This window comes from Lagenorhynchus albirostris, chromosome 13, assembly GCF_949774975.1.
Source record: "Lagenorhynchus albirostris chromosome 13, mLagAlb1.1, whole genome shotgun sequence".
In the NCBI taxonomy this organism is placed as follows: Eukaryota; Metazoa; Chordata; class Mammalia; order Artiodactyla; family Delphinidae; genus Lagenorhynchus; species Lagenorhynchus albirostris.
In genome coordinates, this window is record NC_083107.1 from 21,356,857 (window position 1) to 21,428,945 (window position 72,089).

Sequence of the window (72,089 nt, forward strand, 5' to 3'; positions counted from 1 at the left end):
AGGCGGATTCTCAACCTCTGCGCCACCAGGGAAGCCCTTTTGACCATTTTAAAATCAGACTATGTTGTAATTGCTGAGATTTGACAGCTTTTTATATATTTTATATACAAGTACTATGTTGGATATGTAAGTTTGCAAATATTTTCACCCAGTCTGTACCTTAACTTTTCAACTTCTTCACAGCAATTTTTGCAGAGGTAATGGTCTTAATTTTTATGAGATTATTAAATTTTCCTTTTATCGATCATGCTTTTGGTGTCATGTCTAAGAAATCTTTGCCTAATCTTAGGCCCCAAAGTTTTCTCCTATTTTTTTCCTAAAACTTTACAATTTTACATTTCGCGTTTAACATCACGACCCATTTTGAGTTAATTTTTGTATCAGGTATAAGGTTTAGATTGAGTTTAATGTTTTTTTTTTCTTGTAGTTGGCCAATTGCCTTTGTTGAAAAGGCAACCCTTCTTATATTGAACTGGTTTTTTGCCCCTTTGTCAAAATTCAGTTGGGCATATTTATGGGGATTTATTTATTGGTTTTCCATTCTGTTCCACTGATTTCTGTCTGTCTCTCTCTACCAATAAGACACTGCCTTGATTAGAGTAGCTAGATACATAGTAAGCCTTATCATTTGGTTGTGTGAGTCTTCCCAACATATTATTATTTATTAAAATTGTTTTAGTTATTCCAGATCATTCCATATAAATTTTAGAATACCTTGTCTATGTCTACCTAAGATTTTGATAAGAATTACATTGAACCTACACATCAATTTGAAGACAATTGAAATTTTTACTATACTGAATCTTCTAATCCATAAACACAATATGCTTCTCAATTTATTTAGGTCTTTCACTTCTTTCATCAGTATGTTATAATCTTTAGAACAAAGATACTATATATATTTTTTAAGTTTATATGTAATTATTTCATTTGTTGAAGCAATTATAAATGGCATTATTTTTTCAATTTTGTTTTCCACATGGTCGTTGTTAGTATATAGAAATGCTACAAAATTTTATATGCTAAGCTGTGACCTTGCTGAATTTATTTATTGGTTCTAGAAGTAGATTTCTACAGATTCTTGAGATTTTCTATCCAGAAAATTACATAATCTGTAAATAGAGACAATTTTATTTCTTCCTTACCAATCTGTATTCCTTTAATTTCTTATTCTTACATTATTAACATGGCTAGAACTTCCAGTACTATGTTGAATAGTAATAATGACAGTGGATTTTCTTGTCTTGTTCCTGATCTTAGAGGGAAAGCATCCATTTTTTTTAAACTATTAAATATAATGTTAGCTGTGTATTTTGTTAGGTGTTTTTCATTATAGTGTAGATATTCCCCTCTATTTCTAGTTTGCTGGAAAGTTTTTTGTTTGTTTGTTTGTTTTTTTAAATCATGGATAGGTATTGAATTTTGTCAAATCTCTTTCTAATTTACCTTGTCATGGAGTGGCAAGCTTCATAGTCAAATATCTTAGGTGAAAAATGTATCTTCATATCATTATGGGAAAACTCTCTGTCCTCTATCATTCAGCCTTCTTTCTTGATTTGAAACAGAAGAACCTAAAGGAATTTAGAAAATCCTTTCTCAGTCAGATGCTCATATTGCCAGGCTCTAGTCTTGCTGCAAAATTGTATGTTAAGTTCTTTGTAGCAAAATTTTATGTTAAATATTTAGTCAGAAATTCAAATTTATTCTTTCATTCTCACATTTCTTAATGAACATTTTATAATTTTTCAGATTAATGCCTTGAGCCAAATGGGAAGCAGGTTATACACTGAGAAAAGCTAAAGAGAAGAATGTATTAATATTTTCCAAAATATTAATACTTTTATATTCAGATAAATACTTTAAGGAGATTAAGTTTTGAGTTAAGGTCATAAGAGATTACATGAAAGTTTATATCTTTCTTAAGGTCCTTTAATATTTGGATTTCAAGTAGGCATTGAAGGGAACTGATTCACTGACCACGCACGTAGATTCCTCTCTGCATCTTTCTCGGTATAATCTATCACTCAAGAAACACAACAACAACAAAAAACACTTGAACTGTTTCTAGAAATGCCTTGTGGGTATAGTGATGTAAAAAACAAGGTTCTCTGAATAAGTACCTTCACCCTCTTTTTCAGGGAGATCTTTGGAAATTTGGAAGCAATTTAGAAAAAGCCAAGTTTCTAAAAATGAATTTTCCTATTGGATAAATTTTATAAGTATCATAAGTGACTAAAACCTACCCATAAATATTTTTAGTTATTAAAATAGAGAAAGATGGGGCTTCCCTGGTGGCACAGTGGTTGAGAGTCCGCCTGCCGATGCAGGGGACACGTGTTAGTGCCCTGGTCCGGGAAGATCCCACATGCCGTGGAGTGGCTGGGACCATGAGTCATGGCCGCTGAGCCTGCGCATCTGGAGCCTGTGCTCCACAACGGGAGAGGCCACAACAGTGAGAGGCCCATGTACCAAAAAAAAAAAAAAAAAAGAAAGAAAATATTAAGGCATTCTATTTGAAAGCTTACTTTTTTCTCTATTATCTATTTCTAAAAAGAAGTTATAGTATATAATTTTAAGAATGTATCTATTAGCTAATTTTGAAAGGAGTTATATAAATGTAGATTGTCAGTAACTGGAAGGACAGTAGAGATCATCTAGTGCAGGGGTCAGTAAACCACAGCCTGTGTTGTAAACTTTTTTTGTAAATAAAGTTTTATTGGAATACAGATACACTTACTCATCTATATATTGCCTATGGCTGCTTTCACTACACAGCAGCAGAGCTGAGTAGTAGAGACAAAACCATAGGCCTCATAAAAACAAAACAAAAAATTTACCACCTGGCTTTTGTCAATGTTTGCCAGCCTTTGATCTAGTTGAAACTTTTATTTTTATAGATGAGAATTGGCCCTAAAAAATTAATTTTCACAACATAAAATTAGTGTATTGCTGAGTTTAAAATATAGTGTAAGATACCCATATTTATATTTCTATATATAGTGCAATAGTAGAGTTACTGGATTTTTTGGTTCTTTTTAAAAAGCAAAGTTTAAATTATATATTATAGCATATATACACATTATATATAAATTATATATATATATATATATAATTATATGCATACTTATATGCATTATATACATATAAACTTTGGTTGTATGGTGAATGCTGTGATGCTCCACCCAAACTATCTTTCAAAAATGAAAGAGAGATAAGACTGATTTTTCCAGCTTCTGGATGCTTTACCAGCAGAAAACCCTCATCTGTCAGATACCTAAAGGAACTAACTGAGCTGAACAGAGTTACCTTGTCCAAGATCAAGCCTGCTTCCTGGGGGCCACCATCCAGGGTAGAAGGAGTGTAAAAATCTGGTTCCATTAATCCAACTCAGGAAAATGCTGAAGGGATATTCCTGCTTCCCAGCTCCTCACCAAGTGGGGTTGACTATGGAGGCTTTCACTGAGGGAGCATTGCAGCTCAGTTTTTCCCAGGGCCCAATTTTGCTTCCTTCCTTCCTTCTTCTTCCCTTCCATAAGTGTTGATAAGAAGCACATTCCTTAATAAGCCTCCTGCTGGCTAATTTCTATCTCAGAGCCTAGTTCCCTGGGAGCTCATCCTGCTGAATTGCTATTAACAAAATAAAGAATAAGAGCATTTCCACATCGGTTTCTGAGTTTCAACTCTCAGGTCATTAATTCAACAACACCTATGTTTTTCCTATTTCTTTGCAAAATGGTTTCATCAGTTGATTTGGTCGAGCTCATTTTCTGATGTAAATTAGCGATGCAATTATTGGAGTTCATGTCTTTGGAAGGTGAATTCTAGGATGCTAAAAATTGTTCAATTTCCCTCTGCCTCTTATACTGGCAAACAAGGAAGATGCCTTGGCACTTTTAACTACCAGGTTTCTAACAACACAGTGATTAAAGAAAACTGAGAACAGATAACGGTAATGATGGGGAAGGAGTTCAATAACATCCCACCGCCCACCAGCATGCAATTTCTCCTTTGTATCTTTTGCCTTTTCTATTTTAAGTCTTACCCATACAGAGAGAAAAAAGTAGGTGATTAGTTTAAATTCAATTTAAATTATGGTTTTACTTAGATATTAATGATTACTGCATTTAATTTAACTAAGAATTGAAGTGTTTGAGCTACTGAAGTGCGCAATAGAAATGGGAAGGCTACTTGGGAGAAAAAACACAGTTATAATTTTTATTTCTGCTATCTTCTGACATTTTTAGTAGTGTATGCCAACTGAATGGCTTTACAAAGTAAAACTAAACAAATAAAAGTGAATGGGGATATAGAAAGAAATGCTTAAGTGACCCTGTCAAAGATAGAGTAACAAAGTATTGTAAATATTTGGCATGTTCTGTAAATATGTGGCACTCAGTCAAAAGCCATTTAAACTTTGAAAGGACAAGGAGCATAATAAACTTGAATGGAACTACTTCAGTTTTATCTGTTATCTTAAAATGCTCTATTGTACTTTTTTTTTTTGACTTGGATTTTTAACTTCTAAATTCACATTTAAGCATTAACTTTTAAATGTGTCATCAAAATTTGTGCCACCAGCACACACACAAAGAGGTTTAATAGTTAGTATTCAGATTTCTGTCTTGGCTCATACAACTAACACTGAAAGCTTGGTAAATCACTGCTCTTTCTTATTACCATAAATAAGTGGAAATTCTCTACAATTTACTGATTGAGGTTAAATTATGTTTCTTAAATATATAAGCAACAATCTTAGAAAACTAACAATGTAATGAAATGCACAGGCAGATTGGTGTCATCAAATATTCAGGTTTATGGTACTACTTGTTAATTTTTATACAAGTTTTAATGAAACATGTCCACTCAAAATCAGAAAGGTAAACTCTGAAAGAAACTGCTGAGATTTGTTGAGACAAAAGCAGTCTTACATGAAGGTAGTAGATGACCAGGTTGTGATATTCCTACTAATCTTTTTTAACAGATGAAGTTTCAGGAAATAGCTCAGGAATAGTTGTCTGTCATAATAACTGCCACTGGATGATTAGACCAACATTATTAGAATAGCTAATGCAGAAACAAGAGGTCGAATGACTTCAGGCATGAATGACTGAGAAAATGGAAAGCATCCCATTTAATATGCTTACACATTTTATTTAAAAACACAAATATATGTGCCTATTAGGCTAATAATAGCCCACCATGATATCCTTAGCCCAGTTTTATATTCTAGCAGCCAATTTATTTTCAGTTGCAGGTGTGACATGAGGAAAAGTGAAAAGCTTCCAGGACAGCATTTCTCAAAGTATGGTTTCTATAGAACAGTTGTATCAATGATTCTGTAGTTGGCTAAAAATGCAGATTATTGAACTGCACTTCAGACTGCTGCATAAGAAGCTCTGGGGGTGAGGACCTGAAAAGTGCATTTCCTTGGAATTAGCCTGTTAAAATTACCTATTCCCAGTATTATGTGCTAAAGCCTGGTGTAAATGACAATGGACTAAAAGGGGAATTATTTGCTCTATTGTAGTCTGTGGTTTCTAAATACCAATATGTGGCTTCCAAAAGTACTGGGAACAGTGGATGAGGAGGGGAGTGTTGGGCATTGTGCTTGAGTGCCAAGCCCTCATCACCGATGCCAGGGCATAGGTGACCATGCCCTTTCCAGTCCTAACAGATAGGAAGCTATGACACATGGGAAAGGATAAATAGATCCTTTTTAATCCTGTCTATAACCATCAGAAATTTCCAATATATGGCTTATGGTAGATTCCCAGAATGTTTTGCATTGAATGAACTGAATTCATTCTATTCCCTGCTGGCCACTGACACTCTTAACAAGATACTTCACTTCTCTGAACCTCATTTTCTTCATCTCTAGAATGAGATTGATAACAATACCAGTCTCATGATTTTTTCTAAAGTAAAACAATATAATATATGTGAACTCTCTCTGGAAATGAAAAATATCCACATAATTTTAAGAGTGAAAGATCAGAATTGCATATGTAATGTAACTTACTTTTTCATAGGTTCAAATATTAATATTTTACAAATAAAAAGTGGTGCCAATTTTCTCACTGACATAGTTTTAATCAATAAAGTAGATAATTTTGATTAGAGAAATATTTTTATAGGAATCAATCCCTCTCTTATTTTAATCTAGCCTGTGAATATTAAATATTTTAACATTTTTCTCATAAAAAAGCACATATGCTGTGAAGTGGTCATATGTCCTTATACATTTTGGATCTTGCTTACCTCTCCAGATTTAAATGCATTGACTCATGTGGTTATTCACTCAAATACTATTAAATTCTAACATTTTCATTGAGTACATTTTTTAATTAAAGTACAGTTGATTTACAATATTACATTAGTTTCAGGTACACAGCATAATGATTCAATATTTTTATAGATTAGATTGTACTCCATTTAAAGTTATTACAGAATAATGGTTGAATTTCCCTGTGCTATGCAATATATACTTGTTGCTTACCAATTTTATACACAGTAGTTTGTATCTCTTAATCCCATACTCCTTTCTTGCTGCACTCCCCACTTCCCTCTCCCCACTGGTATCCACTAGTTTGTTTTCTATATCTGTAAGTCTTGTTCTGTTTTGTTATATATGTTTGTTTTATTTTTTAGATTCTACATATAAGTGATAACAGTATTTGTCGCTCTTTCTGACATTTCACTAAGTGTAACACTCTGTAGGTCTATCTACATTGCTGCAAATAGAATTTCATTTGTTTTTATGGCTAAGTAGTATTCCATGGTGTATATATACCATGTCTTCTTTATCCATTCCTCTATTGATGGACACTTGGGTAGTTTCCATATCTTGGCTATTGCAAATAATGCTGCTGTGAACATTGGGTGCATGTTCAAATTAGGGTTTTCATTTTTTCCCCAGTGTATACCCAGGAGTAGAATTGCTTGATCACATGGTAGTTCTACTTTTAGTTTTTTGAGGAAACTCCATATTGTGTTCCATAGTGATTGTACCAACTTACATTCCCCAAAATAATGTACTAAGATTCCCTTTTCTCCACATCTTCACCAACATTTGTTATTTGTAAACTTTTTGATGATAGCCATTCTCTCAGGTGTGAAGTGTATTTCATCACGTTTTTGATTTGCATTTCTCTAATAATTACGTATGTTGAACCACTTTTCATGTGCCTGTTAGCTATTTGTGTGTCTTCTTTGGAAAAATGTCTATTCCTGTCTTCTGCCCATTTTTTAATTGAGTTATTTGTTTGTTTGTTGGATATTGAGTTGTATGAGCTGCTTATATATTAACCCTTTATCAGTCACATCATTTTCAAATACTTTCTCCCATTCAGTAGGTTGTCTTTCCATCTTGTTGACAGTTTTTTCTGCTGTGCAAAAGCTTTTAAAATTTTATGTCTCATTTGTTTTCGTTTTCTTTTATTTCTTTTGCCTCAGGAAATAGATCCAAAAAAATATTGCTACAGTTTATGTCACAGAGTGTTCTGCCTATATTCTCTTCCAGGAGTTTTATGGTTTCAGGTCTTACACTCAGGTCTTTAATCCATTTTGAGTTTATTTTTGTACATGATGTAAGGAAATGTCCTAATCTTATTCTTTTACTTGTAGCCATGCAGTGTTCCCAGCACCATTTATTGAAAGGGTGATCTTTTCTCCATTGTATATTCTTGTGTCCTCTGACATAGGTTGATTGACTGTAGGTGCATGGGCTTATTTTTGGGCTTTCTCTTCTGTTCCATTGAACCATGGATCTTTTTGTGCCAATACTGTGTTGTTTTGATTACTGTAGCTTTGTAGTATAGTCTGAAGTCAGGGAGCATGTAACCTCCAACTTTGTTCTTTTTTCTGAAGGTTGCCTTGGCAATTCAGGGTGTGTTAAAAATTTATAGATACAATTTTCTGCTTGAATTTTCACTAAGATGTCATTGATAGATTTTAAACTTATGAAAATAAGTATATAAATATTTATATTAAAGTAAATAAATAACTAAAATATTTTAATTTCTATATGGGGAAAACCCATATACAAATACCTCTATATCTCCCATTCTTCCTTTCTGCAGAGTATTATTCCATTGTATAAATGTACCAGAGTTTGTTTTTCCATTTACCAAATTAAATACATTTGAGTTGCTTCTGGTTTTTAGCAATCAAGGAAAAAAAAATAATAAAATAAATAAATAAATAAAATAAAATAAAACAGGATAAGCAATTGCATAAACACTTTTTTGTGAAGATTAGTTATCCTTGTTAAATAAAGGAAAATAAATAAAGGTCTTAGATTTCTCTCCTGGGTATTTGGAAGAGTTCATCAATAGTTTCTACTGTACTGTCTGAATTTTGACATTGTGCATTAATTTTTTAATTAAAATCTTTTTAAATGGCCAATAACTTCTGTCAGTACATGACTGGTGAAGTCTTCCTCTCTAATATCACATTTATTCTCAGCTTCTCTGCATCTCATCTTCCTAATTGTTCTCTAGATGTTGAAAAGACCCTTCATACATGTTCTTCAGTCTATTTGAAAACACATTCTCTGAGCCTGCTCCTTCCCTTTGACCTGGCTCATTCTTACACACCTTTCACATCTCAGCTTAGATATTACTTCTTGTAGGTAACTTCTCTTCCTTGAATCTTCAGGCCAGATTGAGGTTACTGACCACACATTCTCATCACAGCTGTGACATTTGCTTAGCAGCGGTAATGGGTTATTAAGAAAACTTCCTGCTATAAGTGGAAAACCCAATTCAGTAAGGAAAAAAGAGAATCGAGTGTCCTCTGTAATAGATGAGTCCAAGTTTGGGGTCTGATTCAGGTATGGCTGCATTCAGAAACATGTTTCCAGTAGGACTCTGCCTTCTGGTTTTTGTATTCATTCTCAGATTTCACATGGCAACCTTCAGCAGTCCTAGTTCTCCATCCTCCCAAATTCAAATCTAGTGGTAATAGAGCATGCCTCTCTTCATACATGCAGTAAAAGTCTCACTAAGACTCATTGAGTCTAATCATGCCACATGCTCACCTCAAAATTAATCAGTGGAATCAGGAGGGTGCAATAACATGAGAAGGCTCACCTGAAAGTAGTATTTAATACACAGTTGTAACAAGAGCTAGGAAACTTTCCTGCAAAGCAAGATAATGGACAGACTTTTCATCATTTGGGCTTGTGGGTACTCCTTTAGTAAGCTGCTCCAGGGAAAGTATGAGTAGACTTAGAACCAATATATTACTGAGAGAGCTCACTCACTAAGTAAAGTAGAAAGTCTTCAGTAATTGTAGCAGTGAAATGCAGAAAAAAGCAGGAACTATAGAAACATGAAGGCTTTATATTCTAGCATGACTTTTTAAAGAATGGATCAGCAGTGCTAAATTAGGAGAGGCAAGCTGACCCTGGAACAAAGACCTTATATACCTACAAAGTCTGGAACATTGAGAGAAAACCTTTTATTGAAAAATAAAAGCAAAATTTACCTTACATAACATGTTAATTCTAGTATAACTTAATAAACTCTTAATGCAGTTTAGTTATTTGTTCTATGGTAAACAACAAGTAGCAAACTCGATATTCCCAGGAAAAAATGAAGAAGTCCAATAATTGGATTCTTGAGAAAGCAATTTATAGATATCTACAACTAAATGCAGGCTTGAGAAGAATATGGTTATTCTTAGAAAAGCTTTCCCTGTCAATCCTTTATGCACCATACTAAATTCAAAATTGGTGGCTGAAGCTAATGTTTCACGGAGATTCATTAATAACTATAAAAGAAAACATTAAGCCAAAGCTCAAAAATATATTTAATTTTTGTTAACCTTAATATCTGTCACTTATCAGTATCATATTTATAGATTAATAATAGATAGTTTTTATATGACTACTAATTATTTACACATCATTGCCTGCAGTAGCTACATGAAAACAACTGGCCTTGAAGAAGCATAGGTAAGTGTTTCCAATAGCAAAATTTATACAAACTTATAAATTAATCTGATATGGCCTGGAAGAAATTCCAGTCTGTCTCCCTTACATCTAAGATGAAGTGAGCATGCCATTCCTAGTATATGCTTGGGTGATTTTAATGAGAAAATCAAGATGCCAGAAGAGTTTTTTATGTCTGGAGCTACCACTGTGCATGAAATTGTCAATATGTTGAGCTTGCCAGTGTGTGAGAAATGAACATGTCTGAAGTTAGACTGTGTGTCTGTAATAATTTGTGTCCAGAGATTTCTGTAGGTTTAGAATGGTCCATTTGTCTGGAGTACTCATTTTTTTGAAAATGGTGTTCATCTGGCACAACTGTGTACTTGGACAGCTAAATCTGTCTAAGTTATTAGTATTTATAGAGTGGTGTATTTGTTTGGACTCATTTTGGTGTTGTCCATAGAATTACCACCACTTTCCACATCCTCAGAAATTTCAAACAAGGTCTCTTCTTCCAGATGGTAATGTAACTCACAGCAGATATAGTGGTGGGTCTTGCAGGTATGCAGTAACCCAACGTTCCAGTGTGATCCCTGGTTCAGATATTAAGCCCATCAGAAGCATCTCAGATCCATAAGATGGGGAGTCCATAAACACCTGTCATAACTATACCCTACCTGCCACAATTCTGAATCACATATTCAGTATTCCCATAAGGAAAAACAGCTATTAATTCTGCCGTTGAGAGTCTCACTTTCCCTAGACTCATCTTCTCATAACACCTCTACCAAAGACTGAAGGTTTCCAAACATCTGTGATTTGAATGCTCCCCTCTACAAATACTGAGAGCCTGTATGAGGCTGAAAACTGGCTTAACTAAAGGAAGCATGGACATCAGCATTAGAGAATTTTGACTTCAGCCCAGGCTTTAACATCCAAAGGCCATCTGACCTAAAAAGAGCCATTTAACCTCTCTGAATTCTAGGGATAATAATAATTATAATAATACTAACCAACAGGGTTTTGTGAAGACTCAGTTTATCCTGAGTTCAATTCAATTAGTAACAATGCACAGTTCCTGGAATACAGTAAGAATAAAAAAATGATAGCTATTACTTTAGTCATATTTCTCTAAATTTCAGTCGCATGTATTCTCAAGCAAATGATGGAAAATTATGTTGACATTAATTGGCTAAACAGTTATAGTAGGCAAAATTCTAAGATGACCCCAAAGTCCTGCCTCTAGAATGAATATGTCTTGAATATTATTATAATAATATTCACTATTATATAAAATAATATAATATAATAATGAGTTATTGTAAAATAATATTATATAATTATTTGACTCGGTGAACATGCCTTGAATAATCCTCTTCCCTTGTATGTGAGTGTGATTTGTAAATATGATGAAATTTTATTTCCTTGATCATGTTAACTTTTACGGCAAAAGAGATTTTACAGATATAATTAAACTCCTGAATCAGTTGACTTGGATTTAAGCAAAAAGGAGACTATCCTGGATGTGCATGATAATCAGCTAACCAAATGATTTCTTCAAAATTCTCAGAAGTCAAAGAGATTAGGAGTCATAGAAACATTCTCCTGCTGTTCTGAGCAGAAGCAAACTGATATGTTTTGGAGATGGCCACTTGGCAGGGAATGGCAAGCAGCCTCTAGGAGTTGAATACCTCAGTCCTACAGATGCAAGGAACTAAAGTCTGCCAAAAGCTAGTGGGCTTAAAATAAATTCTGAGCCCTTAGACAAGATTACAGCCCTGGGCAACACCTTGAGTTCAGCCTGGTCAGACACAGAGTAGAGGATACAGCAAATCTATACCCAGATACTTGACCCATGGAAACTGTGAATTCATGATAAGTATTGTTTTAAGCTACTAAGTTTTCAATAATTTGTTATGCAGAAATAGGAAACTAATTTAAGAGATTGTATGAAAACTTTGCTGAGCTGAATTTTATCTATATGTATAGATAAAATTATTTCAATACAAATAATACTGAAATCTACTGATTTTAATTGGAGAAGGAAGTAAAAAGAGAAAAATTTTACCATATATAAGAAGAAAAGCCCAATATTTATTGTATTTCCTGTAATAATTGCTAAGGTTTAATTAGCCACTGAGATATTTGTAGCTGCTATTTCAAAAAGAGAAGCTGTTTTGTGATGCAAAGTCAACCACAAGGTATTTCCTACTGTTTTTCCAGGGTCAAATATATGTTAAGAACTGATTTGCAGTTGTTATAAAGAAGAGAATTTACAAAACATTTAGCTGTTGCTATCGCTTTATTGTTTAGGACATCATAGGGAAAAGGATATAAAATGGGAGTATTTTCATTCTGTCTATAATCCTTTTCTTATATGGAAAAGTGATCACTGTGTCTATTCTTATAGTTAAATCTTAGAGGCATTACTGAAAATTGAAGAGCAATAAAAGCAGATGGTAGTTTTACTTGAGAAATGTTTATCTTAGCTCCACTTCTCAGATTGTGTAGACATATATGGGCATAAAATAACCTAAGGCAGTACTGAATTGCTTTACTTCATTTAAATGGTGGCACTCCTGGGGAAAAAAGATGGCTGTGTACACAATCAACATCACGATTTGCACCCATTTATTTAATTTCCCATTCTGGTCAAATTTTTATTTAAATATCAAAAATATATATAAATGGTTAAGAAACATTTGTATCATCAGTTCAGGAGAGTAAAAGTTAGCATCCATAGGAGAGAAAACTAAAAAAAAAAATATTCAAGATATAATAGCAGAGAAAGAAATGAAGGATGGAGGGAAGCATTTTTTTGACACCTGATTTATGAAAAATAAACATTACTGGATTTATGCAGATGGAATTTCCAATATATTCTTATTATTAGTGAACCTGGGACTGCAGAGATCACATAGGCTAGTCAAGAGGGGGTAAACTTCAGTGCTGGGAATACTTTTAAGAAAGAAAATAAAAGTGTGCTTGTGGAAATCCAGCTTGCACTTGCTTGAGACAGATTTCTAAATAAAGCGGCCACTTTGTGACAGTTCTAGTGAGATCAATGGTACCTGCTGCAGACTGGAGCCCTGGATAAATTTAGTCTATCCCAACAAACACAGAAAAGTTAACTTTTAGTAGCAAAGTAGCAAAGTTTCTGGCCACAAAACCACCTATTAGAACAAACATATAATAAACAAATATTAACAAATATATTCCAAAACTCTAGTAAAAGAATTACTGAAAATGACCAGTTAAGATATCTTATTGCAATGGTTATTTCCAAAGTATAGGTCCTCAACACAACTTATTTCACCAAAGGCAAGATTGTAACTAGCAAAACTGAGATACCTACACACTGTGGATGTTTTACCTGGTTTCAAGTCTTCATCTCCAAAATAAAGCAGGAATTGTAGAGATATCTAACTGGCCATATTGCCAATGCTCTGAATTCTTGTCTCAACTTTAGCATGGACCATGAAAATGTATATGAAAATTTTACTTTAGTGTTTATGTGAAAAATCGTAAGCTTTGATGAAATTGTTGCAATTCTTTTAGACAGATAAACACATAATATCTGATTATGGAGTCTTTAAAAAGACTGTTTTATGAAAAGTCTTGGTGTAAACCATCCTGGTCTCTTTAACAAATCTCCCAAGGAGAAGAAGGAGCCTACAAGGTCCCCTCGGTTCTTGGGTAGAGTAACCAGTATCATTTCCAATTTAAAACTATATGGTTGCAAAATTCTGGACACTGTCATGAAAAGAAAAGAACAGGGACATGATTAATGTCAGAAGCAATCAATATATGTCCACTAAAAATATTAGTTTGAGTTCTTATTTAACTTTATTTGTTGCAAATCTGGAACATATTCTCTTTACCATCGTTATATCGACCCCAAATCATCGATCATATTTTACAAGAAAGATTATTTGAAAAACAGAACATTTATACTAAAAAAGCAAGGAAATAAAGTATTTAATCAACTCAAGGATTTAAAATTAAATAACATACTAAGCTAACTAAGAAAAACTAATGGGAAGGAAAAAATTTTACTTGAGACCAAACTTAGATGATTATTTTAATAAGAACCATACAATACCAAAATGGACTCAAAAGCCAAAATTGATCAAAATTATGGAAATAACCAGAGAGTTTTAAAACATTTTCAAACTGTTTTAAATAAAAAGAGATAATTAACACAGTTCTATAGGTAGGATAATTAAAACCTTTAAGTAAAAATCATTTCAAAACTATATTTCCATTTGAGGGAGAAAACAACATGATTATAGAAAAAAGATCCTACAACCACACCAAAATCCCCAAATCCAGTGTTGTAGTACCAAAAATGTATTTGCACTTGGTACATATGTACTCTTACCCATGGATATTGGTTTAGGATGGTGATGGCTGGGATATCTAAGTTTTACTTACATTGTGATAAGTTTAGGTTCATCAGGGAATGTAATCAGTCTCTTCCTGTAAAAACTGAGTCACTGTTGGATAAAATGTTGTCTTTTCACATTCTGCTCTCCTCTCCTTCCTCTCCAAGTCTTTGACTATGTATTTAGAGAGGTCTTGTGACCTTGAATCAAGAGAGGAAGACTTGAAATATTTGTATTAACAAGGTGTCCTCTGCAGACTTGCTGGACCCTGTTCTGGGGTGCTGGGTTTAGGCTCCTCCTGAACTGATATCTTCTGGAGTAAGACATCATAAAACCTGGCTTTTGGGGAGCATGATGTTCTGGCACCCACTGCTAGAATCCTTAACCCTGGCCATTTAGCTCTGGACTCAAAGTCTTCACACCTCACACACACCCTTCATTTTAATCCCATGCCTCTGCTGGCCCACAGACTTTCTTAATACTTCTCTGTTTCCTTTTATGGTCATTGGACAATTCTGGGTCTTTTTCTCACAATTCTCAGCACATAGAGTTCCAGACTGGCTTCTAGCTAACCCTTCTAGTTTTTATTGCCGATGCTGCAGCATGGTTACCATGTACTTTTGAGGAAAGTGACCGTGGATCATTAGAGACATGAATGTGTGCCAATATCTCTGGAAGCTCTCAAGTTCCTCAAATAACTAATGATTCCTACCCTTGTCCCTATGGCCATCCTTCTGGGAAAGTTTGGAATCATAACTCATGTGTGTCTGACTCCTTAGATCTACCTGAATCTTCCTTCTCCTCCCCCAATCTAGTGGAACCAAAAGGTTTAAGCTTTCCCCAAAGCCTTTCAGTCTGGGAAGGACTCCTCCCCACTTTTGTAATATTCTATAGTTACATTAACCAAAGGCTAACTCTTTTTTATGCTGTAAGATGGAACAAAGCATTTCAGAAAATTCTTTTTCTCTGTACTACTCTCTGCCTTCACGAGTATGGTCTTGCTAAAGAGGTCATGTGAGTCAGCTTTAAGACTCAAAGCTGATTGATGGACTCTTTCTTCTAGGAAATAAGTAAAGATTTCAGAACATATAGATTTTCTGTGAAGATTAAATGATAAAAAACAGGCCAAGTCCTTAGCACAGTGTTCACCATATAGTGACCATTCAGTGCATGTTGGCTGCAATGGTTGTTGTGGTTATTCCCCCAATGTCAAGGTGGAAATTCCCAATTGTTTCCTAAAGATCAATTTCTCTGTTCAGAGAATACCTTTGAATATTATTCTGGATATGGTCTTCCTTGGCAATGTTTTGTGCAATGTTTTCTCTCAGACCTTTCCTTTTTCTTCTCTATAAAATCTCTGGATTCCAATGAATCCTTGTGCATATTTCCTCTGCACAATCCTCCTCGATACTCTCCCTTCATACTCTCTCTTCATCTTCCCCTGCCTCCCACCAACCACTCTGCACAGACTCACTGGATAGTCCCCCTGCATGCTTTTCCTCCTTTCCAAAACTTTCCTAACCTGAACGATCAGAAACAAATTCCACTATACTATTTTGGATAAATCTTTTTTCCTCCTTCACTCAATTCTAACATCATCTGTAAGAGTTAAACTTTTCTCCTAATAAGTGCTCCTAATTCTTTAGCTCCTTGTGTGTTCCTAGTATGATTTCTGCCACCTTTAAAGTTAGTTTTTTTCACTTAAAATATTTCATGGTCCCTCCATCTGCTTTTTCCATGGATTCTGTTGCAATTTGATTCTCACACACAAAGAAGTCTGGGTGACAGATTTCTTCTAATGTTATTTTCCTTTGCATTTGAAATTATTTTTCTTAGATATGGCAAAAACTGGGAGGTTGGGAGGTATGTCTCTAAGTCAAGTCCCACAGGTGACCACTGAGTCTCTTCTTTTACATTTTAGACAATTTCAATCTGCTAACTTTCAGAAATCATTGTTTACTAAAGATATAAACCATGGGAAATGAGAATAAGAATTCCCTCAAGGAAATCCAGATAATCCAAATGAATTTTTTCTGTCAAATGGACCTACCGACCACTCTTAAGTTACTTTTAAAACAAAAGTGAAATATCAGCATTGGGAGAGAGTTGCCTGTTATGAGATGAGACTTTCCTCATTCAAGGAGTAAACACTCACCATGACAAATGGTTTTGCTATAGGACATGGGCCTTCAATATTCTTCTAACATGGAAGTAGCAGTACTTTTTGGGTGTATGTGACAGTGTATACATGAGATGGGTGAAACCTCAGGAGAAACAAGGCACTGTGTCCCGAAGCATCAATTTGTTCTATGGTGTCATTCAAAATGCCTTTTAAAAAATAGTGAAACAGGGCTTCCCTGGTGGTGCAGTGGTTGAGAGTCCGCCTGCCGATGCAGGGGACACGGGTTTGTGCCCCGGTCCGGGAAGATCCCACCTGCTGTGGAGCGGCTGGTCCCATGAGCCATGGCTGCTGAGCCTGCGCGTCCAGAGCCTGTGCTCCGCAACGGGAGAGGCCACGACAGTGAGAGCCTCACGTACGGGAAAAAAAAAAAAAAAAAAAAAAAAAGTGAAACTAACCACATTATTGTAGATTCAATCAAAAGTATACCAGAAGACTTGGAGGCAAAATACAAAAATCTAGAGGGATCTTTTCCTTTCCTTTGAGAGACATTGGACCTCACTCTAAGATCACTCAGAGATTTGTGCTCTCCTGCCCACCCTTTACTTAAAGTGTTAAGTATGCTTAGTAGAGAATTTTTAGGAATTAATGGATTTAAGAGTATTTAGTAAGCTAAGAATTCAGAGACCTGATGCTAGACTGGATACCATTAATTAAATGAGGGCTTACTATTCAGTAGATTTAGAATAAACTCCAAAAGCCAGAGGAAGTTTAAACCACTTCTCCTCTTTTCTCTGCTGGTTATGTGGCATTATGATTTTAAGTAAAATATTTCTTCAAAGTCCTTATATTTGTAAAATAAATTTTATACAATTCTTCAATACTAAGAGCTGAAGGATACTGCCATTCAATTCTAAGAAATGATTTGCCTTTGTCCAGCCATAGCCATCAGATGCACAAGGTTATAAATTACTACATAAAAATAATGCTGTTTGCATAGCACAGGGAGATCAGCTTGGTGCTTTGTGACCACCTAGAGTGGTGGGATATGGAGGGTGAGAGGGAGACACAAGAGGGAGGTGATATGGGGATATATGTATATATATATATATAGCTGATTCACTTTGTTATAAAGCAGAAACTAACACACCATTGTAAAGCAATTATACTCCAATAAATATGTTTAAAAAATGCTGTTTTTCCTATTTATTTTGTACAACCTAGTCATTTTATATGGTGACCTTGTGGCAGGGCTCTAAATGTGATAGAATGGGCCATATTTCCCATCTATCTTCTCTAAGAGAAGTAAATCAGGTAATGCCCAACTTCCATGTCATGGTTGTTGTGGTATCAATAGAGTCCTAAATTCTGAGGCTCAGTTATTCTCAGTGTCCTTTTATCACATCCAAGACACCAAGGCTCATGAGTAACATGCTTGGGAGTGGGAAATGGATCAAGTTGCTCTTTATAATTTGCCATAATATATCAGGATTGGACAAAAAAATGGAATGCAATTTGACTGATAAAAAATTAACCTGCTGAAATTAGTAACATTAGAGGTGGCTGTTGTTATGGCTTACAAGTGAGTGTGTGGTATCTGGTCCCAGTGAGTATGGAAGTTAGTTTTTTGGAATGTAAATGACTTCAGCTAATGAAGTTGCCGGTCGTGGACAGGGTTAAAGAAATTCAGGTTGAACTTATAAAAAGTCAAGAAACTTCTAATGCAGTATTCTCTGATGCTGTCATGTGTTCTCAACACAAATATGAAGTGTTGGCCTTGGAGAGGTAGAGAAATAGAGCATAAACATTGGGAAGGTGTAGAATGAAAAATAATATACTTGGGTTTTGTCCCATAAAGTCTCAGAACTTCAAAAACTCTAGGAATTTCCTGAGTGAGAAGAGTTGCATTGTTATGGCAAAGAAGAGGTGGTTCATGCTGGGTTCATTAATAGTTTCTGGATGGGAGCTGGTCACCAGAATAACCAAAAAGGGGATTAGAGGGTTGAGACTTTCAACTGCCAGACCTCTGGGGAAGAGTTTAGAGACTGAGTTTAATCCTGTGACTAATGATTTAATTAATCATGCCTACTAATAAAACTTCACTAAAAACTCTGGACACTAAAGCTTAATAGAGCTTCCTGGCTGGTGAACACATTCACTTGGTTGGTAAATATTGATGTACCAAGAGGGTGAAATGTCTTGACTCTGTGGGGTGATGGCACAGAAGCTTTGTGTTTGGAACCCTCTCAGACCTTTCCCTATGTGTATTCTTTATGATAACAGTCTAATCTTAAGCGTAGCACTTTCAGTGAGCTCTGTGAGTTGTTCTAGTGAATTATCAAAACTGTGGGGATTGCAGAACATTGAAATTTTTAGCTAGTCAGTCAGACACTAACTCTGCCTGGTGATTAGCAGCAGAACTCCATTTTAGTACCTCCATTTGCTGTTACTCAAGTTGGAATGGAAACATAATGGAAGAGAAGCTCTGATACACTGATAATTGAATTTTGCATTAGGATACATAGAGACGATGTCTTGAATATAAGTAGATATTTCCCATGTTTATATTCTGGCAAAGCCACACTTCTCAGTATAGTTAAGAGGGACTTATTTTGGAAGTATTTTTCAATGTGAGGTGTGGACAACTTGGTAACATGTTTTTCTGAAAGCTGACAAAGTCTGCAGTGAAGGACGTTGTGTTGTTGGGATGGAATTTGAAAGTCTTCACTTGTGAGTAGAAATAAAGCCTGAAGTATTAAATAAGACCTTTCCTTTGAGATCAGTTGGACACCACTGAGTAACTTTGAACAGGGAAGCAACATTTTTAAAGGCTCACTCCTGCTGCTGAGTTGAGAAAGGTAAAGAAGAGGAATAGCAAAAGTGAATGTAGCAAGAGTGCAGAAGTTGTTGAAATAATCCAGGAAGGAGATGATTGGACTAGGGAGGTAGCAGTTGCTAAAGTTCTAAAGTAAAAGCAAAGGTTCAAATGTAGTATGCAAAGTTTTAAATAAAACTGTTCAATAACTGTGCATATAAGAAAATGCAATCCTATAGTAAAAGACAAAGAATAATAAAGACAGTATTTGGAAAGAACATGTAAGTTAATAGAATTAGGCCAAACCTACTTCTTATCAATTAATGTAAACAGAACAAATATAATTATTAAAAGAAATAGAGTTACAAGTTCTAATGAAGAACATTACACCGAGTTTACCTGAAAATATATAACTAAAATGAAAATGACACAGACATGTCACTCAGATTTTTAAAGTATGCAAAAATGCTTGGGACTTCCCTGGCAGTCCAGTCGTTCAGACTCTGCTTCCACTGCAGGGACCACATGCTTGACTCCTTGTTGAAGAACTAAGATCCTGCATGCCGCATGGCCAAAAAAATAATGCTTACCAGACAGCTGCTAACAAAGAGTTTAAAGAATCTATGATATTACTTTCAAGCACTTTGTAGTAAAGTTAAAAGTATTTTCTAAGAAAAAGATGAACTTTAAATTATAGAAGGTAAATACACAATAAGGTTTAACAATCATATTTTTACATATCAAATAAAACAGCTGATAAAAGTAAGAGAGAGAGAGGGTGAGGGAAGAAGAGGAGGAAGGAACAAAGGAAGAGAGGAAAAGAGGAGGGTAGGGTAGAATACATAAAAGTATAAAATAAAATACACAAAGCACAATAAACAGGATGAGCAAAGAGAATTGTATAAGATACAACAGAAATAGAGAAATTGAACTCATATCTTTCAGATCTTCCTAATCAAATATCCTAAAGTTAATAATGAAATAGACAATGTGATCAGGCAATCTATGAGCTTAAACAAAAGAACTCATGTGAAACTTTGCTTTTTTTTTTACAAGAAATAACATTTTTAACATACACACACACATATGTTGTCTAAAATTCTCTCATCTCCCCAAAAACTGAATCCATTGTTCAATTCAATGTTCAAAGTGGAATAATATAGACCATTTTCTCTGAATAACACTAGAAATTGAGAGAGAGAGGAAATGAGAGAAAGACAGAGAGAGAGAGAAAGAAAGAAAATTTCAGAAAATTAAATATTTACCTCATAAATAACTCTTGGACAAAAGAAAAATATAAAATAGGAGATTGCAAAATAACAAGAAAATAATGGTCGTGAAAACACAACATATCAAAATTAATGATCTATGACTAAAATGAGGCTGAGAAAAAATAATAGACATTTGTTCACATACATAAACACATAATGATCAACCTCAAAAATATTTTTTAAAAAATAGAACAGAATTTTTGACAACACTTTGCAAATTGCTTACTGTCTTTATTTCCTTTAACTATTCTTCTATATTAAGTCTGTGGGCCTTTGGTTTGAGATGGTCCAAGTTTAACACTTTCTATTTTTCACTGTTGCCCTCAATGGGGAGTTGTCCTTTCTTTTCCTCTCTTTTTCTCCTTTTCTTTCAGATGTGAGAAGGGTGGTTTGTGGGTAGCTTCCAGGACACTTATGTTACATACCATGAACCAAAGAATTCTTAAAGCACAGCATAGGACAAAAATTGGCAAAAATATTGGTTTTCTTATAAATTTCATACACTAATAAAAGATAGAAAATGTGAGTTTTTATAACAAAAGAAAATGAGAGCCTATTTGGGGAATCATTAGTTAGAATGTAAAGATTTAAAGTTACAGTTTCCTAATATAAGTCATAAGGAGCTTTAATATGTAAAAGGTTGTAATAAACTCAGCTGGGAAAGAAATTTTCAATCCCTTCTCATCTGAATTCGGCTAGTTATAATAGCTACTTTGATTAATAGTGGGCATCTTTTCTTTTTTTTTTTTTTCCTCAGAATTACTGTGAAGATATCTCTGTGAAAATCTTGAAATATGTTTGTATGAGGCAGCCTCTGTCTGTGGGGGAAGGTGAAGAAAGCATACTTTTTTTTATCTAACATGTACAATGTAGGTAGTTAAGGATTTTTGATGTATGCTAGTGACATTTAGATATATATGTCCATGGTCTATTAGGATTATAAAGAAATAAGACAAAGTTACAGAAAAGATAAAATAATAAGCCTCTCACTGTGTCCCATTTCTTATGAAGATGACTTGAAACATGTTTTTAATATTGGAGCTGTAACACCTTTAGCAAATGATTTTCAGTATTAAGAATTAACTAGGTAATTGACTGACTCAATGTATGAACAATGCCAAGGGACCAAGATAATCTCCCACATATCTGTAGCCAATTGAGGGTTTTGTTATTTCATGATATCCTGGACCCCTATCCAAAGCAACACACTATGACTAGAGTAAGTTTCCTTTTTGGTCCCATTATCAAGTGTTCTTTGATGGATATTTATTTCCAAATGTATTTTATGTTGTTTTGTAAGTAGAGATGCATACATGAAAATGATTTCTTGGTGTATAATTCTGACTATGCTTTGGTACCACTGACAAAAAGCAGGTGAACAAGAGTTAAGGAAAGAAATTAAGTGCTTGCCTCCAAAGAAGCCAATACATACTCTTCCCACTAAAACACCCATAAATAATGTGGTATAGCTGTGTTTCTGACTATTCCTTAATAGCATATACTACTGTAAACCATAAGACCATAAAAAAAGGGCAAATATTTAAAGGATTTATATAATATTTGTGTAATTAGATATTTTACATTTTGCTGGAGAGATGTTTTCTGTAGATAAATATGTGAATTTTTACCTATATATTTCTTTCTGGATTTTTTGTTGAGATTAGCCAAATCTAATTGCCCAAATATTATATATTCATGTAAGTATTTAAACAAGGATAAATTGCTTTATTTTAAAGGAAACTACTAGCTAACTTCCTGTTCAAAATTCTCATAAAGGTGAATGAGGAAAGGACTAACATCTAAATAGTAAATTAGTCAAAACATAGTCAGAAATATTTTTCCAGATATCTCATTGTATGTATCTCAGTTTCTAATACAATATTGAATAACTGCAAGTTTATCCATCAACAGAGAATGGTTAAATGAATATCTAAAACTGAAATGTTATGGAGCTAATAAATGGACAATGTGGATCTTTTGCTCTCTTGTTGTCGAACTCAAATTCATGTTCCTGCTGCACAATGAGTCAAACAAACTGAAAGTTCAGAGTTTAGAGTAGAAAAGGTTTATAGCAAGGGCCATGCAAGAAGTACACACAGCTTGTGCTCAAAAGACTTGAACTCCTGGTGCTCTTCAGGGAAGAGTTTTTATAGACAGTTTTTTTTGTTAAGGCTGCAGAGTGCAGAACTGTCTTCTGATTGGTTGTTGGTGAGGTGACAGAGTGGTGATTAAGGAATCTCAATCATCAGCCTTCTGGTTCCAACCAGTCTGTGATCTATGTGCTTGTGCTCAGCCTGAAGTTACAATCCTCCGCCTGGGTATTTCCTGTAGAAGAACTCAAAGATATGTATCAGCTTTATCACTACACTACATGTTTCTTGAATGCTTTTCCTTTGTTTCTGCATTCCCTCACTTCCCTAATTAGTAACTATTTGAATCTGCCCTTTGGAACTCAGAGAAGGCCTACAAGCAAGAAGCTAGGGACAAAGAAAGGCTTTTGTACCCAGGAGAGCCTCACAGGTTCCTGCATGATTTCACTCTCACTCTTTTGCCCTTTAATGCTCATTAAAATGTCATTTTCTAAAGGTTGGATTTAAGAATATTCATATTTCACTAATTTTTAGTTGTTTACTGATATATCTGTTACAAAGTTATTTTAATTTGTAAACAAAAATCTTTGAAATTAACTATATTAATCTCATTATAAGATCTCCCAGTTTCTATATTTATGCTTTTCCGTAACTTATGTGAGGTAGATAAAAATATTATAGCATTTACAGTAAATGTATTATTTTGTGTTTGTAGCTATTTGATGTTCCTACTGTTAAATAAAATTCATATTTTATGGCAAGACAAGAAAAAATTAAACATGAAAAACTTTTCTCTGCCCTTTGGCCTCCTCTCTGCCCCCTACTGTTCATTGTGTATCTGCATTATGCATCAACCACACCTCCGCCATTGACAGAAATACCTGATCAACCATAAAGAGCAACATTCTTCTAGCATCCACAAGATAACTCTTTAAAAGATAACATTCTTTCTTGATTTTGTAAGGGGCAACGATGACACTTAGATCTGGATTATGTAAACTGTCAATAATATATCAATTAATGTAAACCTTCTGTTTAAAAACTTATATAACTGTGCCTTGACTTCTAATGGACAAAACAGTTCTCAGAGCTTTTTGATGTGTTCTTCTCAATTTATAATCCTCAAATTTGGCTTGAATAAAATTTTTCACCTATTTCATAGACTGACTGATTAATTTTTCATCAACACTACTTACCATACTCTTATTTATATAACTTAAGTTTACAAATGAAAGTTACCTTCCTATGGACCATAGAATATCAAAATATCTTAAAAAAATGATTTGTTAAAATTAGTGTCCTCTTTTAGGAAGCATATAAAGACATTTTAATGGGATGCATGTTAAAGCAAATATTGTTCTTAAACCTAAATTGTTGATAAAAATCAGTCCTCTGACCTAATCAAAACGTTGTTTTTATTTGTACCACAAAATTAACCAGAATTCAATGACAGTGTTTAAAGTTATTTTTTGTTGTTGTTGCAGTTAACAGGTAGAGATGTGTTTCATATATGAATTCAAATGTCAATTTTTATAATACTACCAGAGATTGAAGTCTCTGTCTTATATACTTCTCTATAGGTCAAGTAGTTTCAATTTATTCATACTTCTAGTCAATGTTTATGACTTTCTCTATAAGAGTAAAACTGATTCTTTTCCCAGAGGCTAGAAAATTTTACAATGATGACTTTCTGGGGATAAGAATCCTGAAGTCCATTTTCTGCTGGGGAGCAATCTTCTCAGCTACATGGAGACTGCCACAAGCCAGATTGTATTATGTTATATTGTGAGAAAGCATTCATTTTTGAACATTTGCAGCTGTTTGGAATCTTTCATTTTCCAAGAGCATGTATTCTCTATAGTTCCATTTTAGCTATTAATTTTCTAAACCTTTGCTTTTCCAGTCTTTTTCTTGTATCATTAGAAATATTTAACAAAATATTTTTTGGGTAAAAATTCCGCTTTTTGTGAATTTGTTTTGTATATTTTCTGAGGATTTGAATCTTTGGCTTTAGAGCCTATAATTTGTCTATTAAGAGACAATGGACACAAACATAGATGTAATGATCAATTGCCATGGAGATAAGCATATTACCATAGCAACTTGTATCATGTATATGTGTGTGAAAAATCCTGAGGGATGGGGAAGCAAGATGTTGGATACATGTGTGTATGTATTTTAATATTTTCGAAGGCTGAAGGATAATTTATCTTCTCTTAATTAGTGACTATCTTTCCAATTCATTGAAGAAATGGATGTAGAGTTACCTTGCCGATTCTGGTCTTTTGCTTTGTATCTAACACATACTCATTCTATGTATATGGAAAATTAGTTATTCTCTTGTTGATCCACTTATGGGTTCATAAAGAGCATTTCAATTATTTGAACAAAGGGTCAGCTTAATTAATAATAATAATAAACCTGCATGGCATTCAGAACACTGTAGGACACAAAGAGAAGATGGTAGAGAATAGGCATTTAAGTTACTGAGATAAAATAGAGTCAAGGACAGTGATATGGATAAATATAAACCAAAAAAAAAAAAATCAAACTTTGCATTCTATTTTACTGGTAAAATAAATTGAGTTATATTAAGAAATCCAAAAGTGATTATTTTATTATTGTTCACAATTAATAAATGCCCTCCTTCCCTGTAAGAGGATTGATTATACACCCCTACCAACAACCATGTGACTTCATTGCAGAGAAACGTACATCCCACCACTTTGACTTTGGGCTAGATCCTATAGCCTGCTTTGACCAGTGGAATGTGAGAAGAGTTCACCCAACTGCGTGCAAGCAAGAGCTTTAAGAAACACTGTGAATCTCTGTGACTCTTTTGTTCTCTTCTCTTTTACACAAAACAACGTGTCTGAAACAGAGTCTTCTCCTCAGCCTGAGTCCTGGAAGGAGAGGATATGTGGATCAGAGCAGCTACAGCTCGCACTCAGGTATTGTTATGTAATGTAAGCCAATGACTTTTTTCTAATCTTTGCAAATCTGCAAGTATGCAAATTAAAATGAACTTTTGTTTGTTTGTTTGTTTTTGGTTATTTATTCATCTGTCATCCCTCCCCATTCTTTTTTAAATCATTTTAATTCTTTTTATTCTAGTAAGAACAAAGCATGAGATCTATCCTCAAATTTTTAAGTGCACACAACAGTTAACAACACTATAGTATTGTTAACCATAGGCACAATGCTGTACAGCAAATCTCTGGAATTTATTAATCTTGCATAATTAAAACTGTATACCCATTGAACAGCAATTTTCTGTTTTCCCTCCCCTCAGCCCCTGAAACCACATTCTACTCTCTCTTCCTGAGTTTGGCTTTTTTAGATTCTACATGTAAGTGGAACCATGAATATTTGTCCTTCTATGACTGGCTAATATTAATCAGCATAATGCCCTCAAAGTTCATTAATGCTCCTGCATATGGCAAGGTTTTCTTCTTCTTCTAAAGCTAAATAATATTATATTGCATGGATCTACCACATTTTATTTATCCATTCATCTGTCAATGGACACTTAGGTTGTTTCTTTGTCATGGGTATTATGAATAATGCTTCAATGAACATGGGAATGAATATATCTCTTCATGATCATGATTTAAATGATTTTGAACATATACCAAAAGTGGGATTTGGAGATAATATGGTAATTCTATTTTTATTTTTTAAGGAACCTCCCCATTCTTAATGTGTGTTTAGTAGAGCTGAGTCTACCCCAGCATTTTGGCTTTTGCTGGTTCAACCAGAGTATGGTTTTCATCATGTGGTACACTAAGATTAAGGATTGCACTTAACATTTTTGGAAGAGAAGCATCACATCCCCCTACCCCAACCTGGGGGACTGACCTTGGCAGAACACAAGCTGGTCTTGCTGCAGCAATGCATCAATAAGGAGAGAGTCAACCCAGAAGGGCTCTTCAATAAGCAGCAACGGAACCTATTAACTGTCCGTGAGGTGAAATATACATTTCCAATTATGTAACCTGTTCATTGGGTGTTTGGGTCACCTTGCTGTAAAAAATCAGTAACAATTATAATTTCCTCAAATTTCTATTGTTTATTTAAGAGTTTTAGTAAATATATATACTAATGCTCTAAATTGATACAAGAATATTAATGACTCAATCTTTATGTGGCTTTAGATTTTATCATAATAAAATATTTTTAGTGTTGCTACCTTATTTAAAATCATTTTACTTAGGAGGAAGCTGCTGACTGAAGTGACTGAAGACCTGCTGTGTGAGAAAAGGCAGCATCTTCAGCACCAGCATCCAAGCAGGAGGTGGAACTGTGCCCCTGGATGATTTTCAGCGGCTCCTAGCAGGGCTGCCCTTCAAGCCCTACAACTTCTGGGCCCCCGGCCTGTCCTCCACCACAGCGTACACCTGCACACCCTGCTCAAGTCCACACCCAGGTCTGGCAGATCTATCTGGAGTTGTGGTTCACGGGGATGGCAATGGTCTACCTCCTGGAGTGCTTCTTCTGGTACTTCTGACACCCTCTTCTAGCCCCAGCAGCACCAAGGACACGACCAGCATGACACCTTCCTGAGATATCCAGCTGAAGCCTTGCAGCTCCTAATGGATTATATCCAACAGGTCAAGCCAACCCACTCTCAGAGTGGCCAGGGCTCACAGGTGAACAAACGGGACTGCAGGGGGCAGAAGGAGGTGGGGAAAGTCGCTGCATGTGCACGCACACCATGTCAGCCGCCACTCTCTGCCACCCTGCCTGAGCAAGCCCTTCATGCTCGCAAAGTACCTCACCTTCTACCATGTGTTCTGGAAGGAGACCCTGCATGCCTCACATTTGGCCGAGTTCCACCAGATCCATGGCCTTGTGGTTGACCACTGCCTCACCCCAGTCATCTCGTGGGCATCATGCCATGGTTCTTCACCAAGCTAGTATCTCCCAACTCACTTCAAGGCGGCCTACAGTCCTACACAGAGCCCAGCATGGAGATGATGGCTACCACCAAGTCCCGAAGAAGTGGATGGAGGCTGGGAGCTCTGGGCTCTTTTGCCTCAGATGCTGATGCCCATGGGGCTCCCTGGGAACTGGTCAGTTGTTGCCTGAGGCCTCTCCCTGGAGAATCTGACCATGAACAAATGTGGCATCAAAATACCTGGGAGCTGGTGGGCCTAGGATGAATCTGCATATGGGGTAATACAGCCCGTTGCACTGCCTGAACGCCAAACCAATTCAGGTATAAATAATATAATTTGTGAGATGGGGGGTTGAGGGGTACTTGGTGGGGCAGAGGGAAAATGGGAAAGAAAAAAGGGGGTAAGGAGAGGCATCCAGTGTATTGCTTTATAACTTTGTTAAAAAATTCAGTTGCCTAAATTTGGGGGAATATTTTGTAGTCTAATTCCATTCCCTTAGTCTATGGATCTGTCCTTTCACCAATACCACCGTTGTATTGATTAATGTAGCTTTCAAGTAAACATTTAAATTGAAATGTATGAATCTTCCAAGTTTGTTCCTCAGCTTTAAAGTCATTTTTGTCAATTCAGGTTTCTTTGTCTTTGCATATAAACTTTACACTTGACCTTCAGATATCTACAAAAATCTTCCTGGAATTTTAATTAGGATTGCACTGAATCTACAGATCTAATTGAGGATATTTCCTAACAATGTTGAGTCTTCCAGTCTAAGAAGATGGTATATCTCTTCATTTATTTGTTGTTTAATTACTTTCATTTGTGTTTTATGTTTTATAGTTTTCAACATACGGATCCTGAACATATTTTTGTTAGGGTTTTACCTAATATTTCAATTTTATTTATTGCTATGGTAAATGAAATTTATTTTTTTTAATTCCATTTGTTCATTGCTAGTAGGTAGGAATAAAATTGAAATTTTTATGTCCACTTTGCATCCTAAGAGTTGATAAACTTTATTAATTCTAGAAAAATTTCTGAGTTTTTCAGATTTTCCACATAGAAAATCATTTCATCTGTGATTAAAAAATGCTTATTTCGGGCTTCCCTGGTGACACAGTGGTTGGGAGTCCACCTGCTGATGCAGAGGACGTGGGTTCGTGCCCCGGTCCGGGAAGATACCATGGAGTGGCTGGACCCGTAAGTCATTGCCACTGAGCCTGTGCGTCCAGAGCCTGTGCTCCACAATGGGAGAGGCCACAACAGTGCGAAGCCCGCATACCAAAAAAAAAAAAATGCTTATTTCTACTTTTATATTCTGTGTGCTTTGAATTTATGTCACTTTATCATTATATTGACTAGCATATCCAGCATAATGTTACATATGTCAGGAGAGAGATTGCTTTTACCTTGTTGCTGATTTTAGGGGTAAGGCATACAGGCCTTCGCTATTAAGTATGATGTTAACAGTGGTTATTTTAGATACCCTTGTGAAGTGAAGGAATTCCCTTTTATTCCAAATTTACTGAGTGTTTATCACAAACTGATGTTGATTTTTTTTTCAAATGCTTTCTATGCATCTGTTGATAGGATCTTGACCTTGTTAAGTCTGTTATTATGATGAATCACAATGATTGATATATAGATGTTGAACTTGCCTTGAATTATTAAAATAAATTCCATTTTGTTGTGGAAAAAGAATCATTTTACTTAGAATTTTATTTTTTCTCATGTAGGCACTGCTGCACATATCGTCTCCATTTTATTATGTTTTGTCCTATCCATTTATTTTTGTCTTTTTTCTTTAAGGTGAGTTTGAAGAAAACAGCAAAGATTTGAGTTTTGTTTTTGAGTCAAAATATATTTATCTTGACTTATCTTTACTAATAACTTTTAAAATGATTGTGTGTTGTGGTATTATCTTTTTTTTTTCTATTTTCATTTTATGCTTCTTCCCTATTTTTAAAATTATGCTATATCCATGATTATTTTTTTCCCTTTGTGTAATTTGAATGATCCAGTTTTAATTCGTAGTTAATTTTCTTAAAGTATTCTATTTTTAAATTACATTGGCTCACACTACACATAGTGTTTTCCAGGTGCTTTTTAGCTTTAGAAAATAAGGTGACTGCTCTTTTATATTGATAACTTCAGAGCAACATCCACATAATCATTTTAATGGCTTCCTAGAAAGCTCTAATTAAATCATTTTTTGACATATGTCCCTTTTCCACTAATTTATTTTTCAAAACAATGCACCAGTGATATTTTTGTGCATGTGTATTTTTGTGAACTAATCTAAATGTCCTTAATGAAAATCTTTGTAAGATTATTTTATGGGTCAAACAGTATGGACTTTTTAAAGTCTTTGACACATATTGGTAACTTATTCTCCCGAATGATGTACCAATATATATTACCACTATCAGCGCATGCAAAACTTTTTACCTTACACAGAAGGTCCATCTGATGGATGTAAATGATCTTATAGTATAAAAAATGTTTCTACTGATAGTTCTTTAATCTGTATTGATAAAGAGTTTCCACATGAATTTTCTTTTTTTTTTTTTTTTTTTGCGGTACGTGGGACTCTCACTGTTGTGGCCTCTCCCGTTGCGGAGCACAGGCTCCGGACACGCAGGCTCAGCGGCCATGGCTCACAGGCCCAGCTGCTCCGCGGCATGTGGGATCTTCCTGGACCGGGGCACGAACCCGCGCCCCCTGCATCGGCAGGCGGACTCTCAACCACTGCGCCACCAGGGAAGCCCTCCACATGAATTTTCATTTGAACAATGGACTGTATCTAGAAAAAACAAAAAACAAAAAAAACCATACATCCATTGATCTAGTTTAATCCTTGTATGCAAGAGATGAGGAAACGAGACTCTTTCAAGTTAAGGGTCATATACAACGTCACAAGGCATAAGAAGACAGCCAGAATCAGATGGGGCCCTGATGTCTGAGATTGCTTTTCGTTTGTCCCATTTGGCATCATGTTGCTGGAAATATGTGTACATATTGCTAGTTTCACATGGGAAGGGGTTGACAGTGTTGACAGTTTGGGACTAAGTATAACTTTGACCTTTCTTACAGTACAAAATATAGACACTAAACACATGGTAAGAAGGCAAGAAATTAGTAATTTCTCCATCAGTCTTGAGATTATGTGTCCAAGGACTCCATACTTGGGAGACCATCTGTTGTGTATCTTTATTATGGACTCAGATTGTTTTAGTCTTTAACTGCCTATTATGTCTTAGAATATGTACAACTACCATATTTAACATAATATGTTTTTAAATAGCCAAGTTTTTCCACCTTTTTATCCTATTGCCTTTTACTTATCGGTAAGGTGGCTTAACTGATTTTATTGTTTGTCTTTTACTTCTTTCATTCAGGTGCTTCAAATAGTCCTCAAGTATTATTCATTTTACATTATTTTATCTTTGTTTTATCCCATCTATCTGATATACTTAGTTATGTTTACTTATTTTGTCCTGGTTTCATATAATTTTTACAATTTAAGTTCTAATTCATATGGTTGCTTTATTTTGACTCACTTTTTATACGTTATTTATTTTAGCTTTGTTTATCTTATTTTTCAATATATTTTTAGTTTTGCATCTATTTTGTTTACTCAGTTTAATCAATGGGCAAGAGGAGACAGAACCATGGAGATTACTTATGTGAGAAAAAGTTGCTTTCCACTGATCCTCATCCAACTTCAATTAAATTTAATGACTCCACATTGTCTCCAGTGTGGAAATCCCAACATAATAAATTTAAGTAAATAAATCTAAATTCACTCTAACTCTTTAAAAATATAATAGTTTTTTTAAAAAATAGAATTCACATTCAATAAAATTCACATATTTAAAGCTTATGTTTCAGTGACTTTTCCACAAAGTTGTGCATCCAAAATGACAATGAATTTTAGGACTTTTTCACTATGCCAAAAATAAATTTCACATCCCATAGCTATTACTTTTCAAGTCCTACCTCTCCCTAAACCATAGGCAACAACTAATACATTTTTTGTTTTTATAGATTTGCCCATTCTGGTTATTTCATAAAAGTGAAATTATACAATATGTGGTTCTTTTTAACTGGCTTTCTTTGCATTGTAAATTGTTTTCAACGTAAATACATTTTGTGGCCTGTATTAGTACTTTACATTTTTTTTATTGTCAAATGATATTCCATTGCATGAATATGTCACATTTTATTTATCCATGCATTATTTGGTGGACATTGGTTTGTTTCCACTCTATATCTATTATAAATAATGCTGCTATGAACATATGGTACAAGATTTATATGGACATATGTTTTAATTTCTCTTGGGCATATAGCTAGGGATGACATTGCTAGGTCATATGGTAACTCTATATTTGACTGAAGAACTGCCAGAATGTTTTGCAATGTGACTGCTTCATTTTACATTCCCACAAGTAGTCCATGGGGTTTCTGATTTCTCTATATCCTTGCCAACAATTATTATTTGTTTATTTTCATTATAACTATACTAATGGGTGTAGAATGTTATTTTATTGTAGTTTTGATTTACTTATTCTTGATGGCTAATGATGTTAAGCTTCTTTTCAAGTACTTACTAGTGATCTGTATATCTTTACAGAACTGTGTGTTCAGATAATTTACTTGTTATTTAATAGGATTGTCTTTTTATTATTGAGGTATAACATCTCTTAAAATATTCTAGGTATATGGGATTGCAAAACATAATCCCTTACAGATATATGGTTTGCAAAATTTTTCTTCCATATGTGTATTTACATTATAGTTACCTTTACGATTGCTTTTTGTTTATTCATGTAGGTTTACTTGCTTTCTGACTGAAGAATTCCCTTTATTATTTCTTGTAAGTTAGATCTGCTAACAGCAGACTCTCAGTTTTTCTTTATTTAGGAATATAGTGGATATTTTTCCTTCATATTTGAAATTCAGTATTATTTGTGACCTGCATTATTTTTTAAGGTTAAAATATAGTTGACTTACAATATTATATTAGTTTCGAATGTAAAACATAGTGATTTGATATATTTACACATTACAAAATGATCCCCACTATGACTATAGATTCGATCTGGCACCAAAGTTATTAAAATATTATTGATTATATTCCTTATGCTATGCATTACATCCTTGTGACTTACTTCTTTTATAACTGGAAGTTTCTACCTCTTAATCCCCTTCTATTCTACCCATCCTTCCACCCCACTTTGCTCTGGCAACCACTGGTTTGTTCTCCATATCTATGAGTCTGTTCCTGTTTTATGTTTGTTCATTTGTTTTGTTTTTTAGAGTTCACATAATTGAAATCATACAGTATTTGTCTTTCTTTGCCTGACTTATTGCACTTAGCATAATACCCTCTTGGTACATTCATGTTGCCCTAGATGGAAAAATTTCATTTTTTTTTATTGCTGAGTAATATTCCATATGGTAGTTCTCTTTTTAATTTTTTGAGGAACATCCATACTGTTTTCCATAGTGGCTGTACCAATTTACATTCCCACCAACAGTGCATAAGAGTTCCTTTTTCTCTACATCATTGTCAACACTATTTCTTACTTTTTTTAAAACTCTGCATGTGTTTTATTTTATTTTATTCTATTCTTTTCTACTCTGTTCTATTCTATTTCATTTCAGGCCGCAGCCTAAAATTCCCCAATGATGGATCTAACCCATGCCCCCTGCAGTGGAAGTGTGGTGTCTTAAGTTGTGGACTGCCAGGGAAGTCCTATGTCTTGTTTTCTTGATATGAGCCATTCTGACACATGTGAGGTGATATCTCATGGTGGTTTTGATGTACATTTCCCTGATAATTAGTGATGTTGAGCATATTTTCATTTGCTAGTTGGCCATCTATATGTCTTTGGAAAAATGTTTGTTCAGGTACTCTGCCCATTTTTTAAGCACATTGTTTGTTTTTAGGATACTGAGATATATGAGTTCTTTATGTATTTGGATATTAACCGCTTATCAGACATGTCGTTTGCAAATGTCTTCTTCCATTCAGTAGATTGTTGTTTCATTTTGTTGATGGTTTCCTTTGCTGCACAAAAGATTTGTTGTTTGATTAGGTCCCATTTATTTATTTTTGCTCTTGTTTTACTTGCTCAGTTTCCCCAAAACTATTTATCGAAGAGATTGTATTCCCCCATTGTATATTCTTGTCTCCTTTGTTGTAGATTAATTGGCCACATGTATATGGGTATTCTTCTGGGCTCTTTATTCTATTGCATTGATTTATGTATCTGATTTTTGTGCCAGTACCATACTGTTTTGATTACTGTAACTTTGTAGTATAGTCTGAAGTCACAGAGCATGATACTTCCATCTTTGTTCTTTCTCAAGATTGTTTTGGCTATTGCGGGCCTTTTGGGATTTTAGGATTATTTATTCTAGTTTTTTGAAGAATGCCATAGGTAGTTTGAGAGGGATTGCATTGAATCTGTAGATTGCTTTGGATAGTATGGATATTTTAACAATATTAATTCTTCCAGTCTTTGAGCATGATATATCTTTTCATTTGTTTGTGTCATCTTCCATTTCTTTCATCAGTGTCTTATAGTTTTCATAGTACAGTTTTTTCATGTCCTTGGTTAAATTTATTCCTAGGTATTTTGGGTTTTTTTGAAGCAATTGTAAATGAGTTTTTCTTAATTCCTCTTTCTGATGGTTTGTTATTAGGGTTTAGAAGAGCATGTGAGACAAACCCACAGCTAACAACATACTCAATGGTGAAAACTTGAAAGTTTTTCCTCTAAGATTACAAACAAGACAAACCTGCCCATTCTTGCCACTTTTATTCAACATAATATTGGAAACAGCAATGAGATAAGAAGAATAATTAAACGGCATCCAAATTGGATGGGACGAAGCAAAACTGTCACTATTTGCTGATGACACAATAGTCTATGTAGAAAACCCTAAAGACTCTAGTAAAAAACCATTAGAACTAATGAACGAATTCAGCAAAGTTACAGGCTACAAAATTAATATACAGAAACCTGTTGTAATTCAGTATACTAAAAGTTAACTGTCTGAAGGAAAAAGCATGAAAATAATCCCATTTACATTTGAATCAAAAGTAATAAAATACATAGGAATAAATTCAACTAAGAAGTGGCAAGAGCAGACATCCTTGTCTTGTTCCTAATCTTTGAGGAAAAGCACTCAACTTTACTCTATTGAGTATGATGTTACCTGTGACTTTGTAAAATATGGCCTTTATTACATTGAGGTATATTGAGGTATGTTCTCTTTATACCCACTTTGTTGAGAGTTTTTATCCTGAGTTGATGTTGAATTTTGTCAATGCTTTTCCTGCATGTATTGAGATGTTAATGTGAGTTCTAGCCATTTTTGCTTAATGTGGTGTGACACATTGATTGATTTGAGGATATTGAGCACTCTTTCATCTCTGGAATAAATCCCACTTGATCATGGTATATCATCCTTTTAATACATTATTGAATTTGTTTTTTAATATTTTGTTGAGGATTTTTGCATGTGTTCATCAGGGTTATTGACCTGTAATTTTCTTTTTCTTTTCCTTTTTCTTTTTCTTTTTTGAGATATCTTTGTCCATTTTTTTATCAGGATAATGATGGCCTCATAGAATGATTTTGAAAGCATTCTTTCATCTTCAAATTTTAGACTAGTTTGAGAAGGATGGGTATTCACTCTTCTTTAAAATATGGTAGAATTCCCCTGTGAAACCATTGGGCTCTGGACTTTTGTTTTTGGAGAAAGTTTTTGTTACTGATTCAATTTCATTATTACTAATCAGTCTGTTCACATTTTCTATTTTTTCCTCATTTAGTCTTGGAAGATTGTATGGCTCTGGGAATTTATCCATTTCTTCTAGATTGTCTAATTTGTTGGTGTGTAACTGTTCCTAGCAGTCTCTTATGATTGCTTGTATTTCTGTGATATCAGTTGTAATTTCTTGTCTTTCACTTTTAATATCATTATTTGAGCCCTCTCTTCTTTTCTCTTGATGAGTCTGGCTAAACATTTGTCAATTTGTTTATCTTTTCAATAAACCATCTCCTTGTTTCATTGATCTTTTCTACTGCATTTTTAGTTTGTATTTCATTTATTCCCACTTCTAATCATGGTCTTTATTTTATTTATTTATTTATTTTTGCTTAAAGAAAATCCTTTAATATTTCTTGTAAGGTTAGATTAATGGTGATTAACTATTTTAGGTTTTGCTTGTCTGGCAGATTCTTTATCTCTCCTTCCATTCTGAATGATAATTGCCAAGTAGAGTATTCTTGGTTATAGGTTTGTCCCTTTCAGCACTTTAAATATAACATGCCACGCTTTTTTGGCTTGCATAGTTTCTGCTGAAAAATCAGCTTATAGCTAGCTGTATGGGGGTTCCCTTGTATGTGACTTGTTGTTTTTTTCTTGCCATCTTTAAAATTCAACCTTTAACTTTTGCCATTTCAATTAAGATATGTCTTGTTGTGGATCTCTTTAGGTTCATCTTGTTTGGGACTCTCTGTGCTTCTTGGGCCTGGATATCTTTTTCCTTCCCTAGGTTTCAAAAGTTTTCAATCATTATTTCATCAGAAAAATTTTCTGCCTCTTTCTCTTTTGTTCTTTTTCTGGGCCCCCATAATGCATATATTATATGTTTGATGTTGTCCAACTGTGTTGTCTCTTAAACTATCCTCTTAAAAAAAAATGTTGTTGTTATTCTGTTGGGTGATTTCCACTATTCTGTCTTCCTGATAACTTATGCATTCTTATGTATCATCTAATCTGCTGTTGGTCCCCTCTTCTGTATTTTTTTATTTCAGTTATTGTATTCTACTCTAATTGGTTCTTTTTAAAAATATTTTCTAACTGTTTGTTGATGTTCTTATTATCTTCCTGCATTTTTCCCCAAGTTCAGAGAGCATCTTTATGGACCTTGCTTTGAACTATTTATCAGGTAAATTAGTTATCTGTTTCATTAACTTATTTTCTTTTCTCCAGGATTGGGGGGAGGATTATCTTGTTCTTTCATTTGGAACAAATTCAATTCTGTCTTCTCATTTTGTTTGACTTTTAGTGTTTGTTTCTACAAATTAGGCAAAACAAACTTATCCCGGTATTGCAGGCCTGGATTTGTGTAAAAGTGTCCTTATGTAGACTGTGTGTTCTTGGCAGCTTTGACAGGAGGGCTGGAACTTAAGTGGGTGCTGGCTGAGGCTTTTCCCATGGTGCACTGGGGGCCACTGCCTTGGTGGGAGGGCTGGAGCTGGAGCTGGTTGTGGACTGGGGGCTGTGTTGAGGAGGTCTTGGTAGTCTGGACTAGAACACCAGACACTTTTCAATCTGCTACCTCTGTGGTAGGACTCAGAGCAAGTGAGTTTGTGTGCAAGTCCTTTGAGATTGGGATCTCAGTTCCCCACAGATCTTTGGCTCTTCTGAACTTAAGCCTTGCTCATTTTCAAAGCTGGTTATGGGGGCTTATCTTCCTGGTTGGTGCTGGTCCCCAGGGATGGGGTGCCTAATGTGGGGCTCAAACCACCCTCACTCCTTAGGGACAACCTCTGAGGTTGTGATACCCACTTCCAGTGATGGGTTTCCATGGCAGGGTTGTGGGTCCTGAGTAGATCAGAAATCTGCCCCTCTTACTCATCTTGATGTGTTTTTCTCTTTATATCCTTAACTGTAGAAAAGCTCTTCTGTTAGTCTTTATGTCAGTCTCAGAGAGAGTTGTTCTATATGTAGTGTAATTTTGATGTGTCTGTGGGAGGAGATCAACTCAGACCTTCTTACTCTGCCATCTTGATCCTGCCTCCAAATCTCTTCCTTGTTTCTGATGCGAAGTCAACTGTTGATCTTGTTTCCCTTGTATGTGAGAGTTGTTTTTCACTTGCTTCTTTCAAGATACTCTTTACCTTTGCCTTACAGCCTTTTTAACCATTAAGTGTCTGGATGTTGACCTTTTTGCCTTTATCTAACCTGAAGTTCTTTGTGTTTCTTGTATATTTCAATTATGTTTTAATGTTTTTCATCCAATTAGGAAATTTTTCAGTTATTAATTCTTTGAATATTTTTTCTGTTTGTGCCCCTCATGGTGACATATGGCAGCCCTTAATTGGAAGCTAAGGGGAAAGGGAGCCCCCTATTTCTAGCCACATCCACCCATATTGGAGCTTCTGCTAAGCTGAGCTGAAGGGATGGGAGGGAGTAAGTGTTGTACTCAAATGCCAAAGGTTATAGCTATTTTTACTGAGTTGGTAGACTTTCTTGAATAAATGTTTATTTGCTATATACCCTAAGGACAATTTCCAGAGACTCTAAATAATGTTTTTGTAGTTTTTGCTAGTGTCACTTGTTTTGCTGTGGAGTTAGTCTGTGGAGCTCTTCATGCTACCATCCTACAAGTTCGTTTCAGTAGCCAACTCTTAGAATAATAATGGGTTTATATTTAGTGATGAACCATTTTCATTACTTTATTCATGCCCTCACCATGTATTCATGGCAACTACCAAGTGCCAGGTACTATTTTAAGGGTTATAGTAGACCAAGAGAGCGGAATACTTGCCTCTGTGTGTACTTTATACTCTAATTTTCATGCTGTTCGTGTATATATATACACACACACACTTATATGCATTCTGTCTTACATGCTATCATAAAATAATTTTATCAGGTCAGTGAACTCTAAAGATTGTCATTATTTCCACATCACCTGCAGGATGAAATTCAAAACTACCTTCCATACCAAGATTCTCTACACTCAGGCTCCAAGCTGCCTTTTCAGGTAAACTTTGTTCTTCTCCTTTATATGAGGCTTTCATAATAAACTCTTTGTAATTCAAATCACTTTTTCTTAATAACAGCCAGAGTAATCTCATTTGGCCATGTTTATATATGCCATCTCTTTGCAGGAACACACTGTTATCATAATTTAATCATCCTCATCTTCCAAGAAGCAGCTCACCAACAAATTCCTCAGGAAATAGTCTACTCTAAAGAGATCATCTCTGTCTCATAGAGTATTCTTCAAGAATTCTTTAGAGAATCACTCCTTTGATACCTCTCCAGAGCATTCTCACATTGTTAGTCATTCCATTTTCATATCTACATATCAGTTTTTAAAAGTTTTGTTGACTAATTACCTGATTAGATGTCATTGATACACAAAATTCTTCCATTCTTGATTTTTACCCAAATAGTTACATATTTTCTTTTACCCAGATAAAAAGAGATTGCTCACTGCTAACACCAAATCTTCATGGTTTATAGGCTTGCATAGGTTACAAGGAAGGTTACAAGGAAGGTTACACTATTGTCTAATTTCTGAAATTAGGATATAAAACATTAGAAATAATTTTAATTTGTATCAAAAGGCAATACATCATTTTGGAGATATATATTTAGGAGTCATGTTGGAATTTTCATAACTCAAGAGTGAATTTGGGGCTTCCCTGGTGGCGCAGTGGTTGAGAGTCTGCCTGCTGATGCAGGGGACGTGGGTTCATGCCCCAGTCTGGGAGGATTCCACATGCCATGGAGCGGCTGGGCCCATGAGCCATGGCCACTGGGCCTGCGCATCCGGACCCTGTGCTCCGTGGTAGGAGAGGCCATGGCAGTGAGAGGCCCACATAAACAAACAAGAAAAAGAGTGAATATGAACATCCAATAAAAATATACATTCTCTAAGAAAACTAGGAATAGATGTTCAAAATGTCTATAGAACCTTCCCACTTTTCCCCCTTCCTGAAATACTCAGATATTAATATTAGATTGGTATTATAGAAAGTCAGTTTCATTTAGAGTTACTTTTTGCTGAATGAAATCTTTGCTACTCAATTTATTTTATGTATGTTTTACCAATATTAAATGACATTTTAAAATATCAATAAGATGCAGGCTTCAGGCAAATTTAATTTTAATCTATACTTCAATTCAGAAGAACATTTTTTTAAGTACAGTAAGCCAAGATTATTTTTTATTTTTATTTTTTTAAACAACCAATAAAAAGATTACATCTATGAAATGTATAAAACAAAAAAAATTAATATTTAGTATTAGATGTAATGTGTCATATATAGATTAATACCTAGATAAGCACATCTTAAAATAATAATGATAATAAAATCAGCAAAGAAATAAATATGTAGCTCTTAAAAATCTACATATTTAAAATAAACCTTTTTCAAACACCCAGTAAATGATCACACACACACAAACTCATTCTCTCTCTCTCTGTCTCATATATGCACACACACACACACACACACACACACACACACATACACACACACAAACACACAAAATCATCTATATCAGAATTACAAAACAGGAGTGCTAATCACTAACCGGCCAGAAAATTTGAAGAATCAATGTAAGGGTACTGTAAGCAGGACTGGGTTGATTAAGTACTAGTCAAGTTAGTATTGAAAACATGCAAATAAAAAATTAATTTTTTGGAATTCACAAGATCCTTTGGCAAATACTCTAAACCTCTTCACCTTGAAGAGAAAATGATTGGAGCTCCGCTATGTCAGGACATTGACTAACAGGTTGCAATTCACAGTTGATGCCCACCATGGGCCAATTTCATATGTGTAAGAAAGAAGAGAGATTAACATGACTGATTCTGAAAAGGAGGACACTAACTATGAGAAGGGCAAGCTAGCTAAGCTGTAGACATCACAATTCCTACAGGGAGATACAACTCTGGGCTGAAACTAATACTTTCAAGCTCATTAAGGCATGGAACAAAGACGAGAACCAGGTGTGCTGTAACCAGTGCTAGTGGAGATGAGGGTTAAACTGAAGTCCATAAGTGAATTCACATTGTTGCCAATGAAATTACTAACCTTTACATTCACTAGAGCATATCATATAGCAGGGACCTCAGGCTAGCTCAAGCAGAATATAGCGAAATTGGTGATCGATGCTTGGTGTTTCCTCAACTAACTTCAGGCTTAAACAATCAAGATAAGAAAGAAACCTTGTATCTGATAGAGTCCTTTCTACCCTTAAAAATTAATATAATACATATTTTAATAATAAATAAAAATGGAATATGTGTATGTATGCATGCATGTCTTGCTAAAATATCTGAAAATTAACCACAAAATTTTAATCCCTATCAATTCCTAGTGACAGGCAAACTGTGATGTCCATCTGAAATTATAGCAAGAAATGAAAAGTGTTAATAGAATTGAAAAAGATAGAGTTCTTAAAAGTAGAGAACCCTTATAGGATCATTTTCATATAAAAGATTCAATCTAAGATTTATAAAAGGTATTGGGTTATATGATATTATTATTGTAATTTGATGTTTGAATATTAGTTTTCTATTACCATAAATGTGGTGGATTAAAAAATACCCATTTATTATCTCAGTTCTGTATGTGAGAAATCCAGGCAGGCTTGACTTGGTTCTCTGTTCATAGTTTCACAAGGCTGAAGTCAAGGTCTTGGCTGGGCTGGGCTATTATCTGGAGGTTCTGGAGAATAATAGTTTCTAAGGTCATTTGAGTGTTGTAAGGATTCAGGTCTTTAACTCTGTAAGTCTGAGTTTCAGTTTTCCTTGATGGCTGTCACATGGGGCCACTCTGCTCTTAGTGCCTGCTTGCATTCCTTCTGATGTGGCTTCCTCCATGTTTAAAGACTGCAGTAGCCCATCCAGTCATTCTCATGCTTTGAATCTCTCTCACTTTTCCTTTGTCCCCAGGCAGAGGAAACTCTGCTTTTAAAGGGCTCCTGTGATTAGCTTGTGCCCATTTGTTAATCTTCCTCTGCTCACAAACATGCAACATTGAACTTCAGTTACACGTGAAGTTAAAGTAGTAAAGTAAAATTATTAAGAGTATAAAGAAGGTGAAAGGAGAACATTAGACCAACCACAAGACTCTTCTGTTTATGGGGTCCTATGCAACTGCGCAGGCTGCACTCCCATGAAGCTGGAATTAAGTAGGAGAAACAGAATATCTTTCTCTAGATTTATGTGAGAATATTGAATATTTTAAGATGACCAGCAAAATTATAGGACATTGAGGTATACATTTCAAACTGTTCCAGTAAAAAGGAGCTGGAAGTGTAAATAAAACTACTTTGAAATAATGTTGAGGCAGTATTTGACTTAAATAATTTACTTCACATTCATGGTAATGGTTATCTTTAGGGAGGTTCAAGGGCAGAGTTGATGGCTCAGTCATAAAAAGGTCAATTTAAAATTTGCCATTTTTTTCTTTAATTTAAAAATATCTGCACAAAAAGTAATAAAATAAAAATGTCTATTAACATAGTTGGGTGGATACCTGCATATAAACATAGTTTCTATAACTGTATATAACTGTGTGAGTGTTAAAATAAATAAAACAACTTCAAATCTCTAGTGATGTTCATTAAAAATAATGAGAAAGATCTCAAATGTGGAACTGCTATACCAAAATCAAACAATAATGTCAATTAATTTTACAACTAATACATAAATACATAATATCAAGATCTTGAAACATTGCAAATAAATAAATATTTATTTATTTAATAAAATAAAATAAATCCTGGAAGTTCACATGCATAATGCAGAAAATAATGTAATATTGGTTTATTAAACCCTACATTTTTCAACATTTCTAATCTAATAGCCCTGGCATACTAAATGTCTTCCCTCATGATTATGACAGTTTTGATAAAATTTAAATATTCTATAGGATTAAAAAATAAATACTGGCAGAACAGAAAGAAAGAAACATTTTTCCAGCTTTAATGGGATATAATTAACATATAACACTATGTAAGCTGATACACTTATATACTGCAAAATAATTACTAGTGTAGGATTAGTTAATACCTATATCACTTCACATAATTACCAGGGTTTTTTTGTTTGTTTGTTTGCTTGTTTTGCATTTTTTGGGTTTTTTTTTAGGGTGAGAACATTTAAGATCTACTCTCTTAGCAACTTCCAATTATGTAATACAGTATTGTTAACAATAATCACTGTGTTGTATATTAGATTCCCAGAATTTATTCATCCTGTAACTGCAAGTTTTTATAGTTTAAACATCTCCCCATTTCAGTGACCCCCTGCCACGCCAGGCCCTGGCAATCACCATTCTACTCTATTTCTATGAGTTCAACTTCTTTAGATTATTAATATAAGTGAGACTGTAGTATTTGTCTTTCTATATCTGACTTATTTCACTTAGCATAGTGCCCTCAGGATCCACCCATGCTGGTGACAGTGGCAGATTTATTATTTTTCATGGCTTAATAATATTCCATTATATAGCTGTATCTTCTTTTAGATTCATCTTTAGATGGACACTCAGGTTGTTTCCATATCTTGGCTATTGGAAATAATGCTGCAGTGAACATAAGAGTGTGATATCTCTTTGAGATAATTGATGCATTTCCTTTGGATATTTGCCCAGAAGTGGGATTGTTGGATCATATGATAGCTCTATTTTTAATTTTTTGAGGAACATTCATACCATTTTCCATAGTGGCTGTACCAGTTTACAGTCCCACAAAGAGTGCACAGGGGTTCCTTTTTCTCCACGTCCTTGCCAACACTTGTTATTTCTTGTCTTTTTGATAATAACCATTATAACAGGTGTGAGGTAATATCTCATTGTGGTTTTGAATTGCATTTCCCTGAAGATTACTGTTATTGAGCATCTTTTCAGATATCTGATTCCCATTTTTATGTATGCTTTGGGAAAAGTCCATTCCTCTGCCCATTTGTTAAATTGCAACGTGTGTTGTTTTTGATATTGAGTTGTATGAGGCCCTTGTATATTTTAAATGTTAACCCTTATCAAATATATGTTTTGCAAATAATTTATCCCATTCTGTATGTTGTCTTTTTGTTTTGTTAATTGTTACCTTTGCTGTGCAGAAGCTTTTTAGTTTGATTTAGTACCACTTATTAATCTTTGGATTGTTTTTGTTTGTTCATTTGTGCTTTTGGTGTCATAGCCAAGGAATCATTGCCAAGACTCCAAATGTCAAGGATTTTTTTCCATATGTTTTCTTCTAGGAGTTTTATAGTTTGAATTCTTATGTTAAGTTTTTTGATTATATAGGCTATTTTTTAATTAATTAATTAATTAAGTTATTTATCTTTGGCTGTGTTGGGTCTTCATTTCTGTGCAAGGGCTTTCTCTAGTTGTGGCAAGTGGGAGCCACTCTTCATTGTGATGATTTTATAGGATTTTTTAAGATAGGGGTTTAGGATTTTTTAAGATAGGGGTTCAGTTTTATTCTTTTGTGTACTATTATTCATTTTCCTCAATGCCATTTGTGATTTTTGTATTGTTTATTTCTCTCTTCAGATCTGTTCGTATTTGCTTAATATATTTAAGTGCTCTGAAGGGTGGGTATATATATATATATATATATATATTTATGATTATTATATCCTCTTAATAAATTGACCCCTTTATCATTATATAATAACCTTCTTTGTCTGTTGTTACCTTTTTGAGTTAAAGTCAATTTTGTCTGATATAAGTATGGTTACCCCTACTCTCTTTTGGTTTCTGATTGCATGGGGTATCTTTTTCCATCCTGTCTCTTTGAGTCTATGTATGTCCCTACATACATAGCTTATATGAGTCTCTTGTAGGCAGAACATATTGGGTCTTTTATTTTAATCCATCCAGCTCTATTTGATTGGAGAATTTAATCCATTTACAATGAGTAATAATTGATAGGTTAAGACTTACTAATACAGTCTCAGTTATTTTCTGGCTGTTTTGTGGTTCCCTTTTATTTTCTCCCTCTGTTGCTGCCGTCCTTTGTGAATTGATTATTTTCCACAGTGGTATGCTTCGAATCGGTATTCTTTATCTTTTGTGTATTTACTGTAGGTTTTTGCATTGTGATTATCATGAGACTTAAATAAATCATCTTATAGATATAATGGTCTATTTTACACTAACAACTGAACTTAAATTGCATACAGAAACTCTACCCTTTTACTCCCCCCATTTTTGATTTTGATATCACAGTTTTCCTCTTTTTATATTGTGCATTCATTAACAAATGATTTTGGGTATAGTTATTTTTAATACTCATTGTCTTTAAATTTTAATAGAGTTAAGTTGTTAATATATCACCATGTTACAGCATTGGAGTATTCTGAATTTGACTCTGTATTTACCTTTACCAGTGTGTTATTTATTTTCATACATTTTCATGTTACCAATTAGAGTCCTTTCATTTCAGCTTGAAGAATTATTTTCAGTATTTCTCTTAGGGTAGGCCTAGGGTTGATGAAATCCCTGAGCTTTTATTTGTCTGGAAAAATCTTCATTTTATTAAGGATAATCAACCAGATAGACTAGTTTTGATTGTCAGGGTTTCCTCCCACCCCACTCTTTTAGCTCTTTGTATATATCATCTCACTTTCTCCTTCTGCCCTGTAAGGTTATGGCTGAGAAATCCAATGATATCTTTATGGGGGGAGGGGTCACTTGTAAGTTAATAAGCTTCTTTTCTCTTGCTGTTTTTAAGATTCTCTTTTATTTTTGATATTTTTTTTTATTGTATGTCTTGGAGAAGATCTCTTTAAATTGAATTATTTTTGTAAAGTATGAACTTAATGAACTTGGAAATCCACATCTCTCTCCATATGTGGGAAGTCTTCAGCTGTTACATAAGCTTTCTACCATCTTCTCCCTCTCTTCTCTTCTGGATTCCAATAATTCACAGATTGATTCTTTTGATGGTATTCCAGAGATCACATAGGCTTTCTTCACTCATTTTTATTCTTTTTCCTTTGTTCTTCTCTGACTGGATAATTTCAAATTTCTGTTTTCTGATTCACAGATTCTTATGCTCATTCAAGTCTGCAGTTGGTGCTTTCTACTGCATTTTTCATTTAACTTATTGTATTCTTCAGCTCCAGAATTTCTGTTTGATCCTTTTTTATGATTTCTACCTCTTTGTTAAACTTTTCATTTTGTTTATATATTGTTTTCCTGATTTTGTAAATTGTCTTTCTGTGTTTTCTTGTAGCTCTTTAAGTTTCTTTAAACCAGCTATTTGGATTCTTTACCAGGTAAATCACAGAGTTCCATGTATTTTGGGTCAGTTACTGAAAGATTATTGTGATATTTTGGTAGTGTCTTGTTTCCTTATTTTTCATGTTCCTCGAAGTCTTCCATTGCAGCCTTTGCATCAGAAGTAGCACTCACTTCTCCAGTTTTACTAATTGTCTTTGGAAGAGGAATACCTTCTGTTAGTCCTGCTAGGTATTGTAAGGCTTTCTTAGACCTTCTATGGACATGTCAGTTTTATACTTCTTGTTCTCTTTTGTGGAAGAATTGTTAAGGTTGTATGCCTTCTCTTGATCTTGCAGCACACTGGGCCAGGTGTTGACAGTCTTTCTTTTGCTTTCCAAAGGCAGAGCTAAAGGTTAAGTTTGTGATCTCTCTCTGGTCTGCAGATTTGGGCCATATTTCTGAGTATGCTCACCAGCTGTCTGCCATAGCTTGCTGTCATCATTGTCAGGAGCATGGAGAGTGTAGGGCCATGTGATAGGTGTGTGTGTGTGAGTGAAATGTGCAGAGCACCAGGGGCATCCATGTGTTATTTGGGGGATTCACAGGTGAGGCAACACCAGCAGTTCCTGCATAAGCTTCTTGATGGAGTCTGCAACACAGTAGGATCCATATCCCTTTAGTGCTTCCAAGAATCTTATCTGTGGCTCTTCCAGACTCTTCCCACTTCTGAGTCATTCAGGTCATGACTTAGTTCCCTGGGTGGGGAGGGAGAAATGGTTACTCTTTGACAAGGACTCAAACAGCTGTGGAAGCCAGGTCCTCACTCACATGCTCTATTTTCCTCTATGGGAAAATGTTTGGGCTAAGAAGGTCTCTGCTGGCATTGAGACGTGCTGTCTTGAGGAAGAGATAATTTAGGTAAAGTCAAATTGTTCTTCGTATCCTCTCCAGTACATCCAATCTAAGGTTCAGTCTAAGATTTGTTTGTTTGTTTTGCTGTAATGATGTGCTGGAACTTCTCTGCTGGAAACCTGGACTTCAACAAAGGCACTTATGTATGTGGTGATTGTCAGTGTTCTGCAGGGGCTCCAAGACTGTAGCCAAGAGGACTTGGGGTTGGTTCATGGTCTACTGCAGGGTCAACAGCTGGTACCAAGTTCTGAATGCCTGTTGTCCAATGAGTTTGCAAGATTTCTCCTGGGTCCCTTGGTGTGCGTTACTGGATCCCACAGCTCCCACACAGGCACTTTTTCTGTAGATGGATGCCAAATTGTTGTTGATGGAACATAATGAGGGACATCTTATTCAGCCATGTGCTGACATTATTTTGAGGGAAACTTTCTTCTTAACTTTTATGCACTTAACAAATGGTGTACATGAGAACAAATCTTAGGATTAGAACAATAGAATGGCACCTACTATCATCACTTTGACTTAGTATATGGTCTTTCTTTAAGAAAAAAAAATGAAATAAACATCAGAATTGAAAAAGAAAAAAAGCTGCTATTATTTTTATTTAATGTGCTTATCTTTTAGAAAAAACAATAGAATCAACAAATCATTAGCACTTATACAAGATTTTAGTTTACAGATAAAAGATGTTTTTAAAAATAAATTGCAACAAAAACTTTTTAAATAATAATAAAAACTTTTAAATAATACAGAAGACTTCTTTGAATAATAAACATACAAGCAGTTCTGAAACAAAATTAATAATTTTATACTTTTATGAGATGAATTAATATTGTAAAAAGCATTTTATTTCAAATTTTAAAAAGGAGAACTTAATTAAAAGGTGAGGAGTTTTGCCTACCAGTTAGTAAGGGTTACAAAACCAGTAATAGACTAATGCACGCATTACATTTTGGCTTATAATGAAGCTGAGAAAGAGAAAGAGAGAGAAAATATCTGTGGGGAAACATGAATAATTCAGCAGAATATTATATTTATCTTCCAAAGATGGCCTCAATAATATCTCCCATTCCACAAGTTCTTCCACAATGTGACCTGTGAATGAACAGGTAATTAAAAGAGAGAAACCCCAAAGGGCCTTGAGGCACATGAAAAGATGTTCAAACTCATTGGTAATTAGAATCAAGTAAATTAAAATAATAATGAAGTATCACATTGTACTTATCAGATGGGCCTTGAATGAAAAGTTGCACATCACCTGTTGGTGGGGCTGTAGGCATAGAGGAGCCCTCATGCAGATTGGGAGGCTGGTGTATCCAGTGAATATGGCAGTCCAGAATCAAATTAAATGTACTGGGCTTCCCTGGTGGCGCAGTGGTTGAGAGTCCGCCTGTCAATGCAGGGGACACGGGTTCGTGCCCCAGTCCGGGAAGATCCCACATGCCGCGGAGTGGCTGGGCCCGTGAGCCATGGCCACTGAGCCTGTGCGTCCGGAGCCTGTGCTCCGCAACGGGAGAGGCCACAACAGTGAGAGGCCCGCGTACCGCAAAAAAAAAAAAAAAATTAAATGTACTGACACTCCGTGATCCAATAATTTCACCCGTGCATAGAGGTCCAAAAAGAAGCATTTACGAAAATGTTTATTGCAGTTTTGTGTGGGAATTCGGAGGCAGTTGGTGGATCATCATTAGGGCCAGATTAAGTAAAATATGGAGGATGTACACTATAGAATATTATGTTGCAGTTAGATCCATGGTGATGTGAAGAGATCTAAAAACAATTCAACAAATGTTTTTAAGAAACAGAGTGGAATTTTAGACAGATAACATTCATGTAAAGTAAAAATCCATGCATACAAAGCTCTAATATATATTTTACAAGGCCCATTCTAGAATTAATTATGTTAAATAGATTAGGATATTTGCACAGGGGCATTGGAGCCGGCAATAAGGATATTGATAATAAATAAAACATGAATGATATAATTGTGATATGAGGTGAGAGAATAGATTAAAAAGAAATTTATATATTTTCTCAAGGACAAACACAAATATTAATTGACAGAGAAGATACACACTCAGGTCTTTCTGTTGTGCCTCACTTTCCTGTTGCAGTCACTAACTCAGGGGAAAGTATATCTGTGTTTGAGATCACAGGTCTAAAGTTACCTAACATTGTGTGCCAGGTGCTGGTCCAGGCAAATCTTTACAGATTTCTGTTACCCAGGCCATGCCCTATTTCTTAGGTGCTTTTGTCCTCTAAATCTAGAAATTGCATTTGGCCTAGCACCAAGAGCAGAATGGAAACATTGTTCTTGTTCATTATTTTGTTTCACCTCTCATGTTATTTTTAAGGATGAGAATGTCATTAGCATTCTAGGAAAATTAATTCTAGTCCCCTTCATAGAATACTTAATTTGGAAGAACCATCACTGAACATCAAATACAGAGACAAAGCTTTTCAAGCTGTAGCTCAGTAGACAGAACAGGGAATTCAGGAACCCTCTTACCTCAGCTGTATGTAAGTCCAGGGCTATAGATTTTCACATCAGGCTCTTTATACCACTCAGTTCTTGTTATTAATAAACACACCAATATTCTCATAGGTCTTCTAACAAACTGATCAGAATTTTTAGAAAGAGAAAGAGGGAGAGAAGTAGAGAAGGAGGGAGGAAGGGAGGAAGGAAGGAAGAGAAGGAAGGAGAGGAAAGAAAGAAAGCCAACATTTTTAAATGCCCACCTCATGTTAGTTACCATATAAGACCCATGCTGTTACCTCTTTTTAAACAAATGAGGAAATCTTTGAGGCTGTCAGGGGTTCAGCAACTTTCTTAGAGTTACAAAGCATGTGAGTAGAACAATGAGTTTCAAAGCTACTCATAACACAGCTCATGGGCCAGCTCATCATTATCTGGGAGGTTGTTAGAAATGAGAAATTTCAGGCCTCACCTCTAACTTCTTGAATCAGAATCTGTGGTGTTTGGGCCCCAAAAGTCTGTGTTTTAACAAGCTTTCCAGATGATTCTTATGCACATTAAATTTTGAGATCCTCTCCTATGCCTGTGTGCTTTCTCCATTATACTAAGAAAATATTCTATAAACCTTCTTTGTGCTCTTTCTAGCATATTTAAAACTTTCTGTCCTGTGAAGCAATATGAGGAAACAACAGAACAAGAAAGACTAGAAATATTTCATATAGTATTATTTTTGTCTTTCTAAAGGGGGAAAAAAGTGCTGCTTGAATAACTTTATTATGCAGGCAAATTCCAATGCATATTTGTATTAGAAAGCATAGAAAATTATATATTTTAAATGATTGTCATTTAAGGAGAAATATCTTGAATCCACTGAAGCCAAAGTTAGGATTGAAAATGAAGTATGATTCTCATATGAACTGATGTGGTTGTCCATCTCTCATTAGTCCATTAGTTCAAAGATTAATTATGCCTTTAACTTATCTGCTAAGTAATGAATGTTTAATGTTTGGCTGCATGGGAAGTGTTTGAAATGTAAGTTCATTTACAGCATTTGCCAGTGTAATGTCAGTCTTCTTGTTCATGAATTGCCCTTCAGCTAGGGTCATATTTTCAGTCTGGCACATTGAATTTTCATCTGCTCATATAGGATTCAGAAATCCTTAATAGCAGATTACTAAGAATTTGCTATAAGTGATTGCAAGTCACACAGTGGCTTCAAATTAGTGAGGCTGAGCTGCCAGTAAAATTGGGAGGCTGATTAAGATTTGTTAAAGACTCTCTCGAGGTAGATACACAAAAAAGAAGGTATTGCAATTTGAAACCATTGAAGATGGCAACTTAGTATGGCATGAATACTTCTTTCTTCTTTTAATCAGCTGTTGGATTAAATTTCTAGTTCCCTGAAAAGTCTTAGTTCAATTTTTCCATTGTACCACTCCTTTTCTCTGTTAATGAATTTGAAATATAGTAGTCTTCAGAAAATATTTATTCTCCAATATGGAAGACTTAGAATTCTCTCCTCCAATGAATTCTTTCTAACATGGAGACAATTAGTCTTCTCTCCAGCATGCCTCAATGCATGATTATACAGCACCTCCAACATACTGACTTGTATTCCACTGAGGTTGACCCAGTCCACAAATCATTATTATCAAGTTTTAATTATTCTGAGATGTTACAGTCATTAAAATCTTAATGAGTGATTTTATATATATATATATATAATATCTATCTCTATATACATATATACACATATTTATATAATTTATTTGTATACTTTAAATATCAAAGTGAAGTTCCATGGGTTAAAGAAAAAGTCAAGTTCCAGAGTACACTTCATAGCCTCTGAATGTTTCTGTAGTAATATATTTATATGATTCCATTAAAAAAATAAAACTCTGCTTTGATTGAGGAAAATACATATGCAATTAAATTTATATATAAAATTATGCATATATATATTCCTATAGAAAAAGGCAGAGGTTATGTTTTGATTTTTATTTCTCATTACTTAGCTGTAGAGGTTGGAGTTAAAAATATAGAATTTGTAGTAGTCTGTCCACTTGTTTTTTTTTCTTTTTTTTAAATAAGATGATGCTCATTGTATTTCTCCCCTTTAAAAAAAATTCAGAATAAGGTTTAAGTGTTTAGAGTTTTACACAGTGTGAAAAATTTCATTAAAAATACATCATGAGTTGAAAGATATATTTGAGTCAATATTACTTAGAATATGTTATGACTTATAGTAGTCTCTCTATGACACTTTCATGGAGTAAGTTGTAACTAGACCCTCTCCTTTTCCCATTGTATAGTAAATAAAAGATAATTCTCTACTTCTCATGTCTCATCACTGGAAGAGAAAGACTAATGAGAAACTGTGTATGTGTGCTGAATGGATAACATTTGGAAGTAAGGTACTTTAAGGTTTCTGTGTTCTTATAAACTTATACAGCACATTTTACATTATCATAAATCCATTAACTTGTGATATCCTGAACCTCATACCTATTTCTTCAGCTCTCCCTGCAGTCCAATGTGTAAAACTCACAGATCCATGCTGGGGTTCAGAGGGAGTAATTAACACAGTATCCAACATCAGCCCTATCAATCAAAGAGGAAAATGGCCAGATCTGGGAAGATATTGTATGCTGAGACCAAGTATGCACATAGGGAGGAGTACAGGCAGACAGGACTGGCTGACTGGTGCCACAGATGTATTTTCCTTCTTGTGAACATCAATAAATTAGCTCCCTATAGTGTTTAGTATAAGTGAGTATTTACTTTGTTTACACAATGTGAATCATCTAGGATAGCGGCTGGCAAACCTTCCATAAAAGTCCAAAGAGTAAATATTTTTGGTCTCTCAGCCTTTCAGTCTCTGTAGCAACTATTCAGCTCTGCATTTAGGCATGAAGTAGCCATAGACAAAACATAAATGAACAGATGTGGCTGTATTTCAATACTACTTTATTTGTGGCCACTGAGATTTTAATTTCATATAGTTTTCTAGTGCTATGAAACATTCTCCTTTTGATTTTTTCAATTATTTAAAAATGAAAACACCATTCTTAGCTCACAGACCATATAAAACAGCACTTAAATAAGCTTAAATATATAAAATTTGGGTTTTAGTCTAAAGGATATATTCTGACAGAAACACAACACAATCTTTAAAAGCAACTTATGTCTTAGACTTAAATAAAGGAATGTGTATCCAAAAGGTATAATAGGTATGGTATGGATATAATATAGAAGATATATATAGAAGAATGTTTATTAATGAAAAGTTTACTGATGCAGACTATGAGGGGAGACAATACAAGGTAAAATCTCAATTTTATCTTGTGGTTTTCAATTTGTTGGCTGAAGATAAGCAATAAACATTAACACAAGAACCAATGTGATACTTACAAAAGATGTACACATTATTTTAAAATATAAGGAAGACATTATGGATTAATTTTATTGGCTATTTAAGGCAATGTTTTAAAGAGAAAGTAGCATGTTATATAAATTTTTACAAATATGTAGAATTTCAAAGTAAAAAAATATTTCAGGCAGATGGAATAAGAGAAACAAAAGCTCTGAGGTATTTAAAGTATATGGGTATTGCAAGTTGAATGTAGTTGAACGTTGCTTGGAGTCTAATGTGGGAATTAAAGACTAGTCAGTATAAAGTAATCTGAAATGAGGAGCCATTGGCATTTATGAATTAAAAATTAGATGTAGACATAGATAATTGGTAGGTGCATGAAAAATAAATTGGGAAGAATGTGATATCTAAGAAATAGACAAATTAGAAAAATATTCACTCAGACTTGGCAAGAGATACATGCTTATATTAGGGCAGTGTCAGAAGAAATGGATGGGTCGGCTCAAAGAAATGTTTTAGACCTACTGTTTATTCCACAGAAATATGAAGAAGAGAAGGGAGTTGAAGTTAAACCTACTTGCAGCATCAATCACAGGAGACACTAACAACATTAATACCTGGTGTCTTGTACTTTGCAGGTCAAATGCACTTTCATAAGTTATCTCATTTAAACTCTAATTGATTCAGCAGATGAAGCAAATCAAGTATTAATATTTCCCTTTCTTGTAAGAAAATTCGTTTAGTTAATTAAGATTTTAGATGCATGGTACCATAAAGACAGATAATTAAAAGCATTGTGTCTGAGTCTAATTCCACTATCCTTTTCACTATTTCAATTCTTTCTAACTGTATAGACTTCAGGCAAGTTGAGCATAGCAGGTTAGAGAGACATCCTTCAGTCTAAGAAATATGGAAAATGTGAGATACAAATTTTAATGGATGTTATCACAGAGGTAGTAGCAGAAGTAGGGAGAAGGAATGAAATTTCCCTTGGGCAAAATGTTTAAAGTTATAAGAATACAAAAAACTTTATTTTTTTTTCCAGTGGTGTTTGTGATGTGGAGTAAAAGATGAATGCATAAATATAGAGTTGTGAGTGCCAAGGCAGTAGTAGCCTGCTTTTTGGCTTTGGGACACTGCATGATAAAATCCCTAATGAATATTATATTATCAAAGGAGCATGTATATGATCAGACGAGATAGGCACAAGCAAGCAGGAGCCTAAGAAGAAACGACCACAAGCAAAAACAACTTAGAGCAATTTTCTACTGTTTTAGGAAACTGGAGAGGGCAGGAGCAAGGCAGTCAAACTTGCATGCCACCATCAGCAGTAAGGGAAGTTCTCAAAGAAAGCTGTGTGTCTCAGGCAAAGATAAAAAAAGTGTTGAGGGCTTCCCTGGTGGCGCAGCTGTTGAGGGTCTGCCTGCTGATGCAGGGGAATGGGTTCGTGCCTCGGTCCAGGAAGATCCCACATGCTGTGGACTGGCTGGGCCCGTGAGCCATGGCCGCTGAGCCTGCGCATCCAGAGCCTGTGCTCCACAACGGGAGAGGCCACAAGAGTGAGAGGCCCGTGTACAGAAAAAAAACAAAATTAACAACAACAACAAAAACAAAAACACAGTGTTGAATACTATAAATACTTGTATTTTATCAAATAGATATTATCTGTTGTGAGATGACCACAATTCTTGTAAACCAGTAATACAAAAAACCTGCTGCTAACTAAATGTTAACATATTATTCACAAAAAAATTTATTTTATACTTCCCATTCATATTCTGACCTACTGAGTCATGTTTCAACTTAGAATCATTATTTATGGAAATAACATTTTCTATACTATTACAAAAGTTGGTGATGCAGCATTTCATTGAAAACTGTTTCTTTTTTGTCTCTGAGATTTTCTTCAAAGTTGTTGAATAGTGTAGCATATAGGATATGATGTATATATGACATACCCTCAAATGGTTCAGAAAAAAACTGGATAGGTAATAAAGAGATGATACATAGAGAGATAGATGATGAATGAGAGATAATACATAGAATTATAAAACAATTGGGCATAAAGTCACCAATAGGTGAATCTGGATAAAGGATATTTGGAAGGTCTTTACACTATACTAGCACCTTTTATATATGTTTGAAAGTATACTTTTTGAATAATGGAATGAGTTCAGATTTAGCAGAATTTGGGGCAGTAGTCTAGGTCCTGAGTTTCATCATATCTTACAAACAAGAGAGTAAACAATTAGGAAAGACAACAAAAAACACATGGATCAACACATGGATCTTCAACAAAAAAATATAAGATATGCCTATGAACCACAAAATATAAATGGATGTTGCCAAGCCACCAGCAACTAATGGACAGTCCTAAATCATCACTATATGGACTGAGTGGAGGGAAAAAAAGGGAGGGGGGCAGTGAGAACTGACATGGCTATAAGAAGTAGAGGCTAGAAATCACCAACAAATACTCAATTCTCAAAGGAGCAGAAAAAGAGAAGGAGATGTTGGTGTGTAGATATGAGAACAATTGGTAAGCTTGGGAGGAAATTTTTGTTGTCTCTAAGTTGTGGATGACTAATCAAGCACAATTCCCAATAGTCCACAAGGTCATAAAAAGTGTTGTGTTATTCAGATTACTTGAGCTCCAGAAACATCTAAAAATAAATAAATAAATAAAACCCTTTTCTTCTAGAAGTCCAAAATGTCACCCTGAGGAAACATTTCTGTAAGATTATCTGTATTGATCAAGGTGAGAAAAGTGAGGTCAACGGAGTCAAAGGAGAGAGGTGAAAAGTCAAAAGTGAGGTCAAAGGAGTGTGAAGGACAGGACAGAAAAGGACAAGTTAAATGATACCATCAATAACAAATATATATCACTGTTACTATGTATGTTTGAAATATATCACATTTTTAAAATTTTTAAAATAAGGAGTAAAGTCCCCCATTTTTTGGAAATTCACTAACCAACATATTTTCAAGAACAGATTATATTTAGATAACATAATATATTTGTATTTCATATGTTTGAAGAAATGAGAGAGAGAAATAAAAAACTGAAGAGAAAAAGAAATACTATGACCAAGGTCCATGCAGAGTTGTAAAAGAATGAAGAAATGAAAACTATGGTGATTTAAATGAAAAACTCAGTAGTTTAAACAACACCTAAAGAAAATAGTGAGAGGATGAGAAAGCCAAAGAATGTTGATAATGGATGCACGCAAACAAAAAAATAGTAATATGAAAGAAAAGTCAAATGATATAAAAGCTAAAGGGAAAAGATTTACAATCAACTTAATAGGAATTCTAGAAGAGACAAGATGAGAGGGGAAGAAAAGGAAATACTCAAAGAAAAAATGCCTGGAAAATTTCCAAACTTATTGAAGATTTGAATATTCAGATTCAAGTAGCACCATTAACCACAATTAGAATAAATTTCCACCTCAACACAGTGTCATGAAGCAAACACCAAAGGCAAGAGAAGATAGGAAATAAAATTTGCTTTTAAAGGAATAAATACTAGACTGACAATTCAATATGCAACTGCAACTAGGAGAGCAAGATATTGGAACAGTATCCTCGAATCATAGAGAAAAATAACTTAAAATGAAAATTATACAGTTACCCAAGTAACCAATTAAGAATGTGATAAAATAAATAAATATATTATCAGACAAAACAAAGCAAACAAACCTTAAAGAGTTTAGTATCAATAAATTCTTAATAAAAGAACAATGTTTGATCCAAATTAATTAATTATAATATTGTAATATGCATCAGTACTTTATGTTGATTATGAAAGAGAAAATCTGTCTGCTAATCTGTGACATGTAAACAATTGCAAGATTGATTATGATATAAATATTAAAAATATATATCAGGATATAAATAAAATACAGTAGATTTTCTTTTCCATTATGTCTTATTATAAGATGTTAAGTATAGTTCAATATCTTCAATAAGATATCTATAGGACCTTGTTGTTTATCTATTTTCTACATAGTAGTTTTAAAGAAAAAAACATCTCTGAAGATTTGAGATACAAAAAAGAATGGTGCCTATTTAAAAAATAAAATGTTATTTACCTAGCATTATGCATGTAGTATTATTCCATTTTTGATGTTACAGATGTATGTCAATATATATACAAATATATATACATTTAAAGAGGGAAGATAAAAATATATACATGTGTATACAGTTATAGGGGGAAATTGTAACTATTTGAAATACTACAAAAATATCGTGTTTCTTTCAAGTAATATTCAAAAAGATTTTAAGTAATTTAAAAATTGTAGAATAGTTTCAGATTTACAGACATGGGGAGTTAATTTTCAAATATCCCACACCTAGTACTCTCTATTGTCAACATCTTACATCAGTATAATACATTTGTCATAAATAAGAGTACAAATAAAACCAATTTTGACATATTATTGTTAACCCACCTATATCTTTATATATTCTAAGATTTTGCCTAATGCTCTTTTTTGCTGTTGTTGTTGTTACCACATTATATTTAGTCCCCTCAGGCTATTACTAGACTTTCCTTGTTTTGATGACCTTGACAGTTTTGAGGAATACTGGTCAAATATTTTTATAGAATGTCCCTTAATTTGGGCTTGTCTGATTTTTTTTTTTTTTCCATGATTAGACGACTGAGGTTAGGAAAGGATTTTGAAAGGAAGACCACAGAGGTAAAGTGCAATTCTCATTACATCATAACCTGGGTACATGCAAACAGCATGACTCATCACTGTTAATGACCTTGATTACCTGGCTGAGGTAGTGTTTGTCAGATTTCTGTGTAACGTTGTAAAATTTTCCTTCACCCTCCTTGCGTACTGTGTACTCTTTGGAGGAAAGTCATTGTGAAGATCAAACTGCTTAAGTGAGAGTTTTTTCTATCTCTTCTAGGACAGATTATCTTCATAAATTATACAGAGTTCTTCAGAATGAGAATTTTGTCCAGGCTTTTTCTTTATTTATTCATGCATTGTTTTTATCAGTTTGGATTCCTGGGTATTTATTTTATCATTTAGATTATAATCAAATGCTACTTTATTATTATATTTTGCTTAAATTTTTCCAGCTTTCATTTGAATCTAGTTGTTTCTTTGACACACCCACTTTGAACTGAGCCCTGTGGGGCACTCCCAAGTACAAAGGCCCCTCCATGTCCCCTGCCTCTTGTTTATAGAAATGCTGAAGTCTCACAGGCCTCCCCTGAGTTATAAAATTGCAGGCTCAAACAGTTAATGATTAGGACAACAGAGTCACAGAATCTTTAGTTTCTCCCTAAAGGACATAGATAACAGTGTCTGATGCACATTCCTGAGTTGTTTTATGGATACTATAACTGCCACCAGAGGGAAGAAAACTAACTGCATGATGACCAGATTGTAGCATGAAATAAGCTTCTCCATCTTGAGCAGTTCCGAATCTATGGCTAGCACAATTCCAAGAACGGACCTAAAGAGAATGAGATTAACACTATTGCTCATAATTTCTGTACCCAAGTGGGTATCAACATAATTGTGGCTTATTCTGCCTGTATATGTAGGCAAGCAACTAAAATTATCAGTAAAGGGATGCTACAGAGCCATGTCAACATCGTCCACTCTAAGACCTCAACGCCCCTTCTCAGCATAAAGCAGTTACAGAGGACAGACTTTTGCCCCTAATCCCATAAAAATGGAATGATGTCTGACAGTGGAGATTTGTAAGCAGCTCTTTGCAGGAAGCAGCTCTTTGCAGAAAGCAGCTCTTTGCAGAGAGCAGCTCTTTGCAGGAGACCCTTTGTCTTGTCACTTGAGCAGCTATATACATAATTTTTAATGAAACCAAGGACAAATACATATATGTATGGGTATAATTGAACAAGATACTGTAAACCTACAACAAAGACAACATTTTTTTTTAAATGAACTTATTTATTTTTGCCTGCATTGGGTCTTTGTTGCTGTGCACAGGCTTTCTCTAGTGGCAACAAGAGGACCTCTAATTGTGGTGACTTCTCTTGTTGCAGAGCACGGGCTCTATGCAGGCGGGCTTCAGTAGTTGTGGCTCGCAAACTCTAGAGCACAGGCTCAGTAGTTGTGGCGCACAGGCTTAGCTGCTCCACGGCATGTGAGATCTTCCCGGACCAGGGATCGAACCCATGTCACTGCATTGGCAGGCAGATTCTTAACCACTGTGTCACCAGGGAAGTCCTTAAACAGCTATATTTTAACTTAACCTTTACAACAGGTGTCCCTATGCTTCACTAACCTCCAGACCAAGCACACCTTTCAAATCTTTTGATCACACGATGCCTTGCCTAACCTGTTGACCTCTTAGATTAAAGAAGTAGAAATGAAGACTAAAGAATTAATGGATGACTAGATTTGTTTCCTCAGCTTCCCTGTTCTGTGAGCAAACTGTGTGAACAAGATAGCATCTAAAGAAAGATCACAAGGAGTCACTGAGTCTGCACACAGTGAAAGTTGAAGACTCTGACCCATCCCCAGATGTTTATCTGAGACTAGCTTCCCCTTTTTCCTTTTAAAAGCTTTCATGGCTAAGCAGAGTCTTTGGATTTGGTTCTAGCACATGAGTCTGCCTTCTCCCCCTGGTTGCTGGCTCCTGAATAAAGCAACTTTTCCTTTTCCAACAAACAGTTGTCTCTCAAGAACTGGCTTTTGAGTGGGGAGCAGCTGAACCTGCGTTCAGTAGCACTTTTGTTGTTGTTGTTGTTGATAGTGGTGGTATGTGTGTGTGTGTGTTTTGTTTTGTTAGTTTCTATATTTATTTGTTTTGCACTTTTTTGCTGGCAATATAAGATACTTCAGGCTCATCTTGTATATTTCCTGTACAAACCTTAGAAACAGTTATTTCTCCAAAGTATCCTATTTCCCTTTATTGGAAAATGGTATTAGAAACTAAGATCTGGGCAAAGGACATGCTTATTGCTTGGGGGAATCTTTTCATAATTCATTTACACACATAATACGTGTCATTTTTTCTTCTTTAATTTTTTCACTCTTGAGCCCATTCTCCCAATTACTTCAAAATTCAATTTATAATTAGACTTATTTTTCTTCTACCTTATGATGTCTAGGCTGAATATATAGGGTATATTTGTATTGATCATATTGAAATGTTTATCCACTTATGTACATGGATTTGATTTTTTTCCTCCAGTCCAAAGTTGTTTTGAGTATACTAAATATTCCATCAGAATCTACAGCCTAGGGGAAAAATTATTTCTTCACTTGAATATTTCTACAATGTAGTGTAAATTTGTGCTCCAAACCAGCATGAGTTAAGGAAGTAGGTTTTCCATTTCTCATAGCAGATGTAGCCACCATCCTTTATTACTTTTATCTCTGATCTTAATTCCTAGAATCACTGAATTGGCTCCTCATTTAATTTTCCCTCTTATCATTTCATCTCTAAATTTTCCCTATTTCAGATTAAGACCAAATCTAATAATTTACAGATTCTCATTGTAATTCAGTAAATTTATGTTTCTGCTAGTGACAGAGAATAAGAAAACATCCATTTCAAATAATATAATATAAAAAACTAAAATAACTGTGAATTACTTTGGGCTCAGAAATTCTACAGACTGAAGAATATGTACTTTTGTTGTTGTTGTTGTTCCATATAAGCCATCTAATGTATCCAGTTACCACTTATTGACTTGATTAGGATGTCTTTAGTTTTTATTTAGATACAGAGAAAATGTAGTAAAATATACATCTCATAGAATACAATTCCATGTTTAATTATAAATAAGATTACTAAATCAGTTAATTTTCACATCTAGATAATTTTTAAAGTGAAAGGGGGACAGTATAAATGATTAAAATTTTAGAAGTGTGTTTATATGTTAAATAAATTTTATATTTGTGTATATATATATGCACACTAATGTGTATATTTGTGTATATTTGTGTGTATGTATATATTTATTTATTGACTGAAAATATTTTATTATATTTGTGGGCCAATAAAATCTTCTTATAAAAATATTTTCAAGAATTTACTTTACTTTTTTTCCCAAAATATGCATTGAGGCTGAGGGGAAATAGCTTCTCTTATTATTTCCATCATAACTGATACCTGGTATAACTTATCTTGCCCTAGCAACTGTGTCTTCGCTCACTCTGTTTTACCAAGTACTCAGTGGACTGGCTTTGAAAAAGATATCTTAGTAACACAGTCTGGAAATTATCAGAAAAGGAATAAAAATGTTATTTCTGGTTGTCTTTTTCATTTAAGTATACATTAAAGGAAGAACTTAGTTCACTGCTTAGGTGTTTCACATTCAAATAAGACCACAGCAGAAGTGTGAAGCATCCAGAGGAGGTTAATCAACCAGTGATGGCTTATCTAATGTATCTAGTAGTAATAATATGTGTTTAACATGTAAAAATCTAACCAAATATTAAACTACATGGAATATTAGAGCAATGGGCCTAAATGGACCAGTATTTTTTTAATTTAATTTATTTTTTTATACAGCGGAACCTTATTAGTTATCCATTTTATACATATCAGTGTATACATGTCAATCCCAATCTCCCAATTCATGATACCACCACTCCGCACCGCCACTTTCCCCCATTGGTGTCCATACGTTTGTCCTCTATATCTGTGCCTCTATTTCTGCCCTGCAAACCGCTTCATCTGTACCATTTTTCTAGGTTCCACACATATGTGTTAGTATACGATATTTGTTTTTCTCTTTCTGACTTACTTCACTCTGTATGACAGTCTCTAGATCCAACCATGTCTCTACAAATGACCCAATTTCATTCCTTTTTATGGATGAGTAATATTCCATTATACATATGTACCACATCTCCTGTATCCATTTGTCTGTCGATGGGCATTTAGGTTGTTTCCATGACCTGGCTATTGTAAATAGTGCTGCAATGAACATTGGGGTGCATGTGTCTTTTTGAATTATGGTTTTCTCTGGGTATATGCCCAGTAGTGGGATTGCTGGGTCATATGGTAATTCTATTTTTAGTTTTTTAAGGAAGCTCTGTACTGTTCTCCATAGTGGCTGTAACAATTTACATTCCCACCAACAGTGCAAGAGGGTTCCCTTTTCTCCACACCCTCTCCAGCATTTGTAGTTTGTAGATTTTCTGATGCTGCCCATTTTAACTGGTGTGAGGTGATACCTCATTGTAGTTTTGATTTGCATTTCTCAAATAATTAATAATGTTGAGCAGCTTTTCATGTGCTTCTTGGCCATCTTTATGTCTTCTTTGGAGAAATGTCTATTTAGGTCTTCTGCCCATTTTTGGATTGGGTTGTTGTTTTTTTTTTAATATTGAGCTGTCTGAGCTGTTTATATCCTTTGGAGATTAATCCTTTTTCCTTTGATTAGTTTGCAAATATTTCTTCCCATTCTGAGAATTGTCTTTTCATCTTGTTTATGGTTTCCTTTGCTGTGCAAACGCTTTTAAGTTTCATTAGGTCCCATTTGTTTATTTTTGTTTTTATTTCCATTACTCTAGGAGGTGGATCATAAAGGATCTTTCTGTGATTTATGTCATAGAGTGTTCGTCCTATGTTTTCCTCTAAGAGTTTTATAGGGACCAGTCTTACATTTAGGTCTCTTTTACAGTTTATTTTTGTGTATCATGTTAGGGAGTGTTCTAATTTCATTCTTTTACATGTAGCTGTCCAGTTTTCCCAGCACCACTTATTGAAGAGACTGTCTTTTCTCCATTGTATATTCTTGCCTCTTTTGTCATAGGTTAGTTGACGATAGGTGTGTAGGTTTATCTCTGGGCTTTCTATCCTTTTCCATTCATCTATATTTCTGTTTTTGTGTCAGTGTAGGAACAGAGAAATATGCTCATATTAATTATGTTTTGTACTTCTGTTATTATTTCTGTATCTTTATGATCTTTTCCTTTCCTTAATTAGTTTACTCTCTTACAAATTTAGGAACAGTTATATTTTATCAAAGAAAAAAATCTTTCCTATGAAATGTATGTTGGCTTTTATTTTTAACTTTGTGTCTTAAACTTATATGTGAAAAACTTGTTTTGATTAGTATTTGACTTTTTGTGAAAGGGGAATTCATTTGTAATGTTTAATATTTATATTTTAAAAATATTCTTCATTCATGCTGGGATTTTCAGGGTTTTGGGTATTAATAATATTTTTCTTAAAAATTACTCAATAACCTTGCTCACCTGATGATGGAGAGATAACTGCATTGGGTCAATAGTAGAAGCAAATCACATTTATGATGTTTCAACTGATTTGACAAGAAAAAAAAAAAGCATTACCTACTAAGGTTTTTCAAAAAACATAACTTTGTTGTGAGATATTATTGTAAATATCCAAAAACACTAACTAGAGCCAGTAAATTGTATGATAGGACTTGGGGACACATTAGAGGTAATCTTTCATTCCAAGTGGAAACTTTTTTTTTTCCACATGTATATATGTTTTTGTTACTCTTCTGAATTCCTTTGTTTAAAATGTGTTTTTAGCAAAAAAATTTATATGTATGAACACATAAAAATATGTTTGCACACTTTAATCTTCACCCAATATCTGAGTTTAATAGGTCTAGGCTATTTAAATCATTTACACTATTGTGACAAATTATATTTTGGATTTTATATATCTTATTTTATATAATAATTACAATGGTTTGCTGTATAGTTTGTTACATTTTAATATACAGACTGTTTCTACAGCATTTTTTCTTCTAATGCATTAAAACAATATCCTTAAATTAATTGATGCTGAAGGTGTTAGAAAAATTTAAATGGACATTTCTGATAAAAACAAATAGGACTGAATTATTAGAATATAAATAATAGATATCTTTAGAAGCCCCAAACAGCAAATATTTATTGTAAGACTTTAAAAATGAAGATTTCTCCAGTAAACTGAATAAAACAAGGGAATTCATAAATTGCTTAGAATCGTTTTGAAAGATGTACCTAAAGCTAGAAAATAATTTTAAAAGTGGAATAGATTGCTGTTTAAGAAAAGAGTAAGTTATCATAGGTGTGCATAAGGATGGGCACACATTCATTTTGTAGAGAGACTAATGCAGCCAGTATTGGAGAGAATGTTGAAACACTTTATAATAAGCCATTTTTGGAGGCCTGTGAGCTGGAGATTTAGCTAGACCAAACCAAAGATGATCTCTATGTCTACTTCATATGGAGTAGGGAATATTTACCTATAATAGGGTTTCTCAAATGTGCTTCTGTATTTGTAAACATTTAATTAAAATTTTCAAATATAATTACTTTAACCTGTGTTTAAAATATAGGACACACTAAAATATTTTAACACCAAAGTATATCAGAGACTTCAAATCAATTAATAAATTTCCTGTCTGGTTAAATTTGGTTGCCTTGATTTTGGTATAAACTGTCTGCTACTATCTCATGACATTTGCTCAGATTCTGTTGATTAAATATTTATTAGGAAGGTTGTAGTTGTCTACAGAAATTTTTCTAAACATCATTTCTGCTTATATTCATACATAGAAAATAATGCAAGTAGTTATAAAACATATAGTCCATGTGTGCACGGCACAAATCTAAGCATCCTGGGGTTGTTGGGATATTTGTCTATTAATACAGCTCACCAGCTTCTAGAATACTATTCAGTAAATATTTGTGCTCATGAAATATTTGTTGAAAAAGAATGAAGTATTGGGCAAAGATCAAGTTTATATGCTGAAGATATAGATCTTCTTCTAGTATAATAAGGTGTAATAAGAGGATTCATAATGCAGTTAACAGTGATAATACCAAAATATATATTTTAAGGACTTGTCATAACATTTGTTGCTTCTGGCAAAACTCTTATGTTTACAAAATCTATGATTTTCTGGTGCACTAAATGATTACTTAAAAATTTGGAGAAGGATAACCCAGTATAAAATTTTAAAAGAAATTAAAAAATGAAATCTGAATATTTGAAGTACAGCTTAATCAGGCTTACGATAAAAATGGCAAGTCAAATTCTATCAATATTATTTCGTCAACTAGTTTAGATCTCCCTGATAATGTCTTAAAAATTAAAAACAACGTATCAAAACTTCTCACACAAAAAGACTAGAAAATTACTATGATAAGAGTATAATGGTGGCAGCTAATTGGTCTTTATTATTGTGAATACGTTCTTCAGCCATTACAGTTCCTCAGTTGAATTTAGAATTTAACCTCAGAGTCCGAAGTGGTAAAGAGGAATAAATGCAGAAACAAAACTCCAGTATGAGTCAGGGAATTTTATACATTAATTATGAATTAATGACTTTAGGTTTTGAATTTCTCCATGTTTGTTATGTTGGTCTTTCTCCCAGGAGTGATGTTATGGGTCTTTAAGATTAGCACTGAAAGGGTGATCAGAGGCAAAAGCAGTCACCTCTATCTCTAGGCTTCAGTGGTAGAGTGGATTGCTGCAATTTCCAATGGATAAAGCAATTTCTTAGCCTTGCTTTAGGAGCCCACATCAAGGAAGAATATAGAAGATCATGGGGAGTCAGACTGGCCTGAGTACAGTGAATTCTATTGAATTATAGTGTTATGAGAGATTTTTTAAATTAAAATAATTTCAAGGCAATTCAATAATTTTAAAGAAATTCTATATTCATGATACATTACTTGGGAATTTCCAAGTACTGTATAAAAGGAAGAAATTTCAATTGTTCTAAAGGCAGTCAACATATTTTAAATGTATTTCAAATTATCTGCACAGAGAATTTGCCCTCTTTCAGATGATTTTATGATTATCAGAGCCAAACATGACACACTCAACAGAAATGCTGATTTTTTTAAATTAACTACAGGTAGTTATATTAGTAAGCACTTTTCTCAGTTTATCATTCGTGCCTTGAGAACTTTTTGTATCTTTAGATGACTTATAATTGAAGTTTTGTATTCCATGGGGACAATTATATTTCTTCATACCAAGTTTCCCTTTTCCAATTTCTAACAAAATCACTATCAAAGACAATAATGGGTTATTATCTTCTCTTTTCAAACTAGTTATGGGACTTTAATAGCTTCCACTCCTTTGACATTATCATTTTTGTTTCCCTGACAAGGAAATTAATCAATTATTTGTGGAGACATCTTTCTTTCTCTCTCTCTCTCTCTTTTTTTTTGTAAGTTTTCTATTTAGAATGTCCTCTAAATTTAAAGGACAATCTTCTTCAAGTTTGGGTTGGTTCTCAAAATCGATTTATTTCCCTGCTCCTCTGCTTTTATTATTGCTCTCATTCCCTGAGCTCAAGAATTCTTTATAAATGTTTTCATTTTAATTGCTTTAAAAAATCAAGTGTAAAGAGTGGTGCTTCTGGGAGGAGACAGTTGACTCCCTTGGATATCTAAATTTCACTTTGAAATAATATAAAAAGGAGTCTATATCATCACTGGAAACTAGAAAAGGTCCTTTCAGCTGTCTGAAATTTAAAGAAATATTTTTCAAAAGAAAAAATGCAGAATGAATTGAGAAAAATGGAGCATAAACCAATATATTTCACTGGGAACCAAAGGGAAGTCCAGTGGGTTAGTAAGTGAAAGCTTCCCATCTTCTCTCAAAGCCCGACTATCCACCTGCATTCTATCAGAGCAGAAGCCAGAGATAAGGACAGATTGCAGAGTGCTCAGTAGGGAGGAGCAGATCTTACCACTGTCAGAACCTACAACCTACTTTACAGACCTGACTGTAGCAAGTAGACATCCCAACAATCTGCTCACAGTTTGTTATTCCCTGCTCTACATGACACTGTGCCCTGTCATTTTCCTACATCACATCACCCCTGTCTGGAAAATATGGCTTCTTCCTTCTTCTTCCTCAAAGCTCACACTTACTATAGATCAAATCCTCTGTCATGTGGTCTCAGAGCTGTTCTATCTCCTCTTTGCAATATTGCTGAGTGTTATTCTGTTTGTTTGCATAATTTTGTGGTTAAGGTCTGTCTCTTGCAGTTGAATGAAACTTCATGAAAGTAGGGTCCTCATGTGCTTTCACTCACCACTTTATAGCTAACAGAGGTTGGGTATAAAGTAGTGATCAATAAATACATATTGAAGGAAATATTTATCAGGTTGGCCAAAAGTTTCATTTGTTTTTTTTTCCATAAGATGGCTCTAGTAGCACTTTGTTGTCTTTAACTTCATTCAAAACAATTTTGTTAGATTGTATGTGACAGCTGTCATATCAGTGTGCATTTAAAAAAAGACATCAAAATTGCTAAATTTTTGTATAGCCATTTTAATATTGAAGATGGAAGAAAAAAGCAACATTTTTGGCATATTATGTTTTATTGTTTCAAGAAAGGTACAAATGCAACCGAAATGCAAAAAAAAAGATGTATGCAGTGTATGGAGAAGGTGCTGTGACTGATTGAACGTTTCAAAAGTGGTTTGTGAAGTTTTGTGCTGGAGATTCCTTGCTGGATGATGCTCCATGGTCAGGTAGACCAGTTGAAGTTGATAGCAATCATATTGAGACATTAATTGAAAAGAATCAACATTATACCACGCGGGAGAGAGCCGGCATACTCAAAATATCCAAATTAAGTGTTGAAAATCATTTGCACCAACTTGGTTATTTGAATTGCTTTGATGTTTGGGTGCCACATAAGTTAAGTGAAAAAAAACCTTCTTGACCGTATTTCTGCATGCAATTCTCTACTGAAACGTAATGAAAAAGTTCAATTTTTAAAACAAATTGTGACGGGTGATGAAAAGTGGATACTGTGCAATAACGTGGAATGGAAGAGATCGTGGGGCAGGTGAAATGAACCACCACCACCCACACCAAAGGTTGGTCTTCTTCCAAAGAAGGTGATGTGTATATGGTGGGATTGTAAGGGAGTCTTCTATTATGAGCTTCTGCCAGAAAACCAAATGATTAATTCCATCAGGTACTGCTCCCAGTTAGAATAACTGAAAGCAGCAGTCAACGAAAAGCATCCAGAATTAATCAACAGAAAATGCATAATCTTCCATCAGGATAATGCAAGACCACATGTTTCTTTGATGATCAGACAAAAACTGTTACAGCTTGGCTGGGAAGTTCTGATTCATCCGCCATATTCACCAGACATTGAAACTTTGGATTTCCATTTATTTCTGTCTTTACAAAATTCTCTTAGTGGAAAAAATTTTCATTCCCTGGAAGACTGTAAAATGCACCTGGAACAGTTCTTTGCTCAAAAAGATGAAAAGTTTTGGGAAGATGGAGTTATGAATTTGCCTGAAAAATGGCAGAAGGTAGTGGAAGAAAAGGGTGAATATGTTGTTCAATTAAGTTCTTAGTGAAAATGAAAGATGTGTCTGTTATTTTTACTTAAAACTCAAAGGCACTTTTTGGCCAACCGAATACCAGTTGATTTGAGATAACAGAGGTTGAATACACTGTAGCAAACAACTTGAAACTGAGTATTAGAAACAACTGCAGTAAAGTCCATTAGTAATTCTTTGCCACAGGCAATGTTTTCATTGTCTGTGTCATTCTTAGACCGCAGATTAACCCAAGCTAATTCATTTTCTTTTTCCAGTGCTACCTCAGATTTTAGTCTACCAAATCCTATTCTTGTTCTTTGTAGAGTAAATAATTGAGGTTTGTTTTACATTTTTTTCTTTATATTTTGCTTTTGCATATTCTTATTATGACTTGCCTGTTAGATGAGGAATGTTTCCCATTTACACTCACAGGCATCACAAAGGTATTTCCAAAATTTAGTTCCTCATTCCCCTGATATAAATCTGACAATATGTAAACTCAGAGCAATAAATATTTTTTTTCTAAATATAAATTTCCACATACACATATTTCTTAAATCAATATTAATATTTTATATAAAAACATATGTATGAAATTAAGACCAGTTATCTCAGAATTGTGACTATTTTATTATTATAGATATCTGTAGTTTCTAAAATTCCTATGGTGTGATACTTATGTAATAACTAAAAATGTTACATCAAAAATGTTTTCAGAAAACCAAATTTTCATACTGATCTTTTTTCCCTCTTATTCCTTTTTTTTCAGCAAAGCAATCCAAGTATATCTAGTTTGATACAGATTTTTAAATGTGACCTTATATCAATTTTGTAATGTTAATGACTTACTCTGAAAATCAACTTACACTATTAAATTAAAATGCTTAAAACACAGCAGGATTTACAGTATATCTATTTTCTCCCATCCAGATTTAATTTACTGTCTCTCCACTGAACATACAATTAGAAAAAGCAAGACACTGATATTCCCATACATATGTAATTTTTCTACTGAGGAAATCAAAACACTGAAGGGGGCAAGACGGAACTTTTCATCCTCAGATTATTCTGTTTTCCACTGATGAAGCCGTTCCATTTAAGTAAGGTCATGTTAACTGGAACCTCCATACCTCTGCCCTTTGCTGAGCTCCACTTCTGTGTTGCTCCATATCTAAAATAAGGAGGTCTTTTCCAGCATAGATCCTGTATAAAGCAATTGACTGCCCATTCTTTGCTATGTTATTCACTGAATGTTCACCAGACCTTCTCTTTATAGCCTTGGCATTAACTAGACTTTTCTAATTCTCTGACAGACATTCCATGAAGGCTGGGGGGAGGGGAATAGGGGTATGCATTTCTGATTCAAAGATAGATTGTAATGAATAAAAATACCATGAGGTGAAAACCAGCGTTCTAAACTAGGTGTTATAAGCAACTAATTATATTTCCAATGTAATAAATTGAAATTCCTATGGTTCAGAGGGAAAATAACAGGACAGAAAACTGAAGAAAATAGAAACCACAAACCAGAATAAAACACAGACCCTAAAGCTAGAGTCTTGAATTTGAATGACCATTAGGAAGAAAGAGACAGGGTTTGAGAGATAGGTATAGGTTTCAAACTTGTATTACCCACGTGGTCTGAAAATCCCCAAATTGAGACATTTAGTTTAGACCACTCCTGAGTAGTAATTCCCCAAGTTACACATTCAATACATATATGATAAAACTGTAAACAATGAATGTTTGGGAGTGATGAAAATCAAACACCAAATTCAGGAGTGTTTGGCTGCAAGAGAGAGAAATGCAATTGATAATATATTGGCAATATTTTATCACTTAATCTACATAGAGTAGGCACATAGGTTTTTTCTTAGATCATTTTTTGAATCATTTTTTTGAGTATTTGTTAATAATTTAAATTTTAAACCAAAATCTAACAAGTTAAACAATTTACTTGTGTGGTGACATTCTAGATGCTTCAAAAAAGTAATACTTTTTAATTAATACTCAGGAAAAAATTAATACTTTCCATAAAAATATAAAATAATAGTTTGTATTTTAATTAAAAGGTAAATGAAAATCAGGATAATCTTTGTGCCACATAAGGAAACATAGTTAATACTCATGAATTTATTTTATTTTGCTTTTTATTTTATTATTTGTATTTAAATTCTGTTTTTCTTAATCTGTAATACATTCAAAGATCAAAAAGTACCAAAGGAATTGTTATCTTAAAAGACCATGAAGAACATTACTCATTTATGAACCTGCCAATCATGAATGGAGAAAACATATGAATAAACAATTTGCAAAAGAATTATAATGGCTAATATATTCATAAAACTGGCATGCAGATTAGGCTTTAAATAGGTAAACATTTTACTTCTCTAATGAATTTAGAAATTTGTCATCATAATGAATTACAGAGTTTTGAACATTTTTTTTTTTCGCTATACGCGGGCCTCTCACTGTTGTGGTCTCTTCCGTTGTGGAGCACAGGCTCCGTACGCGCAGGCTCAGTGGCCATGGGTCACGGGCCCAGCCGCTCCGCGGCATGTGGGATCCTCCCGGACCAGGGCACAAACCCCTGTCCCCTGCATCGGCAGGCGGACTCTCAACCACTGTGCCACCAGGGAAGCCCTGAAACAAATTTTTAATGTTCAGTTTCATATTCGTTTTTCAACATTATGAATTCAGGAGATGCCTGAATTTTTATTTAGCCAGGAGCAGCAAGACTTGTAGCTGTGGCCCTATCTAGTCCTCTTTGAACTCTGTCACATATTCTGTCCCAAAAGAGAAGTATTCATATTTCGCATCACTCTTTGCTGCTCATTATTTGTTTACAGGGTCTTTCAAGTCCTTTCCATTTTTACATTAGAGTTTGAAAACATATGTGAACATTCCTCTGGTACTGCAGAGGCTATTCTGGCAATTGCTTGAGGTTTCTTTTTTCTCTAGATTCTTGAATATTAGTGTACCTTATCTTTCCACGTTGAAGTAGATTTTCTCATTCTTCCTTTATTATGTTCTCCTTTGCTCATATTTCGTTTTGTGTGCTCTCTGAGACTCGTTACCTGACTGCATGAGCAGGGAGCAGCAGGGGAAGAGCCCAGTGGGCGGAAGTGTGAATGCTGGGGCCAATTTGCTACAGATGAGCTCCATCTGTGTCTCCATGTCCTCACAAATAAAAAGCATATAAATTAACACTCACCTCATAGTGTGGTTTTCAGATTAAATTTTTTGCCCACATAAAAGTTGGCTAGTAACAGTAGCAGTAGTAAAAACTGTAGTAATAGTATTTTGTATGGGTGTAATAAACTCTTCAGATCCCACTTCTGCCTCTTCTGATCAATTTGCATAAACTAGTAATATGTTGCAATGATTGAGCTCTCATTGAACAAATCTCAAAATAAGAATGACACTTTCACCTATTTCAAATGAATCCTATTCATATTGAACTCAAAAGAAATATTGTTTTCTCATTTTAAATACAAAAACAAATAACCTTTGCTGAAAACAAAATTTGGGGATTACAAAAATTAAGTGTACTTTATTGTGGTTGATTTTAAAAAATGGTATGTTTTTAACTCAAGTGATTTTTTAAAAGATTAGCATGTTGAAGATTTTGATTACTAGGGATGTCCCAAAGTTTTATAGAATTTTGGAGAATCAACTATTAACATTTTTCATAACTAGTAATTTGTGGAACATTGTTTGGCAGATGTTTCTCCAGTTCACAGAATATTAAGGCTATTTATTACTTTTGTAAGAGTTCAGAAAATATTTAAACAATTAATATTGAAGTAATAGAAACATGTACAACCAGTTGATTTAAGGTCAAATGAAACAGCAAGATTTAGAATATAGGAAGTTGAACAAACATACACACACATGTTTCATTAATTCTCCATTATGAATAGCATATATATATTATTTTATTTATTTTATTTTACTTTATTTTATTTTATTTTTTCAACCTCTATATTGGATTAAAATTGTGCTACAATGGTGCATTAGCTTCTGCTGTATAACAAAGTGAATCAGCCATACATATACACACATCCCCATATCCACTCCCTCCTATGTCTCCCTCCCACACTCCCAATCCCACCCCTCTAGGTGGTCACAAAGCACCGAGCTGATCTTCCTGTGCTATGCAGCTGCTTCCCACCAGCCATCCATTCCATATTTGGTAGTGTATGTATGTCCATGCCAATCTCTCACTTTGTCCCAACCCACCCCTCCCCCTCCGCATGTCATCAAGTCCACTCTCCACGTCTGCATCTTTATTCCTGACATGGCTCTAGGGTCTTCAGAAGCTTTTTTTTTTTTTAGATTCCATATATATGTGTTAGCATATGGTATGTTTTTCTCTTTCTGAATTACTTCACTCTGTATGACAGACTCTAGGTCCATCCACCTCACTACAAATATTCCATTATATATATTGCCACATCTTTATTCATTCATCTCTTGATGGACACTTGGGTTGCTTCCATGTCCTGGCAATTGTAAATAATATTGTAATGA

At 34.4% G+C, this 72,089-nt stretch overlaps 1 pseudogene; it reads left to right on the top strand.

The window, feature by feature from the left end:
* The first annotated feature begins 18,089 nt into the window (after positions 1-18,089).
* On the top strand, positions 18,090-27,771 carry LOC132531923 (phenylalanine--tRNA ligase alpha subunit-like; annotated as a pseudogene).
* Positions 27,772-72,089: the final 44,318 nt, after the last annotated feature.